A 72,089-nucleotide genomic window follows, 5' to 3' on the forward strand; every position below is an offset into this window, starting at 1 on the left:
TATATAAAAATGATATGAACGTGACTAATGAAAGGCAAAACTATACACAAGAATCAATTCGGACTTGGTATCATAGGTAAAAGAGCATCTAAGTAAAGAAAATATTATATACATCGAACATATTTAATCAAAATACAAAATATATAGTCAATACAAAAGAGGGCAAAAGAAGTAAGTCTCCGAACACTAAGAGTTCACAACAAATTAAATCTACGACGATCATTGGACATCCAAACTCAACAAAGGTGGCTCATATTAGGTGTTGCATCAGAAAAAAAAATAGTGGATTATGGCACAAGGTATTGATAGAGGATGTATTTGAACCACTTTACAAGCAATTTCTTACAACAGATCCAAATGAGTAGAAGACAATTGCTTGTTGCATTTCTACAATAACTGGTCATGATGAACTGTTTATTTGCCTTGTTGTGATCATCCCTATCTTTTATGGCTCCATCCGGATATGAGGCTTGGAAATGCTATCAGGTAATTAATACTTTAGTTTTCTTGTTACTTAGTAGAAAATTATAATTAAGATAGATTGAGTCAACGACTTTTACTTCAATTAAAGGGACAAGGGTGTATCGAGCACAGTAATAGCGAGATAGATGACTAAAAATTGATGATCTTTGTCTCTTACAAGTAAAGAAAATATTATTTTATATCTTATCAAGTAAAAATAAATCTTTTGATTTTTATTTTCCATACCAAAGTAATATCGATGTTGAAACGAAACAAAAAGAGTCTTTGTGGTTTCTGAATCAAGCACGATACACCTTTAATAGCTTTTTACTAAAATCACTTCGCGATAAGCTATGACTTTTCAGAAGACTAGAATCATATCGACTTTAAACAGGTTGATCTCTTCTTTGACTCTAGAAAGTGTAACTACTGAAACTCTTTCAACTTGTCTATATATGTTGAAAAATATTTGTCACACCCCTTTATTTTCCTCAAATATTAATTGAAAGAAAAAAGAATTTTGACATTTTGAAAAGAGATTATTTTATTATTCAACGTCACCACTTGGAATTGAGTTTTGGTGTTCCAAGTCACCTTTAATTAAATCCCTAATCAAAAGAAAATTTGACTCTATTTTTATTGATCTGCAAACTAGAAATTCAGGTAATGAATTTGTTGACCGAGGGAAAAATATTAGGCACCCCTCCGAGTCCTGTGGTTCTTGTTAGGTAGTGGAGCCTGATTAATATTTATTCTCTATTTATTCTCTGAAACCAAAAATACTCTGATTTATTAATATAAATATACCTCACCGCCGTGGAAGTTTACTCACGGGGTGTTACCACGAAATATTGGATTTTCTCTTTCTCTCTCTAGATCTCTCATCTCTTTCTCTTGAAAGTTCTTGTGTTCTTCATTCATCTAGTGTGTGCGTGAATTCGATCCTAACAGTTCTAGCACGGTCTCTTTATTGACTTTAGTATGACATGACTTAATTTTTGAATATTATATTATTTAATTTAATAATAAATATACTGCTTACTTTTGTTCTCTCATTTATTTTAAGCATTGTTTTATCGAAAAAATTAATTTCGAAAAGGAGTTTGTTTTTTTTAGAGTTATTTTTTGACTTTTAGGAGTCGCCACTTAATTTTTTAAGAAAAATCAAGAAAACTAATTCTCAAAACAATTTAAACAGAAAAAATCATTTTGAAAATATTTTAGGGGGTTCGGGATTCTTATTAGTGTCTTAGGAAGGTGTAAGGCACCTAAGACACTCCGCTAACTTACGGTTTTCCGGCGATTAACTTATTTGACTATCTTATTTTAAAGACTTTTGCAATTGTTTATAAAACTTTATTAGAAACTCTTATGCAAATTCTCCAATTTTTAGAATATTTCGTTGAACTTAAAACTTTAACTCTAAGCGATTTCCAAACTTAAACATCTATCTTTTAAAGTTTCAAATTTTTAATTTGAGTTTGATAAAACAAAAGACGTTCGATGGGGCTGGAGTTTTTTAATCCTAGATTAACGACATTCAAAACAAAAAAAACCACATAAGCAAATAATAAAGAGAGAGAGAGAAAGAGAGAGGAGAGATTCGGGTCCAAGTTTCGGATGCTGTTCGTCTTGGCCGAAACTCGGACCCACCTGCTTTTGGGTTTCGACCCATTTTGTACCTGTCCTAATCTAAACATACAAACATAATTACAAGGAAATAAAGAAAAAGAAACAACAAGGGCTTATGCCCATTACAAATAGAAGGCGAAATATAGAATAGAGAAGTCCCCCAGCCCATCTTCTTCAAATCCCTTCAATCTTCATGACACTTAATCGTGTGCGACACGGATGAAAGACTTTTGAGTCTTTACGGCTCCTCCTAAAATGCAAGGGAAGAAGAGTTCACGACGAACTCGGATAGGTTTTACATGAAACAAAATAACAATAAGGATTAGTGTCCGAAAATAAGGAACAAAGAAAATGTAACTTAAACAAATGACATTTAATTAATGAGTTTCATTCAAAGAATTCAAAATAAACCAAAATACGACTCTAAGAGAAAGAACTAAACCCAACAAAGTTAAAAGGGTGAAGTAATTGTGATAACAGACAGTTGCACATATAAATGCGTACAAAACTTAACAATACTTCATTTTGAAATTAGACTTATCCTCAACGCAGTAGGGTAAAGCACTAAATGCCAATGCTAACAAAAAGGAAATTAAAAAAAAAGAACTAACAGTGGTGAAAAATGTGAATGTAGGCATAACTATTAGGCAAAAGTAATGAAAAAACAAATAATTTTCTACAAGAATGGAATGCACTTTAAAATTGATATGAATCTTAACATTATTACATAAAGAAATTAGAATCACCATAAATAAATCAAATCATTTTTATGATTAGCAAACAAACAGAATGGACTCTCTATATGGGACAATAGCATCTTAACAAAATGCGCTGACTAACTTGAAGCTCACTCGATTTTCATTATTATTTCTTTCTCAGACAGCGAGTACAACAACCATTACATTAAAGAGATAAAATATGTGCACCATTAACAGCTTGACGAAACTTGAGCATTACCAGTAATTTTGCGGGAACAAAAAAAATGCAACATCACATTATTGAGCTATGGGTGTTTATGAACAGAACGAACTATGGCCAAAACGATGAAATCAATCGCAGCTAGTCATAACAGACTCAAACGGGAAGCTACACAAGACCAGCATGCATAATAACACAGAATCACAGCGCGCACTACGTCTCGAAATCGGGCAACCAACAGATATGCCATTTTTATATTCTCAGCAACACAAGTCCCTTACCCAACACTCAAATGCTAACAGATTCGATCCCAAAGCGAAAACAAAAGAAAAGAACAGCAGATCAACCAGCAGCCACAAAAATTTGCTTTCGAAAACAGAACAAAAAAACAAGACGAGACATAACATGAAGCGGGGGGAAAGATTACCTGTTCGAAAGCAACAACTGGAACCACAACGAGCTAACGACTTCACCACTTCACACGAAGACTCGAGTTCCCGTCGAAGAAACGAAACCTTAAGCGAGAACTTAGACCCAAATATGGAACACTATCGATTCTTCCGTCTGTTAATCGTTTTCAGAGTATTTGCAGTATCTTCTTCAAAAACTTTCCGACCAAATCATCCAACACAAAGATTCTCTCTAAACTCTCGTCTAGTTCCCCCCGAAACAAACAGAAACAGCTAAAACAATCTTCGAACAAACAGCACAGCCAAAGTTTTTTTTTTTTCAAAAGTTTCCAACAAAAGTTTCAACCAAAAGAAATCCCACTTCCCATTCTCCAAAAAATCGTCCAAAATTTCCAACCCCCAAAAATGTCCAACTAAGATCTGTCGACCCAAAATTCCAAACAAAAATTTTCAACCTAAAATTGCTAACCCTTTTCTGTGTTCAAAATCTATTTTTGAAAATCCAACCCCCTTTTTGGAGAAGGAAGGGGGTTTATATAGAAGGGAAAACTAGGGTTTCAAGGGAGAGGGGCTGGAATCTCGGCCCATTTCGATTTGAAATTTGAAAACCCTCAAACCTTATCCAAAAGAGATCGAGTGGGAAAGAGGTGGAGGGTCGAGATGATTTCAATGTACTAGCGAGCTACGTGGGATGATCTCGTGGTCACAAGGACGAGAGCTGGCGTCGCTTGTGCTCACTGCGCTGCTGCGTACGAAACAGCAGGACTGCAGTGTCCGTTGCTGCATCGTCCACGCGCGAGGGGGAGAGGACGAGAGAGGAGTAGGGAGCGTGAGGAGAGAGAAGAGCGTGAGGGAAAGGGAATTTCGACGTTTTCTGGGTTTCTGTTTTCGCGTGAGGGAAGGGGTCGCGTGAGGGAGACGAGGGAGAGAGCGTGGCTGGGCGTTTGGATCGCGTGGGCGTTTCGGGGGTTGCGTCTTATTTCTCCAAGAAATCGCGTGAAAGGGGGGGGGTTCTCGTGGGTGCTTTCAGCTTTTTTCTGAGAATTCTTGGCGTCTGTTTTTGCCTTCAAATCGCGTGAGTGAGGGGAGAAGAGGGGAAGGGAAAACGGGTCGGAGCGGGTCAAGGAGAAAGGGGTTGGGTCGGATTTAATTTTGTGGGTTGGGTTATTCGTTTGGGCCTGGAAGTTGATTTGATGGAGTGGGAATTAATTTAGTGGGTTGTGGGGGGGGGGGGAATTTGGGCTTGGTTAAGGGATTTGGGCCGCCTGGGACTTAATTTCGTGGGCTGAAATAGGGAGTGGGCCTGGGTCAAAATGGGTGTCAACAGCTGTCCCTCATTTTCTTGGGTTGATGCAAGCAACTCAAAGAAAATGAAATTGACCAAGCCAATTTTTATCAAACCCATTCATTTTCTAAAGGATAGATTTGAGAAAGGGTTTAGGAATTATGGCCGAACCCTTGAAACGGGTCTCCTACATATCTCAGGCTATATGAGAATTCAGGTCACTTGTAGTTCGATACGCTGGATTTACCGCATGATAGTGAAAGAATCAAAAGCCATCTCGATACCGAATTATGAAGGTACCTGAATACTCGAGAATAGAATTCGAGAGCGAATGTTGGAATACAGCCGAGTTTTCAACATTGAATCCGCCTACATACCCTTAAACCTTCGGGATCAGGCTGTGTGTAGTTCGACTCGATCGGTGGAAAAGGAAATCTATTATGCTAGATAACCCTTGGTTTTGGACAAGTGACAAATTAAACAAGTCTGAAAAGTAGGCTTGTAACCTCTTTATACAGACATAATTTCCAAAGCTCTTGGCGCATTCGTCACTCAGATTGGAAACTTGCTTCCGATAAATCGAAACTTTCGGATGCGAGACTGAAACTGACAGACCTAAAGGAAGACCTACATGCCTCGAGAGGGGTGGTTCGATCGTGGTGGAAGTCGCTCCTCTGCTCGCGTCCTAAGAGTTTGACATTCCTCTTTGGACTGTGTCTCAGTTTGCTGCTAAGAAAAAGTTCCACGTTGTGCTGCATCCTTTTTGATGTCGTCCGCACCTGTGGTTTTTTGAGAATTCATCCTTTTGGATGCTCTCGACAAAGACTGAGATAAAACTCGTCAGCTTAAAAACGCAATTAGGATGGGTGACAGTGTCTTTTTTTATCGTGCCGACACTTCATTGTTCTCCTCAAATCGACGTCGACTCGATCGGTCTGGCGTCCAGCAAATAAAGCTTATGCCTTGTGTTTTGCAATATACTCTTCAATGTACATCTTCATTTGATGCTAATATAAATAAATGAATGTTGATGCGATATTGATGTCTGTTTTGTCGTTATCTTCGATGCTCTTCTTGATGTTTATCTTTTTATCAAAAATAAAAGATGCAGTTGAGGCCAATGGATAAATGTTGTTCTTGGGATACACAATTTCCCTTTCTTTATCTGTGTATGTCCTCATGCGGGGATTGAATATCCTCCCGCGATACGTAAATTCCTGCGAGGTATGAAATCCTTTCGCAATGCCTAACTTTCAGCGAGGCATGAAATCTTCTCGCGATGTGAAAATTTCAATGCGGCATGGATTCTTCTCATGATGCATAAATTTCGGCGAGGTATAAAGCCTTCTCGCGATATATAAATTTGACGAGGCATGAAATCTTCTCGTCGTGCATAAATTCAAGCGAGGTATAAAGTCTTCTCGCGATATATAAATTTGACGAGGCATGAAATCTTCTCGTCGTGCATAAATTCAAGCGAGGTATAAAGTCTTCTCGCGATATATGAATTTGACGAGGCATGAAATCTTCTCGTAGAGCATTAATTCCAGCGAGGTATAAAGTCCTCTCGCGATGTATAAATTTGACGAGGCATGAAATTTTCTCGTCGTGCATAAATTCAAGCGAGGTATAAAGTCTTCTCGCGATGTGCAAATTTTGACGAGGCATGACTTCTTCTCGTCGTGCATAATTGTTGATTCGCAATGCATGATTTTCGCAATGCATGACTTTTCCGCGATGCATGATTTTCGCAATGCATGACTTTTTCGCAATGCATGATTTTCGTGATGCATGATTTTCGCGATGCATGATTTTCGCGATGCCTGTTTTTCCGCAATGCATGATTTCCGCGATGCATGATTTCCCGCAATGCATGATTTTCACGATCCATGATTTTTGCGCAATGCATGATTTCCGCGATGCATGATTTTCCGTGATGGATGATTTTCGCGATGCATGTTTTTCCGCAATGCATGATTTCCGCAATGCATGATTTTTCGCAATGCATGATTTTTGCGATGCATGTTTTTCCGCAATGCATGATTTTCGCGATGCATGATTTTCCGCGATGCATGATTTTCGCGATACATGTTTTTCCGTAATGCATGATTTTCACAATGCATGATTTTTTGCAATGCATGATTTTCGCAATGCATGACTTCCGCAATGCGTGATTTTCGTGATGCATATTTTTTCCGCAATGCATGATTTTTCGCAATGCATGATTTTTAACGAGGCCTGGATGGCTCAATAATGTTCCAACTGTAACGAGGTGGATGGCTCGACAATGTTCCAACTGTAACGAGGTGGATATCTCGATAATGTTCCAACTGTAACGAGGTGGATGGCTCGATAATGTTCCAACTGTAACGAGGTGGATGTCTTGATAACGTTCCAACTGTAACGAGGTGGATGGCTCGATAATGTTCCAACTGTAACGAGGTGGATGGCTCGATAATGTTCCACTGTAACGAGGTGGATGGCTCGATAATGTTCCAAGTGTAACGAGGTGGATGGCTCGATAATGTTCCAACTGTAACGAGGTGGATGACTCGATAATGTTCCAACTGTAACGAGGTGGATGGCTCGATAATGTTCCACTATAACGAGGTGGATGGCTCGATAATGTTCCAACTGTAACGAGGTGGATGGCTCGATAATGTTCCACTGTAACGAGGTGGATGTCTCGATAATGTTCCACTGTAACGAGGTGGATGGCTCGATAATGTTCCATCTGATTCACAATAGAAACCATCATCTTTCTGATGTGATGGATCCAGCGAATTCCCTTGCAACACTTCTAAATTAGTGTCACTTTGATCCTCTTCAAAATTTGATGTCGCTTTAATATACGACTTTTGACTTTGTCAATACTATCACCTGCAAAGCTCGACACCAAACGTTAGTATTGATGATGAAGTAAAGAATAAAAGTAAAGTTGAGGAACTAAATTGAGTCGTTTGGCTTATCCAGATCAGGCGATGATGAGTCCAACGGTAACTTTGATCATGACTCATAACTAGCGATCCTCCTGCATCTTGTTTCTTGTAACTTTGGAAGAATACATCAGTGTTCGGCCTCAATATTCCTGCAAAAAGAAACTGTTTTATCACTCGAGGCAATATAAAGAAATAGAGATAAAATGAGATTGAAGATTTTCTAGGTTTTGTTGATGAGTCCACGATGGGTGCAAGTGATGCCCTTTGTCATTCATGACAGCTTTATATAGCCATTTTGTGACTTCAATGTTCCTGCATCCAAAGAAAAATTCTTAGTTTAAAGGATTGATCTGTGTTGGTCTTGTCTCCATGCTCCTTCTGGCAGTTGGCTTACACGCTCGCCTGTCCTTTATATGACATATTTGATGGAATTTTTGAGGACCCTCCTCAAAATTTGTCCCGGTCTACAATATATAAGAACTCTCACAACTTGCTCTGTTAACTCTGAGGTTGCTCATTCTGGAATTTTGAGGCCCTTCCTCAAAATTCGTCCCAATTTACCTTAATAGGTAACAAATGACATTTGTGGAATTTTTGAGATCATCTCGAAAATTCTGTCCCAGTTGCAAACAAGATTGTCGTAGTTTTGAGATCCACCCAAAGCTAACTCCGTAGAATTTTGGTTTTCTGTTTTGACTTGTTAAGAAGTCCAACTTCAAATGAATTTTTGAGATCCTGTCAAAAATTCTGTCCCAATTTCCATTATGAAGAGAAATGGAAATCTTACTGGGTATATGACCGAGCCGTTGTGGCGCCTACGTATCCCGTTGGAGCAGGAATCAGGTCAAACGTAGTTCCCCTCTCAAGGGTCAACCAAAATAGGTAGTTTTGATAAAGAAACGACCGAGGCCGACATAGGCCGCCTACGTATCTCATTCTTGAGAATTCAGGTCGAACGTAGTTCCAACCGTAGAATTTTGGTCTTTTTTTTTGACTCGTTAAAGAAGTCCAACTTCCAATGCATTTTTGAGATCCTCTCAAAAATTCTGTCCCAGTTTCCATATTGAAGAGAAATGGAAATCTTAGTGGGTATTATGATCGAGCCGTTGTGGCGCCTACGTATCCCGTTGGATCAGGAATCAGGTCAAACGTAGTTCCCCTCTCAGGGATTGACCAAAATAGGAAGTTTTGATAAAGAAACGACCGAGGCCGACATAGGCCGCCTACGTATCTCATTCTTGAGAATTCAGGTCGAACGTAGTTCCAACCGTAGGAATAATCAAGGGGAATAAATGGGGTGACCGAAGCCGACATAGGTCGCCTACGTATCTCGTTCTTGAGAATTCAGGTCAGACATAGTTCGTTACGAGAAATGTTTAATACATTTTCAAAAGAAAGGTAACAACTTCATATGCAAAATTTGGTCAACGTTGGGCATTCTTCTTCTCGACCTTTGATGATGAATATCTTCAAACGACTCATTTCAGAAATGTCTTGTACTCACTCTTGAGTATCCAATATGTCATCCATTCAGGTTGTTTCCTCAATATTGATCAAGTTGTTGTTGATCATGTTTTGTATCTTGTGCTTCAAAGTTGAACAATTCTCTGTGTCGTGTCCAACGACTCCAGAATGATAAGCGCATCTGTGGTCAGCTTTGTAAAATTTTCCCAAAGGATTGGCGGGTCTTCCTTCTATAGGATAGAGCATACCCATTGCTTTCAACCTTTCATAAAGTTGAGATTGAGATTCCCTTAATGGTGTAAATACCTTAGGCGCCTTCCTAAATTTAGGGCGAGGAATTTTTTCTTGATTGATACTATGGTTTTGATATTTCCTTTGAGAAGCTGGCCTCATACGGGTAGTCATGACCATACTTACCTCCTCCACAAAGACTTCTTGGGTATATCTGAGAGAAGTCGCGGTAAGCCGCGTAACTTCCGTTTCCTAATGCAAACTATTTGCCGTTTGGCGGAATTTATGCCATGAAAGAATGCAATTCTCGAAAACTAAAATATTTAAACAATTTAAACAAGTAAACAATTATCGCAAATAGTCAAACAAGTTAACCTTAAAGTTAGAATCCTCCAAATAGTCCCCAGCGGAGTCGTCATTTCTGTTTTATCGAAAAAATTAATTTCGAAAAGGAGTTTGTTTTTTTAGAGTTATTTTTTGACTTTTAGGAGTCGCCACTTAATTTTTTTAAAGAAAAATCAAGAAAACTAATTCTCAAAACAATTTAAACAGAAAAAATCATTTTGAAAATATTTTAGGGGGTTCGGGATTCTTATTAGTGTCTTAGGAAGGAGTAAGGCACCTAAGACACTCCGCTAACTTACGGTTTTCCGAAGATTAACTTATTTGACTATCTTATTTTAAAGACTTTTGCAATTGTTTATAAAACTTTATTAGAAACTCTTATGCAAATTCTCCAATTTTTAGAATATTTCGTTGAACTTAAAACTTTAACTCTAAGCGATTTCCAAACTTAAACATCTATCTTTTAAAGTTTCAAATTTTTAATTTGAGTTTGATAAAACAAAAGACGTTCGATGGGGCTGGAGTTTTTTAATCCTAGATTAACGACATTCAAAACAAAAAAAACCACATAAGCAAATAATAAAGAGAGAGAGAGAAAGAGAGAGGAGAGATTCGGGTCCAAGTTTCGGATGCTGTTCGCCTTGGCCGAAACTCGGACCCACCTGCTTTTGGGTTTCGACCCATTTTGTACCTGTCCTAATCTAAACATACAAACATAATTACAAGGAAATAAAGAAAAAGAAACAACAAGGGCTTATGCCCATTACAAATAGAAGGCGAAATATAGAATAGAGAAGTCCCCCAGCCCATCTTCTTCAAATCCCTTCAATCTTCATGACACTTGATCGTGTGCGACACGGATGAAAGACTTTTGAGTCTTTACGGCTCCTCCGAAAATGCAAGGGAAGAAGAGTTCACGACGAACTCGGATAGGTTTTACATGAAACAAAATAACAATAAGGATTAGTGTCCGAAAATAAGGAACGAAGAAACTGTAACTTAAACAAATGACATTTAATTAATGAGTTTCATTCAAAGAATTCAAAATAAACCAAAATACGACTCTAAGAGAAAGAACTAAACCCAACAAAGTTAAAAGGGTGAAGTAATTGTGATAACAGACAGTTGCACATATAAATGCGTACAAAACTTAACAATACTTCATTTTGAAATTAGACTTATCCTCAACGCAGTAGGGTAAAACACTAAATGCCAATGCTAACAAAAAGGAAATTAAAAAAAAAGAACTAACAGTGGTGAAAAATGTGAATGTAGGCATAACTATTAGGCAAAGGTAATGAAAAAACAAATAATTTTCTACAAGAATGGAATGCACTTTAAAATTGATATGAATCTTAACATTATTACAGAAAGAAATTAGAATCACCATAAACAAATCAAATCATTTTTATGATTAGCAAACAAACAGAATGGACTCTCTATATGGGACAATAACATCTTAACAAAATGCCCTGACTAACTTGAAGCTCACTCGATTTTCATTATTATTTCTTTCTCAGACAGCGAGTACAACAACCATTACATTAAAGAGATAAAATATGTGCACCATTAACAGCTTGACGAAACTTGAGCATTACCAGTAATTTTGCGGGAACAAAAAAAATGCAACATCACATTATTGAGCTATGGGTGTTTATGAACAGAACGAACTATGGCCAAAACGATGAAATCAATCGCAGCTAGTCATAACAGACTCAAACGGGAAGCTACACAAGACCAGCATGCATAATAACACAGAATCACAGCGCGCACTACGTCTCGAAATCGAGCAACCAACAGATATGCCATTTTTATATTCTCAGCAACACAAGTCCCTTACCCAACACTCAAATGCTAACAGATTCGATCCCAAAGCGAAAACAAAAGAAAAGAACAGCAGATCAACCAGCAGCCACAAAAATTTGCTTTCGAAAACAGAACAAAAAAACAAGACGAGACATAACATGAAGCGGGGGGAAAGAGTACCTGTTCGAAAGCAACAACTGGAACCACAACGAGCTAACGACTTCACCAGTTCACGCGAAGACTCGAGTTCCCGTCGAAGAAACGAAACCTTAAGCGAGAACTTAGACCCAAATACGGAACACTATCGATTCTTCCGTCTGTTAATCGTTTTCAGAGTATTTGCAGTATCTTCTTCAAAAACTTTCCGACCAAATCATCCAACACAAAGATTCTCTCTAAACTCTCGTCTAGTTCCCCCCGAAACAAACAGAAACAGCTAAAACAATCTTCGAACAAACAGCACAGCCAAAGTTTTTTTTTTTTCAAAAGTTTCCAACAAAAGTTTCAACCAAAAGAAATCCCACTTCCCATTCTCCAAAAAATCGTCCAAAATTTCCAACCCCCAAAAATGTCCAACTAAGATCTGTCGACCCAAAATTCCAAACAAAAATTTTCAACCTAAAATTGCTAACCCTTTTCTGTGTTCAAAATCTATTTTCGAAAATCCAACCCCCTTTTTGGAGAAGGAAGGGGGTTTATATAGAAGGGAAAACTAGGGTTTCAAGGGAGAGGGGCTGGAATCTCGGCCCATTTCGATTTGAAATTTGAAAACCCTCAAACCTTATCCAAAAGAGATCGAGTGGGAAAGAGGTGGAGGGTCGAGATGATTTCAATGTACTAGCGAGCTACGTGGGATGATCTCGTGGTCACAAGGACGAGAGCTGGCGTCGCTTGTGCTCACTGCGCTGCTGCGTATGAAACAGCAGGACTGCAGTGTCCGTTGCTGCATCGTCCACGCGCGAGGGGGAGTGGATGAGAGAGGAGTAGGAAGCGTGGGGAGAGAGAAGAGCGTGAGGGAAAGGGAATTTCGACATTTTATGGGTGTCACGACCCAAACCGGGTTGCGACTGGCACCCACACTTACCCTCCTATGTGAGCGAACCAATCAATCTAAACCTTAACATTTCAATGTAATAACAACAGAAAATAATGCAGAAGACTTAAACTCATTAATAAAACCAATTCAAAAACTATCAATATTCAACATCTATTATTCCCAAAACCTGGAAGTCATCATCACAAGAACATCTACTTTAAACTACTAATCCTAAGAGTTTCTAAAATCTAAAAAAAACACATAAGAAGCTAGTCCATGCCGGAGGTTCAAGGCATCAAGACATGAAGGAGAAGATCCAGTCCAAGCTAGACGCATTAGCTCACCCTGAAGATCCGATGTGACGAAGACTGGCTTGAGTTATTGGTTAGTCGAAGATGACGGCACGTTTGCTGCACTCCACAAATAACAAGAAGAAAACAATAAAAGTAGGAGTCAGTACAAAGCACGGGTACTGAGTAGATATCATCGGCCAACTCAAAATAGGAAACAGTATATATCAAGTAATATCATAAAAACAACTATAATACTCAACATGTAGCAACAACAAGCACTATATCATTCACAATTACCGTCAAGTTCACACATGAGGGCTCAAGCCCCAATGCCATACTCATTTGGGAATCATGTTCATTAGATTGAGTATATTTACATCTTTCAAGATTCATTATCTTTATTCCTCTTGTGTCGGTACGTGACACTTCGATCCCCTAAATCTACGTGTCGGTTCGTGACACCCGATTCCCTAAATCTACGTGTCGGTTCGTGACACCCGATCCCCTAAATCTACGTGTCGGTTCGTGACACCCAATCCCCTAATTCTACGTGTCGGTTCATGACACCCGATCCCCTAATTCTACGTGTCGGTTCGTGACACCCGATCCCCTACATGTGTCGCTTCGTGACACTCCGATCCACTAATATCATTCTGTACATCATCAAGCCTTCTCTATACCAAGGCATCCTCAATCCCATTACTTTAATTCATCAAGCCTTCTTCTATACCAAGGCATCATCAATAATAATGTATATTAAAGTTTCTTTTCAATATTTGGGATTCAATATTTTCATCATGCTTATCTTATCATAATCACATAATCATATTCATGCAAGCATACAATTAAGCATATAACAGGGCTTACAATATTATCAATACATATCATTCTCTATTAAGAGTTTACTACGAATATCGTAAGGGAAACCATAACCTACCTCCACCGAAGAATTGGAATCAACAAGCAATCTCCCAAGCTTTGATATTCTTCTTCCTCGTTCGACTCTCTCTCTCAATCGATCAATCTATCTCTCTCTTTTCTTTTCTCTTTTCTTATTCAAAACCCTCTTTCTTTTACCCTAATTAACATATAACTAAGTGTGAAAGATGACAATAATACCCCACTAATTAACCCAAAATTACCTCTTTTATCCCTCAAGAATTTTGAGTTATTAATGTAAACCCACAAAATCTATAATTAAGGAAAGAATAGTCCAAAAAGTCCCTTAAAACGTGTAAAGAAATCCGATTCTAGCTGGGATTGCGTAACCTGTGACGGGCCGTCGTGACTGTCACTCAGGTCGTCGTGAGGGCCAGGACTTTATTTTCACCAAGGACACTGTGACAGTCCGTCACACCTGTGACGGTCCGTCCTGCAAGTCCGTTACGAAGTTCAGAGAGTCGATTTTCAGTACCCAATTTCAGAATTCCCAAGTATATTGAAACGAGACATCTGTGACGGACCGTCGTGCCTGTGACGGTCCGTCGTGGGTTCCGTTTTTCAGCCAGTTTTTTCCAGAATTGAAGTCTGTTGCTCAAAACGACTAAACGGGTCGTTACAATGGGTTTCTGTTTTCGCGTGGGGGAAGGGGTCACGTGAGGGAGACGAGGGAGAGAGCGTGGCTGGGCGTTTGGATCGCGTGGGCGTTTCGGGGGTTGCGTCTGTTTTCTCCAGGAAATCGCGTGAAAGGGGGGGGGGGTTCTCGTGGGTGCTTTTAGCTTTTTTCTGAGAATTCTTGGCGTCTGTTTTTGCCTGCAAATCATGTGAGTGAGGGGAGAAGAGGGGAGGGAAAACGGGTCGGAGCGGGTCAAGGAGAAAGGGGTTGGGTCGGATTTAATTTGGTGGGTTGGGTTATTCGTTTGGGCCTGGAAGTTGATATGATGGAGTGGGAATTAATTTAGTGGGTTGTGGGAGGGAATTTGGGCTTGGTTAAGGGATTTGGGCCGCCTGGGACTTAATTTAGAGGGCTGAAATAGTGAGTGGGCCTGGGTCAAAATGGGTGTCAACAAGCATATTTAAAACTGTCTTATTTATTTTAATATATATCCATTAATTAAAAATATATATATACACATAAACTTATTCAAACTAAATAAAATAAAGTCAAAAAATGATTATTTACAAATTTGAATTTTAAAAAATCCGTAATTTTTTTCCTCTTTCCATATATATTTATATTATTATTATTACATTATTATAGATAGAATATATAGATATATTTAATTGCTAGGAATTAGATTTCATGTAGGATAGGGATTTCAGAATTTATGTAATTGTAAAATTGTTTTTATCTTTTAGTTCAATTTAAAATAGGAGATAAATTTTTATGAAATTTATTATTAGTTTTTGCAAGAAATCTTAAAGAGATTAGGACTATCTTTTAGGAAGATTTTTTTTAGTCATTTTTTAAAAATATTTTTTGAAGAAAAAAAATGTTCGGTTTCTTTGTCTTTTTATCTTTTCTTTGTTTTTATCTTTGATATATTTCTTCTTTTAACATTCTGTTTTATTACTTTTTTTTTGTTACACTTTGTTGTTTCGTTTTTTTAATCATTTTTCTTCATCATTCTAATTCTTTTTTCCCAACATGTTTTTTTTCTTTTCTTATGTTTTATTATTATTATTATTATTTTTTATCATTCTTCCTCATTATTTGTAAGTTTTTATTTTATTATTATTATTTTAATTATAATTCTAAATAATATTCATATATCTTCTTTTATGACAAACTTTAATAATTAGAATTAAAGGGATAACCATCGTATGTTTATTCTAAAGAATTTTTTTTAAAAATAATATATTAAAAAAATTAAAACATATTACACATAATTTTTAAAATTTTTAGTCAGTAATCAATTAAAGTTAGTCTATATCCTAATCTAACAAATATATAATAGATTCAACAAAATTTCTAAAGTGAAGACTAGGCTGAAAGAAATACTAATCTATTCAAGCTTGACAATTTAATGTCATGAAACCATATCAATATAAATTGCAAATTGCATCTAAAGCACATAATAATAATAATAATAATAATAATAATAATAATAATAATAATAATGATAATAAACATAATGCATGGGATTTGAAGAACTTCATATTATTGGAATCAAATTTTCATACAAGTATTCCATTTAAATCATGCGAGAATTTAGAGTTATCTCCATGTGAATATTGATACCACAAAATAACTCATCTATTGATTTCCAAAGTTAATAACCAATATTAACTTTGAGGAGCCACGAGTCCGAAACCTCATACAAAACTCGAACTAACTTAATTCTCAAAACAAAATTTATTTTTTGTTATCTTTTCTCTTGCTTTTTTTCTCTATTCTTTTTCTGTGTTCTTTGTGTATATCTGTGGTTCTCTGATTTTTTTGGTTCTATTGAGAGCGTGAATTTTTATAATAGTTTTGAGTGAGAATCTGGTGCTAACTTAAAGAAACGCGTGAGAGCGAAGAGTTCAATTTGAAATACAGTTGAGAATTTAGGATTTAGATAAGGGAATAAAATAAACAATAGTAATATAACATTAACAAAACAAATAATAAAAATAAAATAAAATAAATAAAAATAAAATAAATAAAACAAACAAAAAAATAAAAGAACAAAGAGAAAAGAAGCAGAAAAAAACGTGTAAAAAGAATGAAAAAAAAATTGTCCAAGAGAGAAATTTTTTTTATAAATAAATAGATGGAATAAAAAATAAAATAAGCTTGATGGTTGGAGGATTTTTAGTAAATAAGCTAAGGAAGATGAGATAATTAGGATAAGGAAAGACAATTTGAATTTTTCAAGACTTTTTCTTTTCTTTTCTTTTTTTCATACTTTTTCTTAATATATTCTATTATTATTATTATTATTATTATTATTATTATTATTATTAATCTAGATAAAAGTTGAAGAATTAAAACAAATACTTTAAATTCACAATCCTTTTTTATGATTAAACTTTAAATATAAATGAGCTTATAATTTGTAATTTGTAGTAATTTATAATTTATTTTTTTATTTATTTTAAATATAATCCTTTTAAAATTGGTGTAAAATCTTTATGTTTTGATAAAAAGTTAGGTGTTTACAGTATGCCCCTTTTTGCTTGGAAACATGAAGAGCTTTCATGCAAAGACGTGAACAATGTGACTAATTTTTTACCTAAACATTTAATCCAAAATGTGAAAAATAAGTAAAAGAGAAGATGTTTGACTGCGTCATAACTTTTGAAAAACTGCCTATCCTGAGTTGATGATAAGGAGTCAGGTGCAGTTCAAATGAGTTAGGTAGTCTAGTGAGGTTTTGTCGAGGTTCCAGTTCGTAGCTCCAGCTATTACATTAAAGGAAAAATACAGAAGGAAAGAAAGGAAAGATACAAAATTCCATCTACTCATAGTGCCAAGTCTTCATTTTGAATATTCGGTTATCGCTTCACCCTTTTTGGTAGGTACATCGATTCCCAACTTTGATCTTGACATCTGAGTTTAAGACTTGAAACTTTATGACTTGACTTCATCCATTTGCGTTCTTCCGCATGATATTTTTAAATAATTATTTTCTTGAATGATGATTCTTTATTCTTTGAACTTCAAATTTGTGTACAACGTAGAAACCTACACATTATAAAACAAAACAAACAAAATAGATCAAAATTTTCTTCCCAGTTTGCACTAGAAAATTTTGTGAGTTATTGATGAAAGCTATAAAAGTCTATACTAAACATAAAAATAATATTTTTATAGACAATATAAAATGTAAAACAAAATAAAAGGGAGATTTGTGCCCAAAATGCAACCAGGGGTTCTTATGCCCTGTGAAGATATGAAAAATAAGTAGCTGTTATTGTGCCCTTATATACAACTAGATGTTATTGTACCTTGTAAACACATGAAAATAAAAAAGGGGTTATTGTGCCCTATATGCAATCAAGGGTCATTGTGCCTTGTGAAAACATGAAAATAAAATAGGGTTATTGTGCCTTGTGAAGACATGAAAATAAAATAGGGTTTTTGTGCCTTGTGAATACATGAAAATAAAATAGGGTTATTGTGCGCTATATGCAACCAGAGGTTATTGTGCCCTGTGAAGATATGAAAAATAAAATAGAGGTTATTGTGTTCTATATGTAACCATGGGTTATTGTGCCCTGTGAAGACATGAAAAAATAAAATTAGGGTTATTGTGCCATATATGCAACCAGGGGTTATTGTGTCTTGTGAAGATATGAAAATTATGATAGGGGTTATTGTGTCTCCTACATGCAACAGGGGTTATTGGGCCTTGTGAAGACACGAAATTTATGATAAGGGTTATTGTGTCCTACATGCAGCAGAGATTATTGGACCCTCTGAATACATGAAAAAATAAAATAAGGGTTATTGAGCCCTATATACAACCAGGGATTATTGTGACCTATGAAGACATGAAAAAATAGGGTTTTTTTGTGCCCTATATTCAACCAGGGGTTATTATGCCTTGTAAAGACATGAAAAAATAAAATAGGAATTATTGTGCATTATATGCAACCAAGGTTATTGTGTCATATGAAGGCATGATATATATATATATATATATATATATATATATATATATATATATATATATATATATATATATATATATATATATATATATATATAAAATTATTTTTGTACTTATATTATTATTATTATTTCATATTATTTTATTTTTCATTAGTACATTGACAAATCTAAAAATAAAATAATATGCCTAAGATTTTATTAAGAAAAAATATTCCTTTTATTGGTTTTAATATTTTGTTGTGCATATTGCCTGAGAGACAAGGATTCAAAAATTTACCATCGTCGCGTTTGTCTCTATCGAATTGCTTGCACGATTTGTTTTTATAGCTCTTTCAGCCTATAGCTTTATTTCTATCTTGATTGTGCTCATGCCAAGACGGAATGTCATCATTTGATCAATGGTGTCTTTCATGGTATTTTTACCAAGAAGACATAATTATCTTCTTATTATAGTCTTATGATTCTCGTGAGGATTTTCACTCACAAGACCCTCTCATTTTTTTTTGCAACACACCATAGGCCACAATGTCATGTTTCAGCTTTTGGAGATTTGAAATAACATGATTATTATTTTATTGAGTGATCAGACCGAGCCTCAATGAAGGTTTCCCTACGTATCCTCTTAGGAATCAGATTGAACATAGTTCAATAAATAAAAAAATATTTTTCTTTTTCTTATTTTTTTTAGAAATATAATGAAAAAATTAAAAAAAATCAGTGCATGTTTGATAATTTCTTGACTTTAGTTGGTACCAACAATTAATATTATGCATATGAATCACATTTAACTACTTTCAAACAAATTTGAGGTCAATTTTGAATAATTTATATAGCTTCAAATTGTATCTAAAATATACTTAAGTAATTACAAGGTCAATTTATCTTGCCTAAATTAAGGGATAGAATTATTCGTATCCTCATGTTTCATATGCACTCGTAACACGTGAAAGTCCTACTTCACACAATATAATAATTTAGATCGTAGGACATTTTTCAAAGTCACTCACACTCAGAAAGATGTTCAATGCATGAGATTGAGATACGATATGCTTGACCCTCATGTAAGCATTCAGTAATGTGAGAACATAAAAAATAAGATCAAATAAGATTTTTAATTGGCTTGTAATATAGTCTTAGAGAAAGATAGGATATTCATTCAGAATAAAGTGTCTATTATCAATAATTTTTTTTTTGTTTTTGACCTTTGTTTTCTTGTAAGCTCCTTCTCATTTATTTTTCTCTTTCTTTTTTGATATTCTCTCCTTTTTGTTGGAGATTTTTTCATTTTTTTTTCATTTTTTTTTACATATTTGGTCTTTTTCACTTTGTTACACAAATTAGGTCTTTAGCGTTGTGTAGATAATTCATAGTGCGATTAAGGAGGTGAGACCAAGGGATAATGCATTTATACACTCAAAAGGTATATATGCTAAGATGTGGTTATTCAAATAAAAAGCTTTCGGGCTCAAAATGAGAGTTCTATGGATAACATGTCATTCGGTAGGCTTGAAAGACACAATCGAATCACAGAAAGCCTATAATCCTTTGTCAAGTTAAATGTTGCTCAAAAATTCGTCTCAACCAACATTCGGGCCAAGTTCTAGATCAACAAAATCATGTCTTTAAATTAAAGCTCACCACACAATGCATTTGAAATAATGAGGTCAAATTTATTTTATCCATACCTTTAAACAAGATAATTTCTCAATTATTACCTAAATATATTGAGAGATGCCAATAGAAGTCTATAGTTCACAACAAAGTTGATATGTCTAGCGAAATAGTTTAACATTTTATTATTTTTTCTTACGTATAATCCTAAGCATGTTGGTACTAACCAAGTAAAAAAAAATTGTCTTTTTTTCCCATTTTATGTGAAGATTTTTAGATGTTTTCTCGGTTGTACTGAACCTCACAATAAGATTGCTTACGTATCTTGTCAAAGCAAGAATCAAGTCAAACGTAGTTCAGAAATATGGGTAAAAGCATTTTTATTTTTTAATGACAAATTCCCTTTTTAATGGATACACATATTATTTCATTTTTTAATTTTAAATAATAATTAAGATATTTTTTGAATTTTTTTAAATTTTAAATAAGGATCACTGAATCTGAGGAAGGTTGTCTACGTATCTCATCAAGGTGAGAATCGGGTGTGCGTAGTTTGTTCAGATTAAACGGTTGCTTAAAAATTTATTGAATGCAACTATATTCATCGCTTAGGGTGATATAAAACTTTCAAGTTTCTTTTGTAAACTATACATAATAAAAGAAATACTTTTTTTTCCGTTGTGATTTTTGTTTAGAAGGAAAAAGTTTCTCTTTCATTTCATTGGTCACTATAGATTTGGTTTATATAAATATATTTTCGTGTAGCATATGTAATAATTTAGGTTATTAAATAAAATTAGGGTATCTATCCCAAATGAATTCGATCATATGCCGAGTCTCATTAAGTCAAATAAAAATGATTCAAATAATTGAAACATAGTGGATATAAACCATATCTGATTTCAATTCTACCAAGGTTAACTTTGATGGAGAAATGTTTTTAGAGTGACTGTAAAATGAGTAGACAACTTGAGCCAGGGAGTAGCAACACTTTCTGGTTTTGTGCATGGGTGCTCCTTGTCTAAATAAGGTGTGACTAAAAATCCTTCGCCATGGACCAAAAATTCACAGGCTATTTTTACAGAAATACGGTGTATAATCGCAATTCCCATAATTATATTAATGAATACTCAGAGATGTGCGTGAGAGAAGACAATTTATATGCCATTCAAATAATATCAAAATAGTAAATAAATAGATAATTAGAACATTAAAACAATAAATACAATATCCAAAAACGTAAATAAATAAGTAATAATCATACATAAGTCAACATTATAAGCTCGAATTTTTGTAATTCCAGTAGAGTCGCTATCTGTCACGCCCCTTTTTTTTCCTGAAAAATTAAATGAAAGAAAAAAGAGTTTATCTAATTAAAGTAACATTTTAAAAAGGGATATATTTTATTATTCAGAGTGACCACTTGAAATTGAGTTTATTCCAAGTCACCTTTAATTAAATCCCTAATCAAAAGAAAATTTGACTCTAATTTTATTGCTTAACGAACTAGAAATTCGGGTAAGGGATTCTGTTGAACAAGGGGAATGTATTAGGCTCCCCTTCGAGTCTCGTGATTCTAGAACGGTCACTTTAATGACTTTACTATGACATGACTTAATTTTTAGATATTATATTATTCAACTTAATAATAAAAATAATATTTACTTTTATTCTCTCATTTTTTTTAAACATATTTAAAACTATCTTATTTATTTTAATATATATCCATTAATTAAAAATATGTATATGCACATAAAATTATTCAAACTAAATAGAGTAAAGTCAAAAAATGAATATTTACAAATTTGAAATTTTGAAAGTCCGTAACTTTTTTCTTCTTTTCGTATATATTTATATGATTATTTTTACATTATTATAGATAGAATATGTAAATGTATCTAATTGCTAGGATTAAAGTTTATGTAATTTTAAAATTGTTTTTATTTTTTAGTTCGATTTAAAATAAGAAATGAATTTTTATGAAATTTATAATAGGTTTTAGCAAGAAATCCTAAAGAGGTTAGTACTAATTTTTAAAATTTTTAGTCACTAATCAATTAAAGTTAGTTATATCCTAATCTAACAAGTCTATAATAGATTCAACAAATATTCTGAAGTGAAGACTAGGCTGAACGAAATACTAGTCTATTCAAGCTTAACAATTCAACGTCATGAATCAGATTTAAACATAAATTTTCAAATTGCATCTAATAATAATAATAATAATAATAATAATAATAATAATAATAATAATAATAATAATAATAATAAATAATAATAAATAATAATAATAATAATAATAATAATAATGTAACAATAATAATGATAATAATCATAATACATGCGATTCAAAGAACTTCATATTATTGGAATCAAATTTTCATACAAGTATTCCATTTAAATCATGCGAGAATTTAGAGTTATCTCCATGTGAATATTGATACCACAAAATAACTGTTATCATCTATTGATTTCCAAAGTTAATAACCAATATTAACTTTGAGGAGCCACGAGTCCGAAACCTCATACATAACTCGAACTAACTTAATTCTCAAAACAAAATTTACTTTTTGTTATCTTTTCTCTTGCTTTTTTTCTCTATTCTTTTTCTGTGTTCTTTGTGTATATCTGTGGTTCTTTGATTTTTTTTTGTTCTACTGAGAGCGTGTATTTTTATAATAGTTTTGGATGAGAGTCTGGTGCTAACTTAAAGGAACGTGAGAGAGTGAAGAGTTTAGTTTGAAATCTAGTTTCAAAATTTTAGGGTTTAGATAAGGGAATAAAATAAATAATAGTAATATAACATTAACAAAACAAATAATAAAAATAAAACTAAAATAAATAAAACAAACAAACAAAAAATAAAAGAACAAAGAGAAAAGAAGAAGAAAAAAAGGTGTAAAAAGAATGAAAAAAATCGTCCAAGAGAGAGAAAAAATTATAAATAAATAGATGAAATAAAAAAAATAAAATAAGCTTGATGGGAAGAGGATTTTTAGGAAATTAGTTAAAGAAGATGGAGATAACTAGGATAAGGATAGTCAATTTGAATTTTTTAGGACTTTTTCTTTTATTTTATATTTTCTTACTTTTCCATAATATATTCTATTATTATTATTATTTTTAAACTAGATAAAAGTTAAAAAATTAAAGCAAATATCTTAAATTCATAACTTCTTTTTATTATTTTTTATGATAAACTTTAAATATGAATGAACTTACAATTTATAATTTGTAGTAATTTATAATTTATTTTTTCATTTATTTTAAACATAACCCTTTTAAAATTGATGTAAGATCTTTTATGTTTTGATCCAAAATTAGGTGTTCACAATATCTATAATGTATATATATGTGAAGCTACACTTATATCAAATAGCTCATCATAGTACTACTCCTTAGATACTAGATTAGATAAGCTTGCTTGAAGAATAAAAATAGATGTCCAAGACTGATTAACACGAGTAAAGAAGTTTTTTCATCAATTGAGATTCTACTAGTAGTTGATGATAAGACCACTATTGTAAGATCAAATCCAGTGTTATCAAATGCGCGCTTAAGTTCTGAAGCGATATTCAAAATGTGTCGAGCGCTTTACCTTTCTTTTGTGCGCTTCAGTGTCTTCATCACTATTCCAAGACAAACTCTTCCTTTCCAATGAGCCTCTTATGAAAAAGTGACAGTAAACAATTGATATTTCACTTTATCTTTTTTTTTTTTCAATTTTTTTGTCATATATTTGACATTCATGTTTATAACTATTAGTGTTGGACTAAACATATATATTTATATTTTTTTCTCCCTTTGCGCCTTTTTTTTTAATTAAAGCTCATGCTTTATTTGCGGTTTGCACTTAAAACTCCACAAACCTTAGAGCCTTTTTAAGTTTTTTGCCTTTGATAACACTGAGACCAACACCATAAGTTTCCTAACTCCAAGCATTTAATTGAGAGATTTTTATTGTCAACAGTGATATTGCTTAATGAATGAAAATTGGATGTGAAAGTTGTTCTAGTCATGTAAGCTACAGATGCAATAGACATTGTTTTCTTAGCATTTGACCCTTTCATTTTTCTTAGCAAAGTGTTCTTTGAGCTTTAATATATGATAATGTAAATCATTTTCTTTGGTTACAAAATATTGTAAGTGTACTTGGAGTTGGATAACAAGACATTGCTCTTGAGATTTATATTATTTTTCTCTTATTGAAAAAGTATGTTCCGATTCACTAAAATCTATGACATAATAGGAATCTGATAGCATTAAACTATACATTATTTTAAAACGGCTATAAAAAGGTGTTTAACATTCATCACAAAAATAGTATAAAAATGGTGACTTTAAAACACATATCCATCCCAATTACCTAACTCTAAAATCATCAAATAAATAAATAAATATGAATTCACACACTTATCGCTCATCAATTTTTGATTATTTTATTTATGATGAACCAATATTTTTCTTCTTAATGTGTCTCTTTCCTCATATCTTGTTAGTTTGAGAAAGTGCTTCCCGTAATTTTGATGGTGGAATGTATTGTCTTTCCCGCTTGTGATGAAGAGTGAGCCTGTACCGTCCGTAGAGTGCTCACCAATTTCTGTTGAAATGAATAGGAAGCTCTTTAATTGTTCTCTAAGCTATGCCATTTGATGGTTAAAGTTGATTGATCTGGCATATATATTAAAGAACATAAGAGAACTAGTAATTTAATTATTACACTTAATAATAAAAAAAGAGTTTCACTATTTACAACATAAATTGATAGTAAAAAAATGTATATTAATAAAAGTACTTACTGTTTGTTTAGTCGCAAACAAGAAACTAGGCTGCACTGAATACTGATATATGACTCTCACTAACTTGAAAACTGCAATAAGTAAAATATTTAGTTATTCTATATCACTAAATTTTAGCAACCGATTATCTAAAAAAAAAAATAATAAAAGAGCAAAATAAAGAAGTACTTTTGGAATACTTGCTTCTGTTGCATTGCTTGGTTCGCCAGAAAAAAACTTCTAGTTTTGTTGCTTCGTATGATAATAGGACAACTTGTACTATTGTGTCTTATTTTTCCACATGTACCAAACTTTTTTTTCCTTTTCTGAATGCTTTTAACGAGGCATGCTTTTTGAGATTTGATTCTTTTGGAGCTGTCTTATCAAATTCTTTCTTTCTCAATTTTGGTGGTTTACCATGCTGAGTTTTGTTTTTTTTTTATTAATGACAATCATGTTTTAGGCCTTTTTCAAGAGCAATTAATTGGCAAGATGGAGTGTACATAACTCTTCTGCTCAGTTGTGTAGCATTCCTGGACATACATTTTTTGTTCATCTTTTTTAACCCATATAGTCACAATTGCATGATGACAAGGTATTCCAGTTGACTCCCATACCCAACAAACATATCATCTCCTTAAGATTAACAAAGAATAGTCTAAGATTGATGTCTTTAATTCGATAAGGCATTGTTCTACTTCTCCTATTTCAAGGAATATGTTGTATTCATTTTACAAGACTTGTAATGATGTAAGGGCTAAGTCCCAATTTTCATACTCTTATGTCTAGATGGCAGTGTGAGACAAGTTAGTTTCTATTTTGATATATGAAGTGAAGTTGAACTTCAAATGAAAAGTTTTATTTTTCCGCTTTTATTCTATATAATATGTAATGATGAATGCTAAGGGATTGTCTAAGACCGCCGGTTACCACTAGGGGGTGCTCTCGGGTCGTGACAATCTTTGTATTAGAGCATGAGATTGAATAATATTAGGAATGATGTCGCAAAAAATCACGTCTATGTAGAGTCTTGTTCATAATTGTGAAGCGCACCACACTTATGAATGAAAGGTTGTGTGATGCTTAGGAAATTGTCACCTTCTTTGATAGTCTTAAGTCGTGGCTAAATAATTTTAGCTCTATGTGTCCTTTTTCTTCTAATCTTTTTCTTGTAGATATAGGCTATGGCTACTACAAGGGCAGCCACAAGAAGGGTTCAAGAGGAGATTGCAAATGCGGGAGTTCCTCCCCAAACAACCAATCTCCTCCTCAAGAGCAAGTTCTTCTAGGTGGCCAAGCTTCGGTCATGACAGATGGAGAAATAAGTGCACTTTTCTAAACATGACTCAAGTCATGGCTACTCAATCTCAAGCTATGATGGCTCAAGCAAATTGGGAAGTTGCACCCGTGTGAATCAAAATGCTAGTACCATGACTTCACGTTTGAGGGACTTCACTAGGATGACCCTCCAATGTTCTTTGGGTCTAAGGTAAATGAAGATCCTCAATAATTTTTAGATGAGATTTATAAGATCTTGTATGCTATAGGGGTGATTTCAAATGAGAAGGCCGAGTTAGACACTTATCAACTCAAGGATGTGACTCAAACTTGGTATATTCAATGGAACAATAAGGCGTTGAGAGTGGGTTCCATAAGCTGGGAAGTCTTTAGGAGGGAATTTCTTGATAGATTCTTCCCGAGGGAGAAAAGAGAGGCAAAAATGGAAGAATTCATCAACCTTCTCCAAGGCGGTATGAGTGTTCAAGAATACTCTTTGAAATTCATCAAGTTGTCTAAATATGCCTCTTCTTTGGTGACTAATCCGAGAGATGAAATGAGTCGCTTTGTGATGGGAGTGTCGACGATCTTGTAGAAGAGTGTCGTGTAAAAATTTTTCACAATGACATAGATTTATCTCGTTTGATGGTATATGCTCAACAAGTTGAGGAGAGTAGGCTTAAGAGGAAAAATAGGGACGCGAAGGGGGCAAGGACCTATGATGGAAGTACTTCTAAGGGTAAACTTGAAATCTAAGACAAACCAAAGTTTAAGAAGAGATTCTCCAATCAAGTTCCTCCAAATTTATCAAAGGCTAACAAGGAGAGGATTTCTAACCCTAAGCCTCGAAGGGGAAAATGTGGTGGTTCACAAAGTGAGAAACTCGATTATGCCAAATGTGGCAAGAGGAACATGGGTAAATGTTCAGTGGGAATGGATAATTGTTTTGACTATGGAAAGAGTGGACACATGGTGAAAGATTGTCCCATGGATAATACTTAAGGGAGGGAGAATAACCAAGCACAAGTAAGTGGTCTTAGTTCTGATGATCCTAAGAGGAACCGCTTCTATGCTCTAAAATCTAGGGGTGATTAAGAAAATTCTCTCGATGTTGTTACCGGTATGTTGCAAGTATATTCAATTAATATTTATGCATTGATAGATCCTGATGCCATTTTATCTTTCGTAACTCCTTTAGTGGCTATGAAGTTTGATGTGCTCCCCGATGTCTCAATTGAACCTTTTCGATTTCTACCCCGGTGGGTGACTCCGTTGTTGCTAAAAGAGTCTATAGGAGTTGTCCCATACTATTGTCCAATAGAGTTACATTACTTGATTTCGTAGAAGTTGATATGTTGGACTTTGATGTCATATTGAGATTGAATTGGTTATATTCTTGTTTTGCTTCAATTGATTATAGAACAAGGGTGGTTAAATTCTTGTTCCTACGAACTCGTTATAGAATGGAAGGGGACAAACTCAATCCATAAAGGTCAAATTATTTCATGTCTTAAAGCTTGTAAGATGATTTATAAGGGATGTTTCTATCATATTGTGAGGGTTAAGGACCTTGGGTGCGAGGCTCTTCCTTAAGAGTCGGTCCCCGTAGTGAAGGATTTTCCAGAAGTCTTCCCCGATGACTTACCCAGGATTCCTCCAAAATGGGAAATAAATTTCGGCATAGATTTGATGCTGGATACTCAACCCATATCAATTCATCCTTAGCTGATTGCTTCGGCCGAGTTGAAAAAATTAAAAACTTAACTCAAGGATTTTCTAGACAAGGATTTTATACAACCAAGCATATCTCAATGAGGCGCTCCTATATTATTTGTGAAAAAGAAAAATGAGTCTCTTAGAATGTGTATTGTCTACCAACAATTAAAAAAATTCACTATAAAGAATAACTATTCTCTCCCCAGAATTGATTATTTGTTTGACCAACTCCAAGGGGCGAGTCACTTTTTGAAGAATTGATTAGAGGTCGGGGTATCACCAACTTAGAGTTAGAGGATTTGAAATTTCTAAGATGTCTTTCCGAACAAGGAATGGTCATTATGAGTTCCTAGTTATGTCTTTTTGTCTAACTAATGCCCCAATGACTTTTATAGACCTTATGAATTGGGTTTTTCATAATTATCTTGATTCGTTTATAATTGTCTTTATTCATGATATGTTGGTATATTCAAAGAGTGAGGATGAACACATGGGTCATTTGAGGATAGTATTGCAAGTCCTCAAGGAGCACCAACTCTCCGCTAAATATAGCAAGTGCAAATCTTGGCTGAGATCAATTGCTTTTCTTGGTCACACTTTATCTAGTGTGGTTATTGAGGTTGATCCTAAGAAGAAGGACACAGTTAGGAATTGGCCTAGACATTTAACTCCCACCAATATTCAAAGTTTTCTGGGTTTATCCGGGTATTATAGGAAATTTGTTGACGGATGCATTTATCGCTTCTACATTGAATACCCTAACCCAAAAGAAAGTTATGTTTGAATGGACGGAAGCTTTGAGAAAGGCTTCCAAAAGTTTACATAAGCTCACCTCTGCTCCGGTGTTGACCTTATCGGAGGGTACCGACGGGTTTATTGTGTATTGTGACTCTTATCGAGTAGGTTTGGGTTGTGTCCTTATGCGACATGGTAAGGTGATAACATATGCCTCTAGACAACTCAAGGCACATGAGAAGAACTACCCAACTCATGACCTTGAACTAGCAATTGTAGTATTTGCTTTAAAAATATGAACACACTACCTATATGGAGTGCATGTATATGTGTTCACTGATCATAAAAGTATCCAATATGTTTTCACCCAAAAGGAGTTAAACCTCCAATAAAGAAGGTGGTTAGAGCTTTTGAAAGATTATGATATAAGTGTCCTTTACCACCTCGGGAAAGACAATGTGGTTGCGGATGCTTTGACTTGGATGTCTATGGATAGTGTGGCCCATGTTGTTGATTGTAAGAAAGATCTAGTAAAATATGTGCATATATTGTCCTGGTAGAGTGTTCGACTTGAAGATTTTCCAAAAGAGGGTTTCATGGTTCATCATAACTCTTAATATCTTTAGTGGTTAAGGTGAAATCTAAGCAATGTTTTGATCCTCTATTGATGGAGTTGAAGGAATCAGTTCTTAGTAAATCTAATGAGTCCTTCTCCCAAAGAGGGGATGGGGTACTTAGGAATCAAGGTAGGTTGTGTGTGCCGGATGTGGATGACTTAAGAAGACAAATTTCGAAAGAGGCTCATGGTTCCCGATATTTCATTCATTCGGGTGCCACCAAAATGTATTGTGATTTACAAAAGATCTATTGGTTGAATTGTTTGAATAGAGATATATCAAAATTTGTGGCAAAATACCTAAATTGTCAACAAGTTAAGGCTGAACATCAAAGACCGGAAGGGTTAACTCAAGGTATATCTATCCCCACTTGGAAGTAGGACGATGTCAATATGGATTTCTTTGTGGGCTCGCCTCGTACACGAAGGCAAAGTGATTTGATTTGGGTTGTTGTTGATAGGTTGACCCAATCAACCCATTTTTTTCTCGTCAAAGCTACTTATTTGGCGGAAGATTATGCTGAAATGTATATTAAGGAGATTGTGAGAATGCACGGAGTTCCCTTGTTTATCATTTCGGATAGCGGTACTCAATTTAGTTATAATTTTTGGAAAGTATTCCAAAGTGGGCTTGGTACCAAGGTAAAACTTAGTACCACATTTCATCAATAAATGGATGGTTTGGTGGAACGAACCAACCAAACCTCAGAATATATGTTGAGGGTATGTTTCATTGACTTTAAGGGTAATTAGAATGACCATCTACCATTGATTGAATTTGCATACAATTATAGCTATCACTTAATTATCACTATCACTTAATTATCACTATCACACCCTTTGAGACCTTTTATGAGAGAAGATGTAGATCTTTGATTGGGTGGTTTGAGATAGGTGAATTTGCTCTAATAGGTCCCAGAGCAATTCATGAGGCTGTGGAGAAAGTCCAACTCATAAGGGATATATTGAAGATGGTCCAAAGAGTCGGCAAAATTTTTTATGGTGACAATAGAAAAGCGAGCTTGAGTTTATGGTAGGTGACTCGGTCAATTTGAAAATATCATCCATGAAAGGGGTGATGAGGTTTGGGGAAAAAAAGGAAACTCAGTCCCCGGTTTATGTGGGGTCATATGAGGTTTTGAAATGCATCGAGAGTATTGCCTATGAATTGAAATTACCTATTGATTGGATCCGGTGCATCCAGTGTTCCATGTATCAATGATAAAAAAGTGCATAGGCGATACGGGTGTCTATCCTTCCTCTAGAAGGTTTAGAGGTTGATGCTAACCTTTCCTATGAAGAGGTCCCTGTTGAGGTTTTAGACCAGCAAGCGAAGAAGTTGAGGAATAAGGAAGTAGCTTCTGTAAAGATTATTTGGAAGAATCATCTTGTGGAAAATTCTACTTGGGAGGCCGAGGCCGATATGATGTCCCGATATCCTCATCCTTTTCCTTTCTCTCTTAGTCAAGGTGGAGTTTAGTAATCCCTCCTAGTTTTGGTTTAGGAAGGGTCATAAGTTTATTTGAACTTCCATGATTTCCCTTAATTATGCATGTTCTTGTGAGAATTCATGTTTCATATGTGTATTGGATTATATATTCTTCGTACTTGATGACACTTGATTATATGTTTGGAATAGTTGAATTCATATGATATTTTATTTTATGAAATTTCTTAAGTATGAAGTTATGAAATGATGTACTGGCTACTTTTTAATAGGTTGAGCTATATGAGAACTAGAAGGGAAATTCCTCCTTACATAATGTAAAGTGATGAATTGTGTGCATTTTTGGTAGATGGTATAGTTTCTACCTCATGAAGATGCATTGTTGTGTTTGAGGATGGAGTTAATGTTTTGTCCTTTGTTATTGAATTATCATTATATACCATGTATTGGTTTTGCTTCTTGTCTTGAGTTGTAAATTCCAAAAAGATGTTTAAAGTGTCATTCGAGGACGAATGTTCCCCAAGGCGGGATATTGTTACACCTTGGAAATTCTAATGACTTAAGCTAGAGCTTTGAATGAATTTTAATAACTTAAAAAGATTTAAAATGATTTTATAGGACCTAACCTAACATAAATAACTTGATTTTGAGGTATTAGAGGCGTAATCATTAAGAAACGACCATGACGTCTAGAAACTAGTGAAATTGAACTAGTAGGTGTTCTTAGGTCTTGTGAAGGCATGAGAGTGTCATATAATGTATAAAACTTGTAAAAAATACTTTGAATAGGTAAAATAATATTTTTAGAATCAAAACATCCGGGTGTGACCCTCCAAGGACCACCCCAAGGGTCCTTGAGAAGGACCCAAACATTTGGCCAAACAGCTGCTCGGGGCAGCTTATCCAGTGAGTGGAGAGAGTGTGTCCGCGTCGTGGACTAGCTCCACCAAAGGACAATATGTCGGTCTGTGTTGCAGACGTTGTCGTGGACCTCTCTATCGCAAAATTAATTTCCAGAAACTCCAGAGAACACCTCAGAGACGCGAACTTGTTCCGCGATGGAAACTCCAAAAATAAAAGTCAAGTTAGATTTATTTAAAAGTTCCAACCAAGTGAGCGGTGTTTTGGATATTTTTGGGGCTTAATATATATTGAATTTTAAGTCATTTTACACTCATTTTTCACACCAAAAAAAATCCCCAAATTGAAAACCCAATTGCTCTCACTCTTCTCTAAATTCTCTCACTACACAAAGACTCCATTGAAGAAGAAGATCAAAGCTTCAAGTAGGGATCAAGAATACGGTTTTTCTCCATCAATACTTAAGTATTGATAAGGTATGATAACTCTTCACTCTTGAGACTCCTTTCCCTAAGTGGTTCCTTCAAATTTATTTTTCAATGTTCTTTCAATTTTCTAGAAATCACTCAAATTTGTGGGTCCCCTTTAAACTTGACTTATTTGGTTTATTTTATTAATAATGATGTAATAAGAATGTTTATGAAATATTTAATGTATTAATTAAGGTTTTTGACCTAATTCTTGAAGATCCATGAATGTCCCTCTTCTCTTTAACCCTAGTTCTTGAATTATGTCGATTAATAGAGGTTATGTAATTGAGTATGTTCTTGTATAATTATCTATTGTATGACGATGATAATTGATTTGACGGATAAATATCATGGATAAAGGATGAAGTCTTGAAAGGGTTTTCTTGCAGACCATTGGTAAGATCTTCAAGGTCATGAACATTCTCTTGTAATATTGTAGGTTTATCCTAGGTAATGTTGATCAATTAAAGTATGAACGATGAAATTATGAATGTATGATCATTCCATGAATAGGATGGTGGTGAGATGATGATAGATGTTCTAATATGAGGGATTAAAGGTAATTCTCATGTACATTTTATGACTATGTTATGAAGTAATGTTCTCACATGATATTGGGTTTATGATGAAAGGGTTTTATCATCCAAAAAACTATGAGCTATGAACATATTATATGATATCTTGAACTCCTAAGACCTATGTTATGAATTAATGTTAAGAAAGACTTAAAGATACTTCAAAAAGGGAATTTAGCTTAACACCAAGTGAACTTGGTAATGAGAGGTGTTCCTTCACAAGGGAATTTAGCTTAACACCAAGTGAACTTGATGATGAGAGGTGTTCCTTCACTAGGGAAGATAGGTTCAGGCGATGTTCTCATGACGTGGAAACTATAATGCTAATTATCATATAGAGGTTTTCTAGTAACAACCTCTTACTTCCTTAACTATGTGCCCCCATAGGAACCTTAGCTAGTGGATCCACCTAGATTCTATACAAATGTTGATGTCTTACCTTTACAAGTAGGATACCCTCCTTTCGGTGTGGAGGATGACACCAGATTCCATGTATCTCACATGTTCTATGTTGATTATGACAAAGTTTCTCGAATGTTAACACAAATGAATGAAAGTAAGAAGGTGAACACTAACTAGGACTACTTAAGAGGTGTTACTTAGTGTAGGTAAGGGTATAAGACTTCACCTATACATTGCACAATTTGACCTTGAGGAGAATTCTAGGGTGGGTTCTTTATGTATATATGTTATGAATGAAATGCATGATGTTTGTCTTATATGAAACGCATGATGTTGATCTCATATGAAATGCATGATGTTGGTATCATATGATATTTATGATGTTGGTTTCACTTGATATACATGATGTTGGTCTAAATTTGTATGCATAGTATTGACTACACTTGATATGATGATATATGAGGTAAAATACAATGCTTATGATATCTTTGTTAGTTTACTTGGTTTATGTTGGGTTATGGAACTTCACATACACATTGCGCTAGTAGACATGGATTGGAGTTATGAGTAAGGTCTTGTGATGTATTAAGAAATAGACTTTAAATATGAAATGTTGACCATGGATTTATTATGATGTTACTCTTGAACTTGAATATGAATATGTCTTGTTGTTGTTGTGATATGGACTTGTACATGTTCTTGGAATGTGCATAAAGACTTTTTAAAGTGAATGTAGCATGATTATAAACAAAATGTCCCTTTGTGCATGTTTTCAAATGTTTTACTTGGATATGTTTCCATACTTAGTACTTGTGGTTTGTACTTACCCATATCTCTTCTATTTTGTACAGAAATATAGGTTTGGGACATTGAGGTGATTCAACACCATTTTCTCAAGAAGCTTGGATCATTTCCTAAGATGGTGAATCCTTAAATCCGAGGACAAAACACTATGATTCTAGCTATTAGTGTTTTGCTTATATTAAAATACATTGCTCTACTTCTCCAATTTTAAGGACTATTTTCTATTCATTTTGTAAGACTTGTAATGATGTAAGGTCTAAGTCTCAATTTTCATATTCTTATTCCTAGATGGCAATAGGAGGCAAGTTAGTTTCGATTTTTGATATTTGAAGTGAACTTGAAAATCAAATGAAAACTTCTAATTTTTTTGCTTTAATTCTATTTAATAAGCAATGATGAATTCTAAGGGCTTGTCTAAGACCTCTTTGAGGACGAAGACACCGGTTAAGACTAGTTTTTTGCTTTTTGAGAAAGTCTTGTTTCGGTGGTCCACTTTTGGGACTTGTAGTCATTTCATAAGTAACCTTGTACATGTGACTTCAAGATTCTAGGAGGTATCTCTTATTATATATATATATATATATATATTGGATTGCTTTCATTTCTTCACCTATGATTCCTTTTATTTATGTTATTATTTTTGTTTGGGTTATAGTAGGCGCCATCCTGAATCAAGGAATAGGTTTGTGATAGAGACCCTTCATAAGCCACTTGACATAACTGCGGAAATATGCTAAGTCGTGGAAAGCCTTTCTAAACATGTAAGACGTAACCCATATACCACATACAAAGTATTATCATAAAGGTGAATAAATCAGTAAAGTATTTATAGTCTTGCCCGCCCCTGTGTATGATAATTCACCAATCTAAAGCAAAAATGTAGCAATCTGTATCCAGCCACGAGTGGGAGGAGAGGAAGCATCGAACCTATATCATGAGACAATGCAGGTACAAGTATGCATTACTACATGGAGTGTACTAAGTATCGGGAAATGCATGAAAATGTGAGATATGGTCATAAACAAACATAAAGGAAAAACTTTATATATATGACCAAGCTAAAACATATTGAATATCCTTTAAGGAAGAATCATAAATCATGAACACGGTCATCTTAAAGCATAATGAAAGCTTCATAAAACCTTTGGAAGTAACTTTGTTCATTTTGTGAGATATTTACCATTAACCGACATATACCATGTGAACTATAATATAAAATTTGGTGTCTTGCTCGCTCACTGAAAAAAGATGTCTTTACTTGCCAAGGCAAGGTCCATAGACTTCTAACTTAGGTGGATCCACTAGCTATTTCTTTCTAAAATAATTTCTATGAGTCACATAGTAAAAACAAGGAGATTGATACTAGAGACGTAAAATTCTTATTAATACTATCAACAAATATTACATTCAGTTTGAAGAGGCCCTCAATGAGGTAGCCCTTTCCTAAGAACATCTTATTCTTACTTTTTACAACTTTGTCACTAAGTAGGACACGCTTAAGCCTGTTCTTAACGAGCAATGCAGCGGAAACTAAATTCTTTCTAATAGTAGGGACATGCAAAACACTGTTCAGTCAACACCTTTCCGGATGTCATTTTCAACATTACTTTCCCTGTTCCTGCAATCATTATTGGAGAAAGTATAAATATGTTTTAGAAAACCTAAAAATAACTAAACCCACCATCGTTCAATCTTTTTTGGTGACTGGTTTACAAGCATATACGTCAGAATTTTCCCCTTTACCTTCAAATTTCTCCAATGCTACTAAAATGCTAAATTCTAGTTTGCCAAAGAGATCTCATTTGCAGTCTCTTACACAATTGGCTCAAAAAAGTCATCACAGTCTTACAAGAGATATAAGAGATATTACAATGGTTGGGGGTATGCCACAAATCAAATGGATGGAATAAGAGGTAAATAGGATGAATCAAATTGAAGAGCTTTAATTCACAGAGATAGGAAAATTCGCACATGATTGGAGTGATTTAGAAGAAATAAGGAGGATAATTCCTCAACAAGTTGTTTGAAAGTAATGTTGGCCTATTGCGTATTAAACATATCCTTGTTTGTTTGAAAAAACATGAGGACTTTGTTAATGTGATTTCAAATGAAAAGACGGGTACTCTTACCTAATGCGCACATTGATATATGATTCTAGGTTTAAGGTTAATGAAGAAACCTCGATGGCTATGGCGTGGATCTCTTTCCCTAACCTATAGCCCACTTTCTTTGTTAAAGAATGTATGTTTTCTTTGGCTGTTGTTGTGGGTAAACCAATACAAATTGATCAGGCCACTATCAATAAATCTAGGCTAAGTTGTGCTCGTGTGAAGGTGATAGTGGATTTGAGAAAGGAAAACCCTAAGGTTATTAAGATGAATATAGAGAATAAAGCTACTGGAGAAGTGAGATCTAACATGGTTGCTATTAAATACGACTATGTCCCTAAATATTGTTTTAATTGCAAAATTCAAGGACATAGCAATGAAGAATGTAGAAGGTGCAAGATGCCGCAACCTAGATCTGGAGAAAATTGTCAATAAGATAGATATGGTGGTACGGAAAGTTCAGATCCTCCACCAGTTCCATCTAAAATCCCTAATTTGCATGGAATTCAAAAGGGAAAATCTAGAGTCCTATCAAGTGGTAAGGTGGTTAGTGATCCTGGATAATGGAATGTGGTGAAAGAATTAAGACTTCGTGAATATCAGTTACCTGTAGCAGTCAATAATAAATTTGAAAGTATTACACAAAATTGAGATGAAGAGGAAAAAGTAAAGAATCAAGTAACAAGTGAGAACGAAAACAGTAGCAGCGCGAAGACTAATAAGGATGCAGGAATATATCAACAATGGGAATCTTCTAAAGATTGGTTCACACGATCTTTTGGTAAGAAAAATGATACAATTGTACTTGATACACAGAAAAGAACAACAAATAATTAGAAACATCTCAAAGAAGACAAATTAAAGCAGATGAGCAAAGAGTTTGAAATCATAGATAGAGATAAAGGGCAAAATATAGTTTCCAGCAACATCAAGTTATATAGACATGAAGTAAAAAATAAAAGTAATGAGACTAAGCTCAAAGAGCAAGAGCCTGAGTCCAGCAACATTGATGTAGATAGAGATGAAGTACACCAAAAGATCAATGAGATTGTGGTTTATGTTGATGACTTACATGCACATGCAGTTCCCATCAATACTAACCCAACATATTCCAGAGATGGAATTGGAAATTGTGGAGGTTCCAAATGTTGTCCTTATAGATGAGTATCACATGATGCAAATGAAATCTCCGGATAAATTTTTTACATAATATTATGTCCCATAATTTAAAGGAGATAAAGAGTCTTGAATCAGGAGAGAATCAAATTGCTAAAGGTGTAGTTGAAATTGAGGAATCAGAGGAGATATGGAATTTTGTACCACTTGAAGCAGTTATATCTCCAAAGGTTTTACAAAATGCTAGAAATGGGAAGAAGAAAGGTAATGGAGAAAATACTCAGCCCACCAGAGTTCAACCGAAGAGAGTTAAATCAGTTCCCAAGAGATATGAAGGCTCTAATTTGGAATATTAGGTCTGTGAAGTGTCAACAGACCTTTCATAGAGTTCAAATGCTTCATAATTTCCATAAGTTCCCTTTTGTTGGACCGTTGGAACATTTCAGAACTCTAGACATATAAACAAATATAAGAGAATACTTAGGGTGCCTTTGCCTTCTTCTAATTGTAATGGTATAATTTGTTTTTTTACAAACTATGATTTTAGTACTACAATGGAGAAGGACATTGAGCAGAAACTAACATTACAATTACACCATAAAAGTCATGTTCACAGTTTGTATGTTATATTAGTTTATGCTAAGTGTAATGTAGATCAAAGACAAATGTTATGGAAAATGGGAAGTGGCATGCTCTCAAGATTGATATGTCCTTATATGTTCGAGGACATGAACTATGTTTTAGTTTCCTTTTCTAAAAGACTCTGTAATAGACTATAAGTTTCTTTTCAAATTGATGAAAGGGTTATGTCAATTGGATACATGAATTACAAGTCCTTGGTTAGTTGGAGGAGATTTCAATGTTGTCTTGAATGCAGAAGAGAAAATAAGTGGTTTACCAGTGTGAGAAGCTGATCATGAAGACTTTTCCAACTGTATTTCTTCTTGTGATTTACATGAAATAAAGTTTAAAGAGAGCCCATTTACTTGGTGGAATGGTAGAGCTGATAATGATTATATCTTTGAAAGATTGGATAGGATCCTTTATAATCAAGAATTGCCGGGATGGTTTAATCACATGGAAGTGGAGCATCTAGATGGAACAGGGTAAGATCACCCTATGCTATTAACTTGTGAATAAGGTGCAATAGGGTATAAGAAAACATTCAGGTTTCTAAAATTTTATACTGAAAATGCATCCTTTATTGATGTGGTGAAGCAGAAATGGGTAGAAAATGACTCGTTGAATTCTTTCATAGCTTTCAAAGAGAATACAGAAAGAGTAAAAACAACTTTGACAAAATGGAGCAAAAATACTTATGGTGATATTTTTAAGCAACTAGTTATCAGGGAAGATATTTTCAAAATCAAAGAAAAGTTGTTTAAAGAACATCCAAGTGCTGAAAACAGGCATATTCTTCAAAGAGCCCAAGCTGAATTCAAGAGGTATTTGCACTATGAAGAAGTTTTCTGGCAACAAAAGGCAGGGTATGATTGGTTCAAGAATGAGTATTAAATACAAGATTTTTTTCATAGCATTCTGAAGGTAAGAAGAAAGAAGCTCAATTGCACCAAATTTAGAATGATCAAGGAAATTGGCTTGAGGAAGGAGAAAATGGAGCAGAGACAATGAACTTTTATCATTCTTAGTCCTTACAAGAAATAGATGCTTCTGATTTTTCCTTGTTAGGTAAGATACCAGAAATAATCAATGAGACAGATAACATAGTTCTGTGTAGGCAACCAACGCTTGAGGAAATCAAAAAAGCAGTTTTCAATCTAAATGGGTACAATGTAAGTGGTTTTGATGGTTTATCATGTTCTTTATACCAATGTTGTTGGGATATAGTAGGTAATGATATTTTCAAAATGGTACAAGATTTTTTAGAGGTAATTCTCTTCCTAAATCCATTACTCACACCAATTCGGTCCTTTTACCTAAGAAAGGAAAAACTTGGTCTTTTTCTGATTAAGACCAATTAGTTTGAGTAATTTCATTAATAAGATTCTATCCAGGGTTGTTCATGACAGACTTGAAGTTTATTTGCCTAAATTGACTTCCCACAATCAATCATTTTTTAAGGTAGAAGCATCACAGAAAATGTGCTTTTGACATAAGAGATTGTTACTGACATCAGAAAGAGGGGTAAACCAACAAATGTGGTCATAAAGCTTGATATGACCAAGGCATATGGTAGAGTATCTTGGTTTTTTCTGATGAAAGTTGTAAGGAAAATGGGGTTTTCAGAATTGTTTATTGATTTGGTTTGGAGATTGATTTCCAATAATTGGTATTCAATCTTGATCAATAGCCAAGAACATGGTTTCTTTCATTCCACTAGGGGAGTTAAACAAGGAGACCTTTTATCTCCGACTCTTTTTATATTATTAGTAGAAGTGCTTAAAAGATCCCTAAATACATTATTTGAGGATGATTAATTTGTGGGATATGGTTTACCAAAGTGGAGTGCTAAGCTTAATCATCTGGCATACGCAGATGACACTATTATTTTTGCTTCAGTTAATAGGTACTCTTTGAAGAGAATAATGTTAATTTTGCAGGAATATGAAGTTCAGTCAGATAAAAAAGTCAACAAGGAGAAAAGTGCTTTCTATTTACATCAAAGTGCAGGAGCTGCTGATAAAGAATTGGTGGAGGAATGCGTAGGTATATCTGAAGGTCATTTTACTTTGAAATACCTTAGTGTTCCTATCACCCACTCTAGAAAAAGAAAGGAACACTATGAAGAGCTTATAAAAAAGGTGAAGGCAAAACTTCAATTTTGGAAAGCAAATATGTTGTCATATGAAGGAAAAGAGGTTCTAATCACTAATGTGTTGCAGAGTGTTCCAATTCATGTCTTATCAGCTATAGTTCCTTCTATATGTGTGATTAAGTAACTTCATAAGATTCTTGCTAATTTTAATTGGAGAAACAAAATTACAAGTAAGAGTAAACATTGGGCTACATGGGAGAAAGTGTGTTTACCTAAACATGAAGGAGGATTGGGTTTTTGATGCATGTTTGATGTTTCTAAAGCAATGTATGCAAAATTATGGTGGAGATTTAGGACTCAAAATACCTTATAGCAAATTTTATGTGGAACAAATACTGCAAGAAGAACATTCCAACTTTGGTGGATCTCAACTATGGAAAAATATATTAAACAATAGGGAGTGCATTAAAAAATTTCTTTGATGTGAACCTAAGGGTGGGTATTCTTCTGTTTGGTAGGATAATTGGACCCAACTTGCTCTTCTTTACACATATCAAACTGAAGTGCAGACTTGTCACTCATTGATGGACATTGATTTTTTCCTAAAGGAAACAGGGTAGGATTGCGATAGTATGCATAATCAATTGCCTGATCATATTATGGAACATATCAAACACCATATGGATCATATTAGACCAATTAATATGGGGGACAGACTTTGGTGGATCAAAACAAGCACTGGAAAGTTCTCAGTCAAGAGTGCATGGGAGATTTTGAGAAATAAAGAGGAAGAAAATGTGAACTTCAAGAAGATATGGGTGCAAGATCTTCCTTTCAAGATACCATTCTTTAGTTGGAACCCTAACCAGTTCCAACTTTGCCTATGTTATACTGTTCCAACAATGGAAACTATGAAACACTTATTTTTGAAATTGCATATAGAGTATGACAATATTTATCATATGCACCGGGAATATTAGGTCCTTGGGTTCAGTTGAATAAGTCTATCAAAAAATGAGGATATTCAAGGAAATATAAGGCAAAAGGTGATTTTTCAAGCTATTGCTAATTTGATTTTATGGTTTTAATGGAAGAGGAGAAATACTGTACTTCACGGTGGTAATTATACCACTAGTAAAGTGATTTGGGACATCAGTAGCACTGTTAAGAAATTCATGAAGTTAAAGTTTCAATACACTGATGTCCCTTCCACTTGTCCTCAAATGATTGCTTTATTAGATGGTTTCCAACATGAGTTTATTTCGAAACGGGTTAAATGGATCCTCTACCAGGTGGGTGGTTTAAATGTAATACATATGGGGCTTGGAGAGTTAATCCTGGACCTAGTGCTGCTGCCTTTTGTATCAAAAACCATGAAGGAGAGTTCATGTTTGCTAAGGGGGTGCAGATTCCTGATTCTACGAATCTAGTTGCTGAAGCTATTGCTATTAGAGAAATTGTTTGAAAAACAATTTCAAAACATTATAATTTTAACGACTCTTTAGCTTTGGTACATATTCTAAATGGAAACTGGGAAATACCTTGGAATGTGACAATGGAAGTCAATTACATCAATAGATTAAGGAATTCTATGTCAGTAAGAATAAAACACTCCTTAAGGGAGGGAAATACTCTTGCTAATGTTTTTTCTAATTTGGTTTTTCTTTTTGGAAGTACATATGAATTTAGATGTATTCAGGAGGTTCCAGATACAGCCAAAAGAATTACTATCTTAGATAAACAAAGCACACTGCAATTGAGGATAAGACAATCAAATACAACAAGGTCATAGCTGGTTTGTTTCAAAAATAATTTGCAGATGATATTGGTGAATAGTAAAGCTATATTAGATGGTAAATGTTGCTATACTTTATATGAGGTTCAAATGAAATTCAATTGGTTCATATATCATGCACTCAGTGAGAGTTTGGGGTATTGGATATGGTATAAAACAAGGATCCATAGATTTTAGCAACTAATTAACATCTATAATAGATTTATAATTTCACAATCCACATATCATAAGATTGACGAGATTATTAACTTTGACAGCTCAGATCAACAAAGAACAGAGAAATTAATTGGGTCTAGATGTGTACCTTACTGATGTTCAGATATACCTCGCACAAGTTGAACATGAGTGCAAATTTCAAAAATCCAAACACGACCTCGCAAAAGATAGTTAAAATTAGTAATTCTTAAAGGATTTATGTTTGGTGGTGACGTCAATCCTAGTATTGGAGTTCAACCGACTAATGTCTAGATCTAAAAGAAGAACTAATTCAACTAATTTTAGGTTAAATTGATGGATTAACAACAATATTGTCTCTACATAACCAACACGAGGTTGAATCTTAATTGAATCTTCGAGCAGAAAGTTGAGCAAAAGAAATGAAATCACTTATCATGAATAAATCGAGATGAGTTTTAAACGAAATGTAAAAGACGTAATACCAGGATGTATCAAGGTTGGAGAACACTTACACTTAATCGAGTTTTAGCATCCTTTGAGTAGGAAAATGAGATGCTCCATCGAGGAAGATGAAGAAGAAGTCAGTTACAACAGATTCCACTTTCCTTTTCTTGTTTTTTTTCTGTTCTTTCTTTTTTGGTTTTAAATATTTTTTAGTGCTGATGGATTGTTCTTTTTGGGTCAACCCATTAGATTTTTGTACAATCTTTCCTTTTTTAGATAAAAACAAATCCTGCATCCTTGTTGTTGTTGTTTTGTTTTTCATCAACAAATCTTGATCGAACTCAGCAAGAGTGTACATTGCAAAGGCTTCTTTCATAGAGAAAATATGTCAAGTGGAACCTGAATCAAGAAACCACTCCTTCGGATTTCCAACTAACTTGCACTCTGAGATCATTGCGCACAAGTCATCTGCATCTTCCATCACTTCTTTGATATTTGCTTGACTTTTTCCTTTGCCTTTGTGTTTGTCTTTTCTTGGAGCTTGATAGTCAGAAAACTTATGACCAGCCTTGCCACAATTTGAACAATTGCCCTTGAATTTCTACTTGGCTTGTTCTGACTTAACTCTGTCTGTTGGACTTCTTTCTATTCATGTCTTTGGTATGAGCTTTTTAAATAATATTAACCTCAATTATTGTCGAACTCTCATGAGACTTTTTCTCGGCGGTTTTGTTATCTTCCTCAATGTTGAGCTGAATCTCAAGATCTTCAAGATTCATTTCCTTACTCTTGTGCACCCTAGAAGATAGGGCATCCTTCAAGTCTCCACACACCGTACTTGACCTCTCAAAGATCTTGCACAAGGCCTTAGGCATCATTCATCACATATGTTTATATAAAAAATAGTGCAGAATTAAGATTTTTCAGAACAAATGAACCATATTTTAAAATCTCACGAATATCTTGGGTCACAACCCATACATCATCAAAATACAAAATGTCAAAGTCTAATATAATGTCTCATGACAAGAAAAGTTAAACATAGCTATGTCCTCGAATCAATTGAGGACATACCAAAACTTGCTTGAAAGGATGCCTAATCCAAGCTTGCTTCCAATAAACTCCTCACTTGCCACCTACTCCTTTAGAGATAAGACAATATATGTAGTTATTACATTACAATGCACCAAGTATAGTGACATGCAATAAAATCATGCTAAAAGGACATTTCCTTTAAAGTATGATTTTATGATCTTTATAAGAAAACCTCATAAAATAAGTATAATAACCCACTTAGAAGTCAACATACACACGTATAAAACATATTCCAAGTAATCCACAATATAGCACTAACATAACTTCAAACCATATAACCCTCCTACCAAAGGTCCTCCGAAGACTCACTTAAGTAAGGTATGAAGCGACCACCCATACAACCCCTTCACACACACCTAAGTGATCCTCAAGACTTCCTAAGGTAGGATTATTACATTTATATCATTAGACTCCCCACTTATAATTACTCTAAGACTCACCTAAGTAAGACAAGAAGAAACCGCTCATACACCCTCTTTAAGCCTGCTTAAGCAATCCTTAATGCTACTCTAGATAAATACCTTTCATTCGCATGCATTAACTAAGTCAATCAATAGTCACTAAGACACTTAAGATTCACATTTAGAAGACTTCACATGATGATCTTGGAGAAGACATAGGGAACCCTCATCTTAGCACCTTCAGAGCTTGCTCGTGAAATGTAGCGTCCCATTTCACTACCTACACGTAATAGAACTTCTCCAATGCTATAATGCAACCTACTCTGATGGAGGGTGTTCTTGCCAAGGGTAGAACTAGGACACATCCCATGTAGGCACATTGTTAAGGAATATCAAGGGTTTCTTTGTACTCTAGTCTCAACTTAAGTTGAGTCACTACCATAAGCATATTTTCTCGGTGCTAGCCATGTTCTCATAGAGTAATTTCAATAACAATACCAAGGATGGGTCCACTAGGGTTGTCATTCAATGGTCACTATGGATATCTCAATGACTTTACTAAAGATGGTTCCATGTCGTTCCAGTCGACCTATCCCTAAGTCCATCATTCACATAAGAAGGATACTATTATGACTTTCAACTTCAAGGATATCATAACTTTTTCTCTAGTTTGAAGGTTCCAAGTTAATGACCTTCTTAACCATGTTCAAGGTCATATTTCAACCATACACTCACATACATGACATAGGTGCTTAAGCCTACTAAGTCAAGGGTTCATATTCACTTTCTTTGCATCAAGTAGAAGGACATAGGTCTACCAAAAGAAGATACACACATCATCATCTTATCACATGTACAATCACATTCAAGTAGCACATAGGGACAACTAAGTCTACTACAAGTTACCCCATTCACTCCTGTAGAAACATCAACATAGTCCGTCATGAGTCCTATATAGACAATTAGAGACAATCATACTTCCACATCAAGTATATACATATAAATACATTACAATAGTCTATCATGATCACTTATAATCAATTAGGATAAATCATGCTTTCATTTAAATCATACACAAAAGCCATATAAGCCTTCACAATGATCACATAAATAGATACAACATGATAACATCACAACTCATAAAGTAATGCCGACAAGGCCATGTTTTACATAATTATAGCACATAAGCACCGCCACCACAAGTGTACCATACCAATAATCACCATTGAATAAAAATTCTACACTATATAGAAATATTAGGTCATGTTACTACCAATCCTTAGCCTTTTCAATCAATTCACTTCACCAAAGGCTTTTAGTAATAGCCATACACACAATTACAATCCAACATAAAACTAAACCAATGGTCCAACAAGACACAATATGAACATGATCAAATTAAGGCACCCTATTTAAAATTATAACATGATCTTTACATAATTCAATATCCCAAAGTAATCTACTCAAGAATTCAATACAATAAGGCCATGATCAAATCATCCACATTATAGTCAAAATTAGGATTTCATGAAAATCATGGGTTCCTAGGATTTTTGATATAAAATCTTTCAATTAACATCGATTATAACATAAATTATTTATTCAAATAATTTTATGCAAGAATCCATAGCTAGAATTCAAAATAGGATTTTCATGGAAAAAGCCTTTAAAGTTTGGCTCTTTGAAGAAAGAGAGTTCAAGGATGAACACCATACCTTGATGAATATTATCTATAAAATTGATGAAGATTCAATATAGAAATCAAGCTCCTAGTCTCAACTTTGCTTCAAGTTTCAATGGAGTTCTAGAGAATTCTATTTGGGGTCTTGGGTTTTGATTTGAAATAATGAACTCAACTATAGGTTCTAGACTTAGTGACTTAAAATACCCAAAATCACCTTAAGTAACCTCCAAATATATTATTTAGAAGCTAGGTGAATTTCCTTGAATGCCCTTACCTTGGTTGAGAATCTGCAGGAAATGCAGACCCTAAATGATTCCTGCAGACGACGGACCGTCGATGGAATGAACGCTCTGTCCTGTAGGTCTGTCAATTGTGTCATAGAACATGCATTTTGGGGGTTTAAATACCACACCTAAGTATGTATAATTGTTCCCCATTGGCGAGGCATCACCTGGACTACGGGGCATCGATTGCAGTCATTGGTTGGGACTACCTTGGGCAGTTTCAAGCCTTAGTTTGGTTCCTCCTCAAGGACCCTTAGGGTGGTTTTTGGGGATTCGTGCCCAAACATTTCCAACCTAGATACGCTCGCCTATATTTTATGAAACTTTTCACCAATTTGAACTCAAACCAACACGTAAAACATGCAAAGTCACACTAGAACACACAAGCACGTCTCAAGGCTAAAATTCCAACATCTTGGACGTTTGACCTCCAAACTCTTCAAAACTCAACACATTGCCTTAACACTATAAATCATTATTTTAATACCTTATCAACTCATGACACACATGTTAGGCTCTAGTTTCACCTAGTTCTTATTTGGGGTGTTACATCTCGATCATTGCATCCACTTGAAAAGCTTCATTTACTACCATATCTTCAGCAATCAAATCATGGAAAATAAGTTGAAGTTCCTGAACTTGTGATCCAATAATCTTACTATCTACCATTTTATACTCTAAAAACTTTGACATAAACTTTTTCAAGTATGCATCTTTTGCCTTATATTTCTTTACAATTGCATCCCACAATTCTTTCGATGTTGTCGTTGCACTATAAACATTATATAAGTCATCCTTTAAAGCACTCAAAATGTATACCTTACACAGGAAGTCTATCTGTTTCCATGCTTGAATGATCATGAATATTTCTCTGGCTGACATTTCAACAGCAGGCACTAGTGGTTCTTTATTGGTAAATTTTTACAGACCATGAGTGGTACGACAAAAAAATACATGTTGTTATCCTTTGGAATTCACACCAAAGAATTTTGTAGATTTATCTGATGGTGGTATAATAGTTTGGGTTGGTACAACCACAACGATTGTAACATTGTTGTTTGCCATTTCTAATAAACAAAAATCAATATACACTTAGTAGGCAATAACTTAAAATTGCAAACTTAAAGGAGTATGAAACCACGAACGTTTTTATCTCCACCAGAAACAACTATTTAAAAATAAAATAATAATTTTCTTAAGATTGTTGTCAATCTTTGTTCAAAACACAATTACTTATTTAAACAAACTATGCAAAACAGTTACCAGAGTTTAATCAACAGTACGAACAAACAAAAATATATTAATTCAAGAAACTAAAATCTAAAAAATATACCAGAATCTGTAAAAGACAAAATGGAAAAAGATCAAGCCCACTGAATGCATAGTGTCCCCTTAAGAAAATTATTCTCCTCGAGTATCCAATGTTTGATTTGGAATATGTCCTCCTAGGATAAAATGATCTCAATAACCAATGTGTTAATACCCAAAATGCTGGTGTCAGCGAGATACTCAACAATAGTAAAGTACATGAAGAAATTTTGTGCAGAATGAGAAGAAGAAATCAGAAAAAAACTCCTAAGGAGAAAGTCTAAAGAATTTGTGGTATTTATAGCCAAGAGAAATGTTTGAAACCTTTCAAATGGTCATGACTGTTCCTAAACCTTTCACTCATCTCCAATGGTGGTAAATTCAAACAAACAAGGAAAGAATTTAAATAAAATGATTGGCGCGTGAATCCGAGTTGGGTCTTTCAATTAGCTAAATAATTGAAACGTTTTAGTTAATTAAGTAGTTATTCAAAAAGATTTGGACATTTAATTAAATTAAATTAATTAATTAACTAAATATTTAAAATAAACTTTGTCAAAAAAATAATCTCTCAATCGATCATTTAACAAAGCCGAAGCCAAAGTCAAAGCCAAGTCGAGCGAGCTAGCAACGACGATGACATCGCGAGGAGGGTCCCTCTTTCCACCCCTTTTAAAAATTAGTAGAAGTGTTTCTCTATTTAAACTATTATACTTTTCTTGCCACCACCTATGAGGGATAAATACCTTTTTACTAAAGCATTAGAGGACTTTTTAAGTTCCTCTCTTTTCATCTTTCCTCCATTTAAAATTTACTCTTGATATATACCTAACAATCCCCCACATGAATGAACGATGGTCATAACATAAAGAATGCACGACTGTGTGTACTTTACAATCAAAGATCAATTGCATCTGGATAAGTATGTTTTTTTCTTGGACTTTCCGTAGTGAACATATGTTAGATATACTTGGTCAATCGGTAGATGTGATATCTTTGAACCATCGAGCTTTGGTGTATACCTAGACAACCATATGTCAAATAATTAACACTTTACCATTTATGGTTCTTATAGTTATGTTTGTTTCAGTCATGAACACCTCCTGGTTTCATGAGTGTATAGAGAATTTGACATAAAATTCTCTTAGAAACGGCTTACACTTCATACTCACATAGGTGATTTGTATCCGTGTCATTTTGTAGCTACACTATTTGGTCAAATCTGCTAAACGTAGCAAACCATTAAAAACTTTAAGCTTTATTAACGCATTAACAAGCCTTAAAGTCTTAACCTTGTTCCTGAACATTGTCTTCATCATGAGAATGGATTAAGCTGATTGACAATGTTGAACTGTTAGTCACAACTTTGTTTTTGTTTTTGAAATTAGCTCTTGGGGATTTCCAATCATCTATATAGAGTTACCGCCATGATGACTTGTCCTAAGCCGTAAGCCCATTCCCTTAGATGATCTTTGAATTGACTCTCTCACTAGACCTTTTGTTAGTGGATCGGACACACTATATTGTTTGTCTTCACATAGTCAATTGTGATAATTCCATTAGAGAGCAATTGTTTTACGGTGTTATGTCTCCATCATATATGACGATACTTCCCGTTGTACATGATGCTTCTTTCCCTACCTATTGGTGCTTGACTATCACAATGAGTAAAAGTAGGTCCCGCAAGTTTTGGCCAGAATGAAATATCATCTAGGAAATTCCGCCATTCAACTTCTTCATCTGCCTTATCTAAAACAATAAATTCAAATTTCATTGTGGAGTGAGTGATACACGGCTATTTAGTTGATTTCCAAGAGACTGCTTCTCCACCAAGTTTTCATACAAAACCACTTGTGGATTTTACTTCATTTGACCCGACGATACAATTTGCATCACTATATCCTTCAATCATGACAAAATATTTATTATATCACAAAGCATAGTGTTATGTATGTTTTACATACATCAACACATGTTTTCATGCAATCTAGTGAGTTTAATTTGGATTAATAGTGAACCTACTCAGTTTTCTAATAGAACATGCTATATCTGGTCGAGTACAATTCATAATATATATATCAAACTTCCCAACACTCTGGTATATTCCAATTGAGAGTCACTTTTACCTACATTCTTTTGAAATGTAAAACTTCAATCAATTGAAGTTTTGATAACATTGAAATTCAAGTACTTAAATTTATCCAATACTTTTTTCAATATAATGAAATCGAGATAATGCTAGCCCCTGAGATCGATCATTTTCCAAAGCTGAAGCTGAAGCCTAATGTTCCATGATTTCACGACATTTCTAATGCATTTCACTTAAGAGTTGTGTGTGTCTAAAGCCTTTTTGTAGTGATTTTAACAAGTTTTGTGTAGTGGTTTGCAGGAAAATGTTCATATGGCAAGGGAAGAAAACAACTGAAAAATAGTCCAGAACCAGACTATGGATGCAATTGGTGGTTGCGTTCAATCGACGGACCGTAATTAGTGATCGTAGATGATAAACTTAGGACCTTGGAGGAAAATCGAGGAAGTCTGACAAAGTGCGGAATTACAAGAGGCAACGTCGGTTCATTGATTGATCGATGAACCGTACTAGTGAACCATCGTTTGGTTAAAAGAAGGTTCCAGTACCCGATTTTGGAAGATTATAAGTATGGAGTTACGGATGGGCATCGACAGACTGTAGATGGATCGATGGACCGTATTGTTGGTCCGTCGTTTGATTTAGAGAGGGTGCCATCCGAGGAGAGAAATATATTCAAAGTCGTGGCTGATGGAAGTAGTCTACGGACCGTCGATTGATCGACGGTCTGTCAGTTGGTCCGTAGATTGATTTCGCGTCACCTGAACAAACTTTTCATATTTTAATTAATTTTTTATTAGGAATCTGTTTTCTATATATATGGTATTAAAAACTCGTTTTTGGGGTTAACTACTATCCCTTTTGTTCTACTTTGTGTATTGGAAATTGGTTGTTGTAACTTTAGCAATTCATTAATTTCCAGATTCGGTGTCATGACCGGAATCTAGAACTAGACGAGACCGGCAACATTGACCTCTTAGACGTCGCAGACAAGCCTACATACGTCATTCTATTTCATCTAGGTTAAATTTAGCGGAAAATTTAGAACTTTTTATTTCCTAACATGCTTACTAAATATTCTATTACATATGTAATTGTTCACCATCAACCATCTAACATTAAGATCATCAAATGAAAGAAGAAATTTATTATAACGATAAAGATGTACTTGCCAAAATGGCACCAATATAATGTCTGAACAAAAACGGGAAAGAAACGCTAGTATAACATACTCTACTAGCTCAATCTTACAACTAAGCTAGAATGTAAATGATCAAGCATCTTTGAAAGCATGAGGGCCTACCGAGTCCGGGTGAATGCTCGACGTCCGGATAGCTGCAACGTTGATCCTCTAGCTCTAGCGTCCACTTGTGTCTGCACCTAAAAATTTAGAGTTGTATAGGGTTAGTACACACTTGTACTAAGTATGGGTATATGCAAGCACACACTAAGGACATGCATGCTTAAGAATATATCTTTTCTAACAACATGATTGTAGAAGGTCAAGTCAGTGGACTTGCCAAATTGAGATTACGAAAGTGATTGAGCTTACCAAATTTGGATTAGGAAATTTATTCCATTAGAATAACATGCATCATCATACTTAACATTTTGCACACAGCAGACAACAACGTACACATAACACATATGATAATTCATATAACACATAACGTTGTTCATATCATTTATTCGTATCCCATGAGACCTTGGAATCATGGACTTAACATTAAGACTTTCCAAAATTAGGTATCAACATATGGGACCTCAACTAGGGAGTCTGCTTTAGCAAACACAAAGTCCGTTTCGTTCATTCATATGTACTTCATTTCATTTCAGTCATGGGCCAGTGTAAACAACAGCTATACCTAGGATATAGTGTAAGGCTTTCATCGGGTTCATTGTACAATGACCAAGAATAACCTAATGTCATTACTTGAGTCTAACTCACCTCTTGATTATCCTATCCTAACACCTTTGGTATCATTTGTTTCATTATGTGCATCATTTGAGGCTGGCCTCATTCATTCATTGGGAACTTTAACTTTAACTGACATAGATCATGTGAGCATCATGAAATCCAGTGTCATGAAAAACCACACCGAAAAGAGGTGGAATCACCGGCCAAAGTGACCCAAAATATGCGAGCGTACATGGGAATTGAACCCCGCCAGATCCCTATATTGGCAGTATAGGTTCGAAGACTAGGAGATATAAGGAGACCCATAATCGACATGCCGGACAGTCTCATATCATGAGAGTTATGTGAACCTCCGCCCTTTATGAAAGAAGGTATCACCACTCATATCTAGTCTATCGGTGCTCAGTATAAAGTTTCATTACATTCAACTCATACGTCACGGAAGTTGGCTTCTAGTATGAGGATATCATAGCTCAATATATGATTTATCATCTCATCATTAGTATTAAGTGTCTAATCTCAATACTTTCATTAGAGCGTTCACAGAGACTGGTCACTTCATTGACTTTACACACTCATAGGTGAGAAAGTTTTGGTAACATTTACTTAGGCTCATTTGAGTTTGCTCTCATCTTTTACATTAGCCTCATATCATGTTGTCACCACATTCATTAACATTATAGCACATTTGTTCTTTATAATTACTCACCCCTTTTTATGTGAATGTTCAATTCATCATATGCCAATGCACTTGGACATTTGTGTGTTTCACACTCTTACTTAACCCTTCAAGGGTTTCATCATTTCATTGCATAATATTCGTTTCATCATATGCCAATGCACGTGGCCATTTAGTGTGTTTTACACTCTTACTTAACCCTTTTAGGGTTACATCACTTCATTACATACACCTTAGGTTATTTTTTTTAAAACATATGTTAGACTTATGGATCTATACATACAAGCCATGATTCTTCATTCATAGTTTGTTTAAATCTTCCTAAGATTAATTGGTACAAGACTTATGCATCTTGTATGTATGCCAAGATCTCAATTTCGATCTAAGTAGGTAGCATTATTCTTGAGCATTTAATTCACGTATCACTTCTGTATCAATACGGAATTTGGGCAAGGGAACCCAGTTTTCAAATCCCTTGAACAACGCATACATTTTTTTATTCATTCTGGTTTGATCCATATGGCATGGGGACCCAAGTTCGAGCCCCAATGCCTTCATTTTATTTTTTCTTAATTTCTCTCTTCATTTTTTCGCTTAATGGAACTAAGAGGATGTGGGATCAAACCCCCACAACCTCATTCCCTTTTTATTTTCATTGCCTTTAAATTTCTCTCCTTTGGCCGAGGGGTTGTGGGTTCGATTACCACGCCTCACATTTATTTTCTTTCATTTTCTTTACTCTCCTTCACTGCCTAGAGGTCGTGGGTTCGATTCCCACGCGTTACATTTATTTTCTTTCATTTTCTTTACTCTCTTTCACTGCCTAGAGGTCGTAGGTTCGATTCCCATGCCTCACATTTATTTTCTTTCATTTTCTTTACTCTCCTTCACTGGCCAGAGGTCGTGGGTTCGATTCCCACGCCTTACATTTTATTTTTTTTTTTATTTTACTCTTCCTTAAATCTGATTGAGAGGTGGAGGGTTCGAATCCCACTCCTCCAATTTCTTATTTTTTTCTTTTAAGTTACATTTTCCATCCAATACAATGGTTCGAATCCCCCTCACCACATTTCTTTTTACTTCTTTATTTTCATGGTTTTTAGCATGGTGAGGTCACAGGTTCAATCCTCCATACCTAACTTGTTTTAATTCATTTTGTTTCAACATTTTGAACCCTCTTTGTTGAGTGAAATTCATCACTAGAAGCTGGAAATTTTCTTTTAATTTTTCAGCATTCTTTCACCAAGTTACACCTTAATTCATACGGGAATTTGGCAGTGCATTTAGAACATTTTAGGTATGTCTTCATGTATTCATTTAGACAAGACATTGTCCCTCAAATCAGCCATATTTCAACTCATATGAACATAACATTTTCATCAACATGTGTACATGAAATATAAAGAACTATCATTCCATTTCAAGTCCTAAACTATGAACAATATCCACGACAACACACATATACACACGTAGTTACATTTTCGGAAACATCAACATAAGTCACATAATTCCAAACATCATATAAACACATAATCATCACGAAAACACGTTTCATCCCAAGTTTTATACCAGAAAACATAAACCACTTATGATTCAATGGAAGCTAGTGACAGAAACATGCAACGGGGAACAATCCTAGTTTTCGGAATGAATATTTGAACCTTAAGGGGTCTCTTGGGAAAGGTACCAAGAGAGAATAAAACACATAACTTTTTGACGTTAACTCTTGACTTGATTCCCAAAAGCTTTACCCAAGAACACGTCTAATCCCCCTTAATATCAACTCCACTCGAATGACAACATCCCTTAGCCTAGTGTGCAATTAACGTTTGTTTTCTTGTGATTTCGTGTGAGTTCTTCAAGTGTGAATAAGTTGGTTTATTTTTTATGTTGTTGTATATTATTTTGGAAGAGAAAATACATGAGAAAGAATAAGAGAGATTGAGCGTGAGAGTGGAGAGATAACGTGAAAGAGTGGGAGTTGTAGGAGGCTTAGGAGTCTAGTTTTAGGACTTAGTCAATAAGGTTTTGTTAATTTAATAAAAATCTGATTTTTATTTTATTTTAAATCAGCTAATGAATAATAATTATTAATTAATTACATTAATTCAATAGCTTAAATAAAAAATCACTTTAATTCATTGCTTCCACCTGGGTTCAAACACAGGTGGAGCAAGACTTCACTTCAAGAGCCCAATTTCGGCCCTCTCTCCCCAAAATACCACTCCACCTTATTGAATAAATAATTAATTGTATATTTAGGATACTACCCTTAGCCTGGAAAAAGACCATTTTACTCCTAGACCCTCCACACCTAAGATTTTCCCTTTTTAAGTCTGGTAAAGACCCTTCAAGTAAATCTTCGTATTCGAGAGTCCTACATGGTTGGACCCAACCTTTTCAAGCTCAACTAACTCCCCAAGTTAGTTGGCTTGGCTGTACCAAGGGTTCCGAGGTCTGGTTCTATGCGCATCAATTCATGTGAACCCTGGTCTAATCATAGGCATTCTTGACACATTAAGCATTTCTTATCTTATCCATTTTTAGGGTTGTTACATTTGGTTCGAAGGATTTTTCTTGCAATTTCAAGTTGGATTTCTGGGTTTATTCTTCTTATTGAGCAAGTTCATGATTTCTTCATCTAAAAATATGAATTGTGATGTTGCTAGCATGGGTAACTAAATCCACAACTAGGGTTGTGGGAACCATAAGAAATTAACAAAGTAATTCTAGTAATTAAGCAATTCATGAATAGTTCTTTACATGCATTGATAATTCTTTCGTTTAGAAGTCTTTTTAACGAGTGCACGCACTAAAACTCGCCTTGTTTATACTTGTCGGATAAAGAAAGTAGTTAATAAGAAAAGAATTATCAACATAGATTGAGTGTGTTACTATCGAATGGGCTAGTGTCGATTGGTGCGAAGTAATAAGTAAGTCATACATCGATTATGATGTATAATATGAGGCAATGGTAAGTGTTAGTAAATTATACACAGGTAACGCGATCAAGGTGCGGAGTAAAATTCTCTAGATATCGGACCAAGGATTAGAGATACCTAACTTATCACTTTACATGTAATACACTAGGAAAGAAATGTTATTACTAGTAATGCTGCGTTAACATATACCCTAGTTACTCTCTCATCTTGATAAAACCAAGATTTGTTTTTGTTTAACTGCTAATTACACTGTTAAAAGAATTTGTTTCATACCCCCACCCTACTTACTTGATTTGGAAAGACATTGCCTAAGTAGATATAATTGTGAGTTAAACTAAGTCTAAACAATTTTTCTTCTGGGATCGACCCCAACTTGCTAGTTTGATTCTATACTTGATAACAATCACTTATGCTTCTTTAGGGAGGTATAATTTGAGTGTATCAAAGTTGAGTGGAGGGAGAGAGTTACGACGACATGAGGGGGGGTCCCTCTTTCTGACCTTTTTAACAATTAGTAGAAGTGTTTCTCTATTTAAACTCTTCTACTTTTCTTTCCACCACCGATGAGGGAAAAATTTCTTTTTACTAAAGCATAAGAGGACTTTTCAAGTTTCTCGCTTTCCATATTCCCTCCATTTCCCATTTACTCTTGTCATATACCCAACACAAAATGCTCAGCTAGAGGGAACAAATGAGCCCACACCATAAAGGAACATTGATGCACACATAACTACCACAAATGTACTCTTACAGGATTTAACTGAAGAGGGTATTCAAACTCAACAAGACCAAGATATGTTTTGAATAACGAGCTTGGCCAAAAAGTCTGGTTGATAAGAAGCATATTGAAGGAAACCGTGCTACACAAACTTAGGGATCAAGTTCATCTAATTTCTCTTTCTCCATTGCTTGAAGTTATGTTGTGTTAATTAAAGAAAATTAACATCAATTTCAACCCAAATGTCATCTTAGAGTCAAAAATAAAATTGTCGCCTCTTCCTGGATCTTTTATTTATTTATCAACATCTTCATTGTTTCACATATAAGGATGAGTTTTTCTGTTCTTGAAAAATTTCTTTGAAAGTTAATCACTTCTTATGCCCATATTTTATGGTTTTTAAATTATCCTTATTAAAGTGTTAGTGAATTATTTGAGGTATGTTATTTCAAAACATAGGTTCTTTTTTGTTAGAATAATTTGTTATCTTCATTAAATATCTTATACTTTACTCCCTTTAATACATGTGTTTTTCTCTATTTAGTTGTCTCTTTAATAATATATTTATTAATTTTCATTTAACAAACATATGATCTAACTTGGAAAAGACTTTTTTCCTTTTGATGTTGTAAAGTTACAAAATGAAGTATCTAAAAGGACCTTGGAAGCAATAGTATAATGAAGAATGAATTTCTAAAAAAGTTTTAAAATATTATTTTGCTATTATTTCAAGTGTATCTTTTTCCTTCTATAAATTTTGTTTGAGTAACAATGTATCAATAACGAAAAATTGTGAAATTTGAGCTTGGACAAGTAGATTATGCCTCTTATTTTTTAAAATTTATTTTTAACTTATATTGATTTTTCAAAAACTTTCACATAATAAATTTTCAATAAAGGAGTATATTCTAACCATTCTATTCTCAAATTCTACATTTTTCCTGTAAAAGAAATAGAAAAAGTGATTCTCCATAGCTTTAACAAATAATCAATTAATATTAAAAAATAATTTTATCAACAAACATATATTATAATAAATTATTTAAAATATAAAAGTTATTAGATATCAAGATATTTTTAATCATTCAATGTAAATTTATGATAATTGAAAATTACATGTAGACTCTAGAGGAATTGAACAAAATAAGGCATTTAAATAGGAAAAGTATGCTATGATATTATTATTTTTTGATTTTGTAGAGGAAAACAGGACAACGAAATAAATTAATTCAAGAACAAAAAAGAAAAGTATGGGAGAAGAGGAAGGGAGTTGTCTGGTCAAAACGTTTCTAAACTATTTTCCTATTGCAGTAAAACATGTTAAACTTCAAAGACATCAAAGAAGATAGGTTAGTCTGCTTTAGTGCTTTTTAAGTTGGTGTTACTTTGATTAAAAGAATGTGTATTATGAAGAAAATAAATACAATTTCTTGTTGAAAGCTACTAAATGGATTACAAGGTTGGTAATTTCTTCATTGCTTGAAGATATGTTGTCTAATTTCAAGACTATTATAGATCAACTCCAGTTAAAATATCGTCTTAGAGTCAAATATAAAATTGTAGCCCCTTCCTGGAATGTCTAATTTCTTCAATCAACAATGTCACTCCTTCACATACAAGGATGCGATTTTATGTTTTTGAAAAATTTCCGTGAGAGTTGATGACTTTACATGCCCATATTTATTATTTTTTAAATTATCCTTATCTATTTTTACTAAATTGTAACACTAAATACTATGAGTACTTTAAAGATTGAAAGTTGATTGAAGTGTCGGTCAATTTGTATGATATCCCAAATCATAGACTTTACTAGTTTGAATAATGTGACATCAATATTGGATATCTCATATTCTTTTTCACGGTATCTTGTTGTCTCCTTCAAATTTTATTAATAATTTTCTTTTAACATGTATATGATTTCACTTACATAAGACTTTCATCCTTTTGATATTTTTCCTTCTCATCCAGCCTTTCTATATATTTTTTGGTTAAGTTATGACTATTTTTGGCAAGCTTAATTTGAAGAATATCAGACAAAATCTACTCTAAATAAAAGTATTAACTTAATCTACAAAAGTTGTCTATTCACATAGATTTGTTGCCGTTCCTTTCCCAAGTTATTGATGCTCATTTGAGTTATCTAGGTTAGTCTCATTTTTAATTTTATTACGTTCGAGAATATTTTTTAACTTGAGTTTAGAATTCAACATTTTGATCTATATCTACTTTCATAATGCAACAAATATACATTTTTCTAAAAAAAGCTGTAAAGTTGCACATATAATGAATCTAGAAGGGACTTGAGAGCAGTAATTTATTGAAGTATGAAGATCTAAAACTGGTCAACAATATTATTTTTCTATATTTTCAATTTATTTTTATCCTTAACTAAGTAACAAAATTAAAAATGGTGAATGTTTTGCCTCTGACAAGTAGATTATCTATAAAAAATTATTTGTGTCGATGTGGTAAATTATTAACTGTCTTAACTTATTTTTAACTTATACTGACTTTCAAAAAGTTTCACAACTTTTTTTCACAAAGATTATATTCTAACCTTAAAATTCTAAGATTCTATATTTTTCATGTATGAAATAAAAAAGGTGAAACTTCATCACTGACATCACCTCGTATTAACAAGAAAATTATATCACAAAAATATATTATGACAAAGTATGTAAAATATAATAATGATTAGATATTAATATATATTTAATAATTTATGATATATTTACAATTCTTCATATACGTGATGATGTTAAATCATTTTATTTCTGTTGAAATATTCTCAAAACCTACTAAAATCTCCTCTTTTTTTTACAACAGTTGAATATTGGAAATAATTTATGCCCGTTAAAAGCACGGGTGAATTACCTAGCATTGATCAAATAATACCTAAGGCAATGTTTTTTCTCGTGTTCCTTTGGATAATGAAAAATATTTCCTTGAAAAACTGTCACGACCCAAAACGAGCCGCGAGTGGCACCCACACTTATCCTACTATGTGAGCGAACCAACCAATCTAAACCCCAACATTTCAATCATAATAAACAGAATATAATGCGGAAGACTTAAAACTCGTTAATGAAAATAGATTAATAACTTCTAAAAACTCAAACACTTATTATTATCCCCAAAATCTGGAAGTCATCACCACAAGAACATCTATCCTCAAATTACTAAATCTAAGAGTATCTAAGAAGCTAAAATAAATAAACAGCTAGTCCGTGCCAGAACTTTAAGGCATCAAGACGTGAAGAAGAAGATCCAGTCCAAGCTAGAACAATAGCTCACCCTGAATTCTGGTGTGATGAAGACTGGCTAGAGTTGCGGTTGAGTTGAAGACGACGGTACGTTTGCTGCACTCCACAATTAACAAAGAGAAAACATACAAGTAGGGATCAGTACAAAACACAAGTACTGAGCAGATATCATCGGCCAACTCAAAATAGAAAGCAATATATATCATATAATATCATAAAATCAACTAAGATACTCAACATGTAGCAACAACAAGTACAAGAATCATTGATAAATAACGCCAAGTACACCCATGAGGACTCAAGCCTCCATACCATACTCATCTGGGAAATAGGTTCATTAAATCTAAGTATATTAGCATAATTCAAGATTCATTCTCTTTACTATACTGGTGTCGGAACGTGACACTCTGATCCTCCTCATACTATCCTGGTGTCGGAACGTGACACCCGATCCATTAATACTATCCTGGTGTCGAAACGTGTTCCATTAATACTATCCTGGTGTCGGAATGTGACACCCGATCCATTAATACTATCCTGGTGTCGGAACGTGACACCCGATCCACTACTACTATCCTGGTGTCGGAACGTGACACCCGATCCACTAACCTCATTCTTTTAGTTCATCAAGCCTTCTTTTATACCAAGACATCATCATTAACAAAGAGGTTTCAAGGTTTAAGATTCAACAGCCTCATCATGCTTATTCATTACAATTACATATTCACATCATGCAAGCACACAATTAAGCATATAGAAGACTTTACGAAATTACCAATACATATCAATCGCTATTAAGAGTTTACTATGAAATAGCATAAACCATAACCTACCTCCACCGAAGAATTCGTGATCAAGCAATCTACTTTCCCAAAGTTGCGTTCTTCCTCTCTCTCGATCGATCATTTCTCTCTTTTCCCTCTGTTCTTTCTATTTTTCCTTATTCAACTCTTTTTCTTTTACCCTAATTACCATATAATTTAGTATAAAAGATGACAAAAGTAACCCACTAATTAATTCAAGGTTATCTCCTTTAACCCCCAAGCAATTGAATTATTAACATTAAACCACTAACTTTATAATTATAAGCAGGAATAGTCCAAAACGCCCCTTAAAACATTTAACAAAAATCCGACCCAGTCAGGGTTACGCAGACTGTGACGGCCCGTCGTGCCTGCGACGGTCCGTCCTCCTGCTTCCGTCACAAGGTTTAGAGACTCAATTCATTAAAGAGTCTGTGACGGCCCGTCATTCCTGCTACGGTCCATCCTGCCATTTCGTTGTGAAGTTCAGAGATTTGTTCTCAGTACCCAAATTTTCAGAATCTAAGTGTTTTGGAATGAGACACTCTCGACGGTCCGTCGTGCCCATGACGGTCTGTCGTGGGATCCGTCAACTCAGACAGTTATTACCAGAAATAAACTCTACTACTCAAAACAACTAAACGGTCTTTACAATAGATACCAATTTACCCATCGTTCGTCCCCGAACGATCACAAGAAGAGAAACAAGGACAAAAAGGAGTACCTGAATCTGTAAACAGGTGTGGGTATCTTTCTTGCATATCGGCCTCCTTTTCCCAAGTGGACTCTTCAACTAGTCAATTCTTCCATTGAACTTTGATGGATGCAATCTCCCTTGATCTCAACTTGCGGACTTCTCTATCTAAAATGGCAACAGGCTCCTCCTCATAAGACCAATTCTCATCAAGAAGAACTGAATCCCAACGAATGATGTAGTTTCCATCCCCATGGTATCTTTTCAACATAGACATATGAAATACCGGATGCACTCCTGACAGTCCTGGGGGCAAGGCTAATTCATAAGCTACCTCTCCCACGCGCTTCAGAACTTCAAATGGACCAATATATCTCGGACTAAGCTTACCTCGCTTATCAAACCGCATCACCCATTTCATGGGCGAAACCTTTAGCAAGACTTGCTCACCCTCCATAAACTCCAAGTCTCTAACCTTTCGATCTGCATATTCTTTCTTCATACTTTGAGCCGCTAGAAACTTTTCCTGAATGCATTTCACTTTATCTAACGATTCTCTCAGAAGGTCAGTACCCCAAGGTCTAACCTCAAATGCATCAAACCACCCAATGGGAGACCTACATCTTCTCCCATACAGTGCCTCAAATGGGGCCATATCAATACTTGAATGATAGCTATTATTGTATGAGAACTCTGCTAAGGGTAAGAAGTTATCCCAATGGCCGCCAAATTCTATCACACATGCACGAAGCATATCCTCCAACACTTGAATCGTTCGCTCCGACTGACCATCGGTCTGAGGGTGAAATGCGGTACTAAGATCCAACCTAGTACCCAATTCAGCATGCATTGTCTTCCAAAACTTAGAAGTAAACTGCGTACCTCTATCTGATATGATGGAAAGTGGAACTCCATGCAATCGAACAATTTCTGAGATGTAAAGTTTGGCTAACTTCTCTGCATTGTAAGTCACCTTGATCGGACTGAAGTGAGCAGACTTAGTTAACCTATCAACATTTACCCAAATGGAGTCATATTTACCCATTGTCTTCGGAAGACCAACCACGAAGTCCATTGCAATTCTCTCCCACTTTCATTCAGGAATGGGCATTCTCTGAAGTGTCCCTCTAGGCCTCTGGTGTTCATACTTTACCTGTTGACAATTCGGGCATTGAGCAACAAAATCAATGATGTCACGCTTCATTCTACTCCACAAAAAATGTTGCTTTAGGTCACGATACATCTTGGTTGCACCAGGATGTATAGAACACCTTGCACTATGAGCCTCTGTAAGAATAGTGTGAATCAACTCATCGACGCGGGGTACACATACCCTTCCCTTAATTCTCAAAACACCTTCCTCATCGATTTGTGCTTCTTTAGCCTCTCCTCGCAATACCTTATCTCGAATCCGAATCAACTTCTCATATTAAACTGCTTTCCCTTAATCTTGTCAAGAAAGGAAGATCTTGCCTCCACACAAGCCAAAAATCCTCCCTTCTCATTTACTTCTAGCCTCATAAAGTTATTAGCTAGAGTCTGAACTTCTCTAGCCAATGGGCATCTAGAAACCTGCAAGTGAGCTAGATTTCCCATGCTCCCTGCCTTTCTACTTAAAGCATCTGCCACAACGTTAGCTTTTCCTGGGTGATACAAAATAGTGACATCGTAGTCTTTCTGTAGTTCCATCCATCTCCTCTATCTCAAATTCAAATCTTTCTGAGTAAAGACATACTGTAGGCTACGATGATCCGTATAGACTTAACACTTAACCCCATATAGATAGTGCCTCCATTGCTTTAATGCAAACACTATCGCAGCCAACTCCAAATCATGGGTCAGATAATTACGTTCATGCACCTTTAATTGCCTCGAAGCATAAGCAATTACATTCTTCTCTTGCATTAGCACTGCACCCAACCCAGAATAGGATGCATCACAATAAACAATGAAATTCTTACCTTCTACTGGCAAGGTAAGAATTGGTGCAGTAGTCAACAAGGTCTTGAGCTTCTGAAAGCTTTCCTCACACTCGTCCGACCATACAAAGGGAACACTCTGCTTAGTCAAGTTTGTCAACTGGAAAGCAATAGAGGAAAATCCCTTGACAAATCGCCGGTAGTAGCTAGCTAAACCAACAAAGCTCCTTACCTCTGTAACATTTGTAGGTCTTACCCAACTCTTCACTGCTTCAATCTTAGAAGGATCCTCCATCACTCCATCCTTAGAAACCACATGCCCCAAGAAGGACACTGAATCTAGCCAAAACTCACACTTGGAGAATTTTGCATAGAGCTTTTTCTCCCTCAACATTTCCAATACAATTCTCAAGTGCTCCTCATGTTCTGTCCTGCTCTTTGAGTATACCAGTATATCATCAATGAACACAATGACAAAAAGATCTAGGTATGGCTTAAAAATTCCGTTTATCAAGCTCATGAAAGCAGCAGGGGCATTCGTAAGCCCAAAAGACATTACTAAGAACTCATAATGTCCATATCTGGTCCGAAAAGCAGTCTTGGGCACATCCGTTGCCCGTATTTTCAATTGATGATAACCAGATCTCAAATCGATTTTGAGAAGGTACAAGCACCTTGTAACTGATCGAACAAATCATCGATGCGAGGAAGAGGATACTTGTTCTTAACAGTTACTTTATTTAGTTGCCTGTAGTCTATGCACATCCGAAAGCTTCCATCCTTCTTCTTCACAAACAAAACAGGAGCACCCCAAGGGGATGCACTTGGTCTAATAAAGCCTTTGCTTAACAACTCTTGAAGTTGGGCCTTTAACTCTCTTAACTCTGCGGGAGCCATTCTATAAGGGGGTATAGAAATGGGGCGAGTACCCGGTTCCATATCAATGCAAAAGTCAATATCCCTATCTGGTGGCATACCAGGAAGGTCTGCAGGAAACACATCCAAAAACTCACGGACTATCGAAACCGACTCAATTAAAGGTACTTGGGTAGTATCATTCCTGAGATGTGCCAAGAAAGCTAAACAACCCTTACTAACCATTCTCTTAGCATGAAGAAAGGAGATGATATGAACTGGGGTGGAAGTATAGTTACCCTCCCACACTAGCGGATCTGTCCCAGGCTTGGCCAATGTCACAGTTTTGGCATTACAATCTAAGATTGCAAAATTTGGAAAAAGCCAAGTCATACCCAAAATTACATCGAAATCAACCATTTCTAAGATAACCAAGTCTACATGAGTATTTTTCCCCACAAAAGTCACAAGACAAGACATATACACCTTTTCAACTATCACAGACTCACCCACCGGAGTAGAAACACGAATAGGCATGTCAAGCAAATCACAATGTAAATCAAAACCAGTAGCAAATGAGGAAGATACATAAGAAAATGTGGAACCAGGATCAAACAATACAGAAGCCATGCAATCACTAACCAAAATATTACCTGTGATGACAGCATCAGATGTCTCGGCTTCAGATATCCCAGGGAAAGCATAACAATGGGCCCTATCACATGTCTGCCCGTTGCCCCTACCATGTTGCGATGTAGTAGTTTCAGTTTTCTCGCCACCTCGGTTGATTTGGTGACCACCATTACCTCGGCCACCACGTTCTCCAGAATAGCGGCCTCTTCCATGACCACCTCTACCTTTGACTATTGGAGGTCTGTAACTCTGTTTTGGACAGTATCTCTTAATATGTCCAATTTCCCCACATCCATAACACTCTCTGGGTTCAAGCATGGGTCTCTGTGAGGACGACGGAGTCTGGGGATAACCTCCAAACTCAGAGAAATGTTGACCGGTCTGGGGTGGACCCCCAGCTACAGCCTACAGTGAAGACTGAATAGGTCGGGCTGTATAACTTCCAGAACTCTGCCCTCTAGAGTAAGAACCACTAAACTCACCTCCCTTACAAAACTTCTTAGAGGTTGATGCCATGGCGAAGTCGTCTGGCTTCACTCCCTCCACTTCTATCACGAAGTCTACCACTTCCTGAAAGGATTTTGTTGTAGCCGCTACCTGTAAGGCTGAAATCCGCAACTCTGACCTCAACCCCTTCACAAAACGGTGAATCCGCTCTTGTGGACTGAAGCAAAGCTGGGTGGCATATCTGGATAGTGCACGAAACCTAGCCTCATAAGCACTAACCGACATCCTATCTTGATCTAGGCTTAGAAACTCATCTCTCCTCCTATCCCTAAAAGTACGGGGTATATACTTCTCCATAAATAAATTAGAGAATGATGCCCAAGTCATAGGTGGTGCTTGTGCTGGTTAACACTCAACATACGATCGCCACCACATTTTGGCGTTCCCTTGAAATTGATAAGTCACAAACTCGACGCCAAATCGTTCGACTATACCCATCTTGTGTAGTAGCTCATGACAATCAACCAGAAAATCATAAGCATCCTCAGATTCAGCACCCTTGAAGACTGGAGGTTTCAACTTCAGAAATTTACTGAAAAGTTCGTGCTGATCACTTGTCATTATAAGTCCTGTAGTCAATCGAGAAAACGTGCCTATTTCCAATGAGGCATCCATGCGGGGAGCCCCAGCAGCGGAATGTTGTACTCCCGGAACCTGAGGTGCTGGTGCAAAAAACACTGGAGGTGTCTGGCCTTGATCAGATAACCCGCTAAGATAAGCAAGAACCTGATTAATCATCTCTCGGGTGGGTTGGGGTGGTAATCCCTCACTCTGCACTTGTTCATTCTCCCCTTCCTCACCCTCTCTTACTACCTCCTCAGTCGGTGGAGGAGTCACTGCCCTAGTACCAGATGGGCCAGGTGCTTGTCCTCTTCCTCTAGAGAACGTCCTCCCGCGACCTCTACCGCGGCCTCTTGCCACTGTTCCTCTTCGAGCTACAGCCCCCGTGGCTGGCTCAGACGCACTTTGTCTTGCCGGTGTTGGTGTTGGCGCAGTTGTTGCTCTAGTTCTAACCATCTGCGAAATAGAGTGAAGATGGTCAGATACCAATTTGTATCACCTAGATACCAATTGGATCCAAGTAATAGCACGAAAGAAAGAAAGAATGGAATTTTCCTAAAGTCCTATAGCCTCTCAAAGAAAAGTAAAGGCATCCCCCTACCGTTCCTCAAGACTCTACTAGACTCGTTCTTGTGTGATGAGACCAACGAACCTAATGCTCTGATACCAAGTTTGTCACAACCCAAAACGAGCCACGAGTGGCACCCATACTTATCCTACTATGTGAGCGAACCAACCAATCTAAATCCTAACATTTCAACCATAATAAATAGAATATAATGCGGAAGACTTAAAACTCATTAATGAAAATAGATTAATAACTTCTAAAAACTCAAACACTTATTATTATCCCCAAAATCTGGAAGTCATCACCACAAGAACATCTATCCTCAAATTACTAAATCTAAGAGTATCTAAGAAGCTAAAATAAATAAACAGCTAGTCCATGCCAGAACTTCAAGGCATCAAGACGTGAAGAAGAAGATCCAGTCCAAGCTAGAACAATAGCTCACCCTGAATTCTGGTGTGATGAAGACTGGCTAGAGTTGCGGTTGAGTTGAAGACGACGGTACATTTGCTGCACTCCACAATTAACAAAGAGAAAACATACAAGTAGGGATCAGTACAAAACACAAGTACTGAGCAGATATCATCGGCCAACTCAAAATAGAAAGCAATATATATCAGATAATATCATAAAATCAACTACGATACTCAACATGTAGCAACAACAAGTACAAGAATCATTGATAAATAACGCCAAGTACACCCATAAAGACTCAAGCCTTCATACCATACACATTTGGGAAATAGGTTCATTAAATTTGAGTATATTAGCATAATTCAAGATTCATTCTCTTTACTATCCTGGTGTCGGAACGTGACACTCCGATCCTCCTCATACTATCCTGGTGTCGGAACGTGACACCTGATCCATTAATACTATCCTGGTGTCGGAACGTGACACCCGATCCATTAATACTATCCTGGTGTCGAAACGTGACACCCGATCCATTAATACTATCCTGGTGTCGGAACGTGACACCCGATCCATTAATACTATCCTGGTGTCAGATCGTGACACCCGATCCACTACTACTATCCTGGTGTCGGAACGTGACACCCGATCCACTAACCTCATTCTTTTAGTTCATCAAGCCTTCTTTTATACCAAGGCATCATCACTAACAAAGATGTTTCAAGGTTTAAGATTCAATAGCCTCATCATGCTTATTCATTACAATTACATTTTCACATCATGCAAGCACACAATTAAGCATATAGAAGACTTTACGAAATTACCAATACATATCAATCGCTATTAAGAGTTTACTATGAAATAGCATAAACCATAACGTACTACCACCGAAGAATTCGTGATCAAGCAATCTACTTTTCCAAAGCTGCGTTCTTCCTCTCTCTCGATCGATCGTTTCTCTCTTTTCCCTCTGTTCTTTCTATTTTTCCTTATTCAACTCTTTTTCTTTTACCCTAATTACCATATAATTAAGTATAAAATATGACAAAAGTAACCCACTAATTAATTCAAGGTTATCTCCTTTAACCCCCAAGCAATTGAATTATTAACATTAAACCACTAACTTTACAATTATAAGCAGGAATAGTCCAAAACGCCCCTTAAAACATTTAACAGAAATCTGACCCAGTCGGGGTTACGCAGACTATGATGGCCCGTCGTGCCTGCGACAGTCCGTCCTGCTGCTTCCGTCACAAGTTTCAGAGACTCAATTCATTAAAGAGTCTGTGATGGCCCGTCATGCCTGCGACGGTCCGTCCTGCCATTTCGTCACGAAGTTCAGAGAGTTGTTATCAGTACCCAAATTTTCAGAATCTAAGTGTTTTGGAACGAGACACCCTCGACAGTCCGTCGTGGGATCCGTCGACTCAGACAGTTATTACCAGAAATAAACTCTACTCTCAAAACGACTAAACAGGTCGTTACAAAAACATTTTAAATATTAAATGTAATGTTGACATATATTCTTAGTTTATATATTGACATATAAAAGTTAATTCTAATAATAGATCTTATTTGACTAAATAAATGAATTTGTGTTCAAATAAATCAAATTTGTATTTCATTATGTGAAGAAAAAACTAGATTAATTAAATTAAAAGAAAATCAAACCAAACAACTGAATCTCTTTTACTTTGTATGTCTAAATCTTTATTCATCTCATTTTCAAAGTGAAAATCAAAATAAACAGAATCTCTAACTCCCTTAATAAAAACTAATTTTATTTTTAGATGAATTTTATTTAGTCAATGCACAAAAGACTTAATATTCACAAGTCATACTTTTAAGATTAATTATTATGTGTGCACTTGATCATATCTAAATTTTATAGAATGTGTAGATTTAGAATATGGTTCTATACTTTCATTTGAATTCGTAGTAATATTTGAGAATAAGTATAAGAAAATGAGATTTAATGTTATTTTCCATTTTTGAAATGTTAATGATAATCTATAATAGGTTAGATTTGTGCACAATAATAATAATAATAATAATAATAATAATGATAATAATAATAATAAAAATAAAAATAATAATAATACTTTATTATTATTATTATTTTAATAAATAACAACAATAATATTATTAATAATAATAAATGAGAAGTACATAAAAAATTTTATTTAAAAGTGAACATTTTTGTTTGAGTGTTATAAGCGAAATGGATTAAAAAAGACGAAGCGAAAAAATATTGTATTTTGGGATTTATAGAATCTAGAATGGGTTATCACTGAGTTATGTTTTAAGTAATACTTTAAAATAATTAATACGTTAACCTTTTTTCCTTATTTGTCCAAGCACTGTTACTATTTATGAAATTTCGATCCTATATATTGGAATGAGCAATTCTTATATCCTCACCAACTCATTATCAAATTCACCAAAAAAAATAATTTAGGAAAAAGACATCAACAACAATTCACAAACAAAATGGCTAACGAAGGACTCGCAACGAATAAAGCAGGTATTTGGTACTTTCAATGCAGGTACTGCGACGAGGTGTTCACAATCCAAGGGCTTGGCGGGCATCAACGTAAGCACTTGCCTCAAGGAATATGGAAAAGAAGTGAGTCCCATCAAAAAAAATTTTGTCCCTCCGATGAAATTCCCCACCTTTACCGTAGGTTGGGAAAACGTAAATCTACCCCTACTGTGTTACCCGGTGAGGGACGATTTTACCGTTCCCGTTCAAAGAGAAATTTCGGTCATCCACCATCTATTTTTGACAAATCACAACAAGCCATAGTGTTGCAGAAACCTGCACCTACACTTGATCCCTTTCTTATTGAGGCAAATTGTTTCATCCATTTTGTTGAGCAAATTGGGATCAACAAGGATATGAATGTTGGATTGGCCATAAAAGATGATATATCAGTTCCATCATCTAGCACGAGTTCTAGTACTGCTACTAAAGATTTGATGAGTGAGAAGGACAATGAAGATTAAGAGGTGGAGTAACTTACCAAAGAGATTCGAATTTGCATTTTTGAGTAATGTTGGGTTGGGTTGGGTTGGTTAGTTTTGTTTTCTTCTTCATTAAATGTTAATTGCAATTCTTGATATTCATTCAATTTTATATTTTTAGACCTTTTGTAGTTTCTGAATCCATGTCCGATATCCTTTATTTTTGTATTGAATGTAATGGATGGTGTTTTTATCTCATTTCTTTTTTGGACAAAAAGAGTAATCTATAATTACTTGTATCTTTTTTAGAAAGTTGACCAAATTTGGAATAGTAATATTTAGTTTGACATTTATATAATTGTTCATTAACCTACAAATATATACATGGCTAGATTCAAAAAAATATAACCAAGAGACAAATTAATTTTATCTCTTTTAAGAAAAAATACAAAGAACCTTGGGATAATGGTTAACAGAAAAAAGATAACTGTTGAATCAAGTTTTCATATAAAATTTTAATGTAGCTAACAAATTATTTGTCAAATGTGCAAAAGATATTCATTAGCTAGTCAAAAATTAGTTAACCTTCAATAAATTCTTTTTCTGTTACTAAGTTACTAAAATATATCTTTAGGTGTTTATTACTGATGTATTAAAAATATCTTAAATGAAAATCTATGATATCCCACTGAATTTTTAGATTGTTACTTGGTAGTATATGTAATCTCTTAATTCAGTTTAACATAGCAAAAATTATGTCGTCTTTCTATATATTTTTACCTTCTAAAAACAGTTAAAATGTATCGCCAAGTGTTTGTATTTTTCATTGTGACTTCTTCTCATAAAGAAATAAAAAGAATGAAAAAATTAATATGTTTTGTCCAAGTCTATTGTGATTTTATAGAAAAAAGGTGTTAGAAAACTGATTCTAATTATGTTGAAAGATTTATTGTGTAGATTCTTTTCTTTATATCTTGTTAATCCCTATTGATGCATTAATTGTGATTAGATACCAAACTTGATTAATACCTACTAATTAATCAATTCTCCTCATAATAATCTAAGTGATTTTGCTTAATTGTTTGAAGTGACAATTGATTCTATTTAAATATTGTCATTATTATTTAGTTGAATTTTAAACTTTCTAAATTGTTATCCTTTATATATATATATATATATATATATATATATATATATATAGACTTCATATATCCTTTTGTGCTGATTTTTCTCGTTAAATCTTTGCTAATTTCTAATTTCTAGTTTTATACTAGAATAGTCTGTTGAATTATGTCGATAAACAATTTTTTTTCTTCAAAAAGAGTATATTCTAACCTTAAATTTAAAAGAATTGATATTTTTCATGTATAAAAAAAAAGTGAAGCTTCATCACTTCATAAAAACATCACCCAATATTAACTTGGCAATTAATATTGACATATAAAAGTTAATTCTAATAGTAGCTCTTATTTGACTGAATTAATGAATTTGTGTTTGAATAAATCAAATTTGTATTTCATTTGTGAAGAAACAACTAGAATAATTCAATTGAAAGAAAATCAAATGAAACAACTGAATCTATTTTAGTTTGTATGGTTAAACTTATTTTATTTCATTTTTAAAGTGAAATTGAAATAAACAGAATCACTTACTCCCTTAACCCCTCAATAGAAACAAATTAATATATTTTTATATGAATTCTATTTAGTTAGTGTACAAAAAAAACTCACTATTCACAAGTCAACTTTAAGATCAATTATTATGTGTGCAATTGATCATATCTAAATTTTATAAAATGTGTATATTTAGAATATTTGAGGATAAATATAAGAAAATGAGATTTAATGTTATTTTTCATTTTTGAAAAGTTAAAGATAATCTATAATAGGTTAGATTTGTGCACAATAATAATAATAATAATAATAATAATAATAATAATAATAATAATTATTATTATTATTATTATAATTTTTTTAATTATTATTATTTTAATAAATAACAATAATAATATTAATAATAATAAATGAGAAGTAAACAAAAAAATTTTATTTAAAAGTGAATATTTTTGCTTGAGTGTTGTAAGCGAAATGGATTAATAAGACGAAGCGGGAAAATATTGTATTTGGTATTTATACAATCTAGAACAGCTTATCACTGAGTTATTTTTTAAGTAATACCTTAAATTACCCTTTGACTATAATTAATACATTAAACTTTTTTCCTTATTTGTTCAAGCATTATTACTATTTTTGAAATTTCGATCCTATATATTGCAATGAGCAATTCTTATATCCTCACCAACTCATTATCAAATTCACAAAAAAAAATCATTTAAGAAAAAGACATCAACAACAATCAACAAAACAAAATGGCTAACGAAGGACTCACAACGAATAATGCAGGTATTTGGTACTTTCAATGCAGGTATTGCGATGAGGTGTTCACTTCAAGCTAAGGGCTTGGTGGCCATCAACATAAGCATATGCCTCAAGGAACATGGAAAAGAGGTGAGTCACATCAAAAAAAATTTTGTCCATCCGATGAAATTCCCAACCTTTACCGTAGGTTGGGAAAACGTAAATCTACCCCTACTGTGTTACCCGGTGAGGGAGGATTTTACCGTTCCCGTTCAAAGAGAAATTTTGATCATCGACGATCTACTTTTGACAAATCACAACAAGCCATAGTGTTGCAGAAACCTGCACTTACACCTGATCCCTTTCTTATTGAGGCAAACTGTTTCATCCATGTTGTTGAGCAAATGGGGATCAACGAGGATATGAATGTTGGATTGGCCATAAAAGATGATATATCAATTCCATCATCTGGCAGAAGTTCTAGTACTGCTACTAAAGATTTGATGAGTGAGAAGGACATTGAAGATCAAGAAGTGGAGTAACTTACCAAAGAGATTCAAATTTGGATTTTCGAGTAATCGTGGGTTGGGTTGGGTTAGTTAGTTTTCTTTTCGTCTTCATTCAATGTTTATTGCAATTCTTGATTTCCATTTAACTTTATGTTTTTAGGCCTTTTGTAGTTTCTGAATCCATGTCTGGTATCCTTTATTTTTGTGTTGAATGTAATGGATGGTGTTTTTATCTCATTTCTTTTTTGGACAAAAAGAGTAATCTATAATTACTTGTATATTTTTTAGCAAGTTGACCAAATTTGGAATAGTCATATTCAGTTTGACATTTATATAATTATTCATTAACCTATAAATATATACATGGCTAGCTTCAAAAAAATATAACCAAGAGAGACAAATTAATTTTATCTCTTTTAAAATAAAAAAAAAAACCTTGGCATAATGTTAAAACAGAAACAAAAAATAACCGTTGAATCAAGTTTTCATATAAAATGCTAATGTAGCTAATAAATTATTTGTCAAATGTGCAAAAGATATTCATTAACTAGTCAAAAATTAGTTAACCTTCAATAAATTCTTTCTCCATTACCAAGTAACAAAAATATATCTTTAGGTGTTTATTACTGTTATATTCAAAACATCTTAAATTAAAATCTATGATATCCCACTGAGTTTTTAGATTGTTACTTTGTAGTATATGTAATTTGTTTGTTCAGTTTAACATAGCAAAAATTACGTCGCCTTTCTATATATTTTTACCTTCTAAAACCAGTTAAAATGTATCACCAAGTGTTTGTATTTTTCATTATGACTTCTTCTCCTAACGAAATAATAAAATGAAAAAAATTATAAGTCTATTGTGATTTTGTACAAAAAAAAAGTGTTAGAAAACTGATTCGAATATGTCAAAAGATT

General features: G+C 34.5%; 1 long non-coding RNA gene across 1 annotated transcript; it reads right to left on the minus strand.

The window, feature by feature from the left end:
* Positions 1-23,570: 23,570 nt before the first annotated feature.
* Positions 23,571-42,212, minus strand: LOC138337644 (uncharacterized). Its single transcript, XR_011211024.1, has 3 exons — positions 41,693-42,212; positions 24,771-24,841; positions 23,571-24,642 (listed from the first exon to the last, which is right to left on the minus strand). It is a non-coding gene; the product is annotated as an uncharacterized lncRNA (long non-coding RNA).
* Positions 42,213-72,089: the final 29,877 nt, after the last annotated feature.

The sequence above is a fragment of the Solanum lycopersicum genome, chromosome 8, assembly GCF_036512215.1.
Source record: "Solanum lycopersicum chromosome 8, SLM_r2.1".
Lineage (NCBI taxonomy): Eukaryota > Viridiplantae > Streptophyta > Magnoliopsida > Solanales > Solanaceae > Solanum > Solanum lycopersicum.